Raw genomic sequence first — 72,089 nt, 5'->3', positions numbered from 1 at the left:
CTGCAAAAGCTGCACTGCAGCCATATTCACAACAGCCAAGACATGGAAGCAACCTAAATGCCCATCAACACATGAATGGCTAATGAAGAAGTGGTCCACGTACACAATGGAATATTAGCTGTGGAAAACAACGAAACACTGCTCTTTGAGGTACCACAGATGAGCCTAGAGATAATCACAGAACATGAGGTAGGTTGGAAAGCAAAAGACATATATCCTCTGATAACACCTATACGTGTTACCTAACAACTGACAAAATGGACATATTTCCACAGAGAAAGACACACACGGACTTAAAAAACAAACTATGCGTATCTAAAAGGAAAGGTGGTGGCAATGGATAAATTAAGATTAGGTTGACCACACCTATACAAATACAGATTAAGTACACATATCAAAAAGCCCAAGCACATAGCAAGGGAGGTGTACAGAACATTCTGTAATCCTTTACATGGGAAAAGGATCTGCACATGAATAGATATATATGATGTACGAATGAACCAGATTGTGTACACCTAGGACCAACTGCATTCTAATCATTACCCTGATTAAACCAATTAAAACAATGAACAAGAAGTAATGAGACATAAACTTCCGGGGCTTTTTCCTGGCACATTCCATTCTAATTTACAACCTAGTAACAGGACTTCCAGAAAGGCTCTGCTGCCCTAGTAACCAGATTTGGGAATGGAGAAATGCTGCCACCTTGTGGCCGTTTCCCACAACACCAGCTTTAAACCCAGTGCTAATGGTCACTAAATATTCACAATCATTGCAGGCATGTAAATGACACCTGCTCTCAAAAAAAAAAAAAAAACCCTGGGGTCGAAAAACGACCACAAAATTCAAAAGAGGGCAACCTTCCAAGAAGACAATTTCAAGAGGGATACTGTACTCACACCTTTTTTTTCTAAATAAAAGAGAAAGGTGTGGGAAAATGCTGAATACTAGGAATTATTAAAGACATGCAAATCCAAATTACAAAAACCTATCAGCTCACACCAGTCAGAATGGCCATGAGCAAACATTCTGCAAACAATAAATGCTGAAGGGGTTGTGGAAAATGCATACACTCGGTGTTCACTGGGACGTGGTAAGAGCCACTAATGAAAACACAGTGCAGTTGCTCTGAAACGGTAAACATTGAGCTACCAGTCAATGAATCATACCCACCGTTGGGCCTATCACCTGAGAAAATGGGAATCAAAAGTCACAGGCAGGAATACTGCACTCCAGCCATATTTACCATAGGCAACACTTAGAAGCAATGAAAATGTCTATCAACAGAGGAATGCACAAAGAAGATGTGGTCCATGTACAGAATGGAATATTACTCCACTAAAAAATAGAAATTGAATTTAAAAAGCAAACATACGTTAGGAGACGTAAGCTTTTGGGGGTATATCAGGGCACATTGCACTCTAATTTATAACTGGGGAACACCACTGGCAGGAAGATATGTTTCCCTAGGTGCCAGAGTGTGAAACGTAGAAATGCTGCCATCCTCTGGGCGATACCTGCAACAGCAGCTTTGAAATCTGTGCAAATGGGCATTTCATATGCACAAGTACTGCAGGGCTGCAAACGAAACCTGCCCTTAAAAATGTCTTGATGTAGGTAAAGGCCAAATCATTTCAAAATGTGGCACGTACTTCAAGAAAACAATTTGAAGAAGTCAGCTGTAATAAGAGTTTGAAAAATAAAAGGACATGCCTGAAAGCTCAATTTCAAGGGAGTATGAGACACATGCAAATCCAACCACAAAGAAGTATCAGCTCACACCACTCAGAATAACCATCAGCAAAAAAACTACAAGTGATCAATGCTGAAGAGGTTTTGGAGAAATGCATACCCTCAATTTGAAGTGGGACCTGACCTGCTAAGGGCCACTAATGGGAACAGAATGGAGGTGCCTTTAAAAGCTAAACCTTGAGCTACTTCTCAGGCCCACTTCTCAGGCTATATCCTATGAAGACAGAATTGGAAAGACACAGGCAGGCAAATCTGCACTGTAGAAGCATTACAATAGCCAACACATGGAAGCAAGCAAAACGTCCATCAAGAGATGAGTGGACAAAGAAGAACTGGTACATGTACAGATGGAATATTAGCCCAGGAAAAAAATGAAGCAATGCCATTTGCAGGACCATAGAGGAGTCTAGAGGTAATCATGCAACTGGTAGTAAGTGAGAAAGCAAAAGACACATATCCTATCCTATCACTTATGGGTGTTACCTAAAAATTGATACCAATGAAGACATTTCCAGAGAGGAAGGCAATCACAGATTCATTCAACCAAATTACGGTTCACCCAATGGAAAGGTGTGAGGATTGGATACATTACGATATTGGGGTTAACAGAGATATACAAACACATGTGAAATATATAATCACCAAAAACCCACGGCATACCAAGGGAAGACTCCTCAACATTGTGTCATAACCTACATGGGAAAAGGATCTGAAGAAGAATAGGTATATGTATATGTGCAAAAGAACCACATCTTGCACACCTACAACAAACAAAACATTGTAATCTAATTTCCTGTGATAAAGAATAAAGATTTAATTTAAAAAAATGAACAAGAAGTAATCAGACATAATTTTAAGGGGCTTTCCCTGGCACATTCCGTTCTAATTTACAACCTACAACACGACTTCCATTATGGCTCTGTAGCCCTAGTAAGCAGATTTGGTAAGGAGAAGTGCTGCCGCCTCTGGTCGTTTCACACAAGAGCGGTAATCGTCACTTAATATTCAAAATCATGGCAGGCCTCTAAATGACACCTGCCATCACAAAACATCCTGGGGTTGTAAATCGACCAGAAAATTCAAAAGACGTCAACATTTCAAGAAGACAATTTCAAGAGGCATATCTTACATACATTTTGTCTTTTCTTTTTTTTTTCTTTAAAATAAAAGGGAATAGAAAAATGTGCAACATCAGCAATTAATAAAGCCATGCAAATCCAATTATAGAAATGTTCACCTCACAGCCGTCAGAATGTTCTTCAGCAAAAAGTCTACAGAGAATAAATGCTGAAGGGGTTTTGGAGAACTGTGTACCCTCTAGCTGCTGGGTGGATGTAAACTGGTAACAGCCAGTAGGGAGAACATAATGGAGGTGGGTTTAAGGGTAAAAAGTGAGCTACCATGTGAACTGGTAAGTCCTTTGATGCGCCTATCACCTGAGCAGAGCAGAATGGAAAAGACACAGGCTGGCAATCCTGCACTGCAGGAACCTTATTTTGGGGTGGGGGTGGGGTGGTAAGTGGGCCTCTCACTGTTGTGGCCTCTCCCGTTGTGGAGCACTGGCTCCGGACGCGCAGGCTCAACGGCCATGGCTCACGGGCCTAGCCGCTCCGCGGCATGTGGGATCTTCCCGGACTGGGGCACGAACTCGTATCCCCTGCATCGGCAGGCGGACTCTCAACCACTGCGCCTCCAGGGATGCCCTGCAGGAACATTTAACGTAGCCAAGACTTGGAATAAACCAAAATGTCCATCCACAGAAAAATGCACAAAGAGGAAGTGGTCCATGTAGACAATGGAATATTAGCCATGGAAAACAATGAAACGGTGCCGTTTGCACCACCAGATAAGGACCTAGAGATAATCACCCAACTTGAAGTAAGAAAGAAAGTGAAAGACAGATATCCTATGACATCACTTATCGGTGTTACCTAAAAATTGATACTCATGAACTTATTTCCAAGAGAAGGAAAAGCATGGATTAAGAAAACAAATTATGTTTCACCAAATGGAAATGTGTACGTAATGGATGAATTAGGATATGGGGGTTAACAGACATGTTCTAATACATATGAAATATATAATCACAAAGTACCTATGGAATACCAAGAGAGGTCTACTCAACACTGTGTAATAATATACACGGTAAGGGATGCAAGGATAAATGGACAGATACATTGCTATAATGAACCAGACTCTGTACAACTAGGAGAAACAAAATATTTTTATCAAATTTGCTCTGGTAATAAAAATTAAATTTAAAAAACAAACAAGACGTAAGGAGGTATAAGCTCTTGGGGATGTGGCCTGGCACTTTCCACTCTAATTTGCAGCCTACTAACACGATTTCCAGGAAGGCTCTGCTGCCCAAAAACGCAGTGTTGGGAATGTAGAAATGCTGCCGCCTTGTGGCCGTTTCCCGCAAGAGCGGCTTTAAGCCCACAGCTAATGGTCTCTTAACGTTCACAAGGACTCAGGGCTGTAAAGGACACCTGCCCTAAACAATTGTGCTGAGGTAGGGAATGGACAATAAAATTCAAACCTGGCAAAATTTCAAGAAGATACTATGAAGAGGTCAGTTTGACTCACTCTCTTTTTTGAAAAAGAAGGAAAACGGGTAAAGGCTCAACCTCAGGAATTATTAGACTCATGCAAATCTAATCTGCAAAAAGGTTTCAACTCACACAGGTCGACTGACCATCAACAAAAGGCTACAAATAATAAATGCTGAAGTGGTTTTTGAGAACTGTGTACCCTCTAGCTGCTGGTGAGATGTAAAGTGGTAACAGCCAATAATGAGAACAGAAAGGAGCTGCGTTTAAAAGTAAAAATTGAGCTACCATTCGATGCAGCAGGCCCACTGCTGTGCCTCTCACCTGAGAAGACCAGAATCCAGAAGACTGAGGCTGCAAAAGCTGCACTGCAGCCATATTCACAACAGCCAAGACATGGAAGCAACCTAAATGCCCATCAACACATGAATGGCTAATGAAGAAGTGGTCCACGTACACAATGGAATATTAGCTGTGGAAAACAACGAAACACTGCTCTTTGAGGTACCACAGATGAGCCTAGAGATAATCACAGAACATGAGGTAGGTTGGAAAGCAAAAGACATATATCCTCTGATAACACCTATACGTGTTACCTAACAACTGACAAAATGGACATATTTCCACAGAGAAAGACACACACGGACTTAAAAAACAAACTATGCGTATCTAAAAGGAAAGGTGGTGGCAATGGATAAATTAAGATTAGGTTGACCACACCTATACAAATACAGATTAAGTACACATATCAAAAAGCCCAAGCACATAGCAAGGGAGGTGTACAGAACATTCTGTAATCCTTTACATGGGAAAAGGATCTGCACATGAATAGATATATATGATGTACGAATGAACCAGATTGTGTACACCTAGGACCAACTGCATTCTAATCATTACCCTGATTAAACCAATTAAAACAATGAACAAGAAGTAATGAGACATAAACTTCCGGGGCTTTTTCCTGGCACATTCCATTCTAATTTACAACCTAGTAACAGGACTTCCAGAAAGGCTCTGCTGCCCTAGTAACCAGATTTGGGAATGGAGAAATGCTGCCACCTTGTGGCCGTTTCCCACAACACCAGCTTTAAACCCAGTGCTAATGGTCACTAAATATTCACAATCATTGCAGGCATGTAAATGACACCTGCTCTCAAAAAAAAAAAAAAAACCCTGGGGTCGAAAAACGACCACAAAATTCAAAAGAGGGCAACCTTCCAAGAAGACAATTTCAAGAGGGATACTGTACTCACACCTTTTTTTTCTAAATAAAAGAGAAAGGTGTGGGAAAATGCTGAATACTAGGAATTATTAAAGACATGCAAATCCAAATTACAAAAACCTATCAGCTCACACCAGTCAGAATGGCCATGAGCAAACATTCTGCAAACAATAAATGCTGAAGGGGTTGTGGAAAATGCATACACTCGGTGTTCACTGGGACGTGGTAAGAGCCACTAATGAAAACACAGTGCAGTTGCTCTGAAACGGTAAACATTGAGCTACCAGTCAATGAATCATACCCACCGTTGGGCCTATCACCTGAGAAAATGGGAATCAAAAGTCACAGGCAGGAATACTGCACTCCAGCCATATTTACCATAGGCAACACTTAGAAGCAATGAAAATGTCTATCAACAGAGGAATGCACAAAGAAGATGTGGTCCATGTACAGAATGGAATATTACTCCACTAAAAAATAGAAATTGAATTTAAAAAGCAAACATACGTTAGGAGACGTAAGCTTTTGGGGGTATATCAGGGCACATTGCACTCTAATTTATAACTGGGGAACACCACTGGCAGGAAGATATGTTTCCCTAGGTGCCAGAGTGTGAAACGTAGAAATGCTGCCATCCTCTGGGCGATACCTGCAACAGCAGCTTTGAAATCTGTGCAAATGGGCATTTCATATGCACAAGTACTGCAGGGCTGCAAACGAAACCTGCCCTTAAAAATGTCTTGATGTAGGTAAAGGCCAAATCATTTCAAAATGTGGCACGTACTTCAAGAAAACAATTTGAAGAAGTCAGCTGTAATAAGAGTTTGAAAAATAAAAGGACATGCCTGAAAGCTCAATTTCAAGGGAGTATGAGACACATGCAAATCCAACCACAAAGAAGTATCAGCTCACACCACTCAGAATAACCATCAGCAAAAAAACTACAAGTGATCAATGCTGAAGAGGTTTTGGAGAAATGCATACCCTCAATTTGAAGTGGGACCTGACCTGCTAAGGGCCACTAATGGGAACAGAATGGAGGTGCCTTTAAAAGCTAAACCTTGAGCTACTTCTCAGGCCCACTTCTCAGGCTATATCCTATGAAGACAGAATTGGAAAGACACAGGCAGGCAAATCTGCACTGTAGAAGCATTACAATAGCCAACACATGGAAGCAAGCAAAACGTCCATCAAGAGATGAGTGGACAAAGAAGAACTGGTACATGTACAGATGGAATATTAGCCCAGGAAAAAAATGAAGCAATGCCATTTGCAGGACCATAGAGGAGTCTAGAGGTAATCATGCAACTGGTAGTAAGTGAGAAAGCAAAAGACACATATCCTATCCTATCACTTATGGGTGTTACCTAAAAATTGATACCAATGAAGACATTTCCAGAGAGGAAGGCAATCACAGATTCATTCAACCAAATTACGGTTCACCCAATGGAAAGGTGTGAGGATTGGATACATTACGATATTGGGGTTAACAGAGATATACAAACACATGTGAAATATATAATCACCAAAAACCCACGGCATACCAAGGGAAGACTCCTCAACATTGTGTCATAACCTACATGGGAAAAGGATCTGAAGAAGAATAGGTATATGTATATGTGCAAAAGAACCACATCTTGCACACCTACAACAAACAAAACATTGTAATCTAATTTCCTGTGATAAAGAATAAAGATTTAATTTAAAAAAATGAACAAGAAGTAATCAGACATAATTTTAAGGGGCTTTCCCTGGCACATTCCGTTCTAATTTACAACCTACAACACGACTTCCATTATGGCTCTGTAGCCCTAGTAAGCAGATTTGGTAAGGAGAAGTGCTGCCGCCTCTGGTCGTTTCACACAAGAGCGGTAATCGTCACTTAATATTCAAAATCATGGCAGGCCTCTAAATGACACCTGCCATCACAAAACATCCTGGGGTTGTAAATCGACCAGAAAATTCAAAAGACGTCAACATTTCAAGAAGACAATTTCAAGAGGCATATCTTACATACATTTTGTCTTTTCTTTTTTTTTTCTTTAAAATAAAAGGGAATAGAAAAATGTGCAACATCAGCAATTAATAAAGCCATGCAAATCCAATTATAGAAATGTTCACCTCACAGCCGTCAGAATGTTCTTCAGCAGAAAGTCTACAGAGAATAAATGCTGAAGGGGTTTTGGAGAACTGTGTACCCTCTAGCTGCTGGGTGGATGTAAACTGGTAACAGCCAGTAGGGAGAACATAATGGAGGTGGGTTTAAGGGTAAAAAGTGAGCTACCATGTGAACTGGTAAGTCCTTTGATGCGCCTATCACCTGAGCAGAGCAGAATGGAAAAGACACAGGCTGGCAATCCTGCACTGCAGGAACCTTATTTTGGGGTGGGGGTGGGGTGGTAAGTGGGCCTCTCACTGTTGTGGCCTCTCCCGTTGTGGAGCACTGGCTCCGGACGCGCAGGCTCAACGGCCATGGCTCACGGGCCTAGCCGCTCCGCGGCATGTGGGATCTTCCCGGACTGGGGCACGAACTCGTATCCCCTGCATCGGCAGGCGGACTCTCAACCACTGCGCCTCCAGGGATGCCCTGCAGGAACATTTAACGTAGCCAAGACTTGGAATAAACCAAAATGTCCATCCACAGAAAAATGCACAAAGAGGAAGTGGTCCATGTAGACAATGGAATATTAGCCATGGAAAACAATGAAACGGTGCCGTTTGCACCACCAGATAAGGACCTAGAGATAATCACCCAACTTGAAGTAAGAAAGAAAGTGAAAGACAGATATCCTATGACATCACTTATCGGTGTTACCTAAAAATTGATACTCATGAACTTATTTCCAAGAGAAGGAAAAGCATGGATTAAGAAAACAAATTATGTTTCACCAAATGGAAATGTGTACGTAATGGATGAATTAGGATATGGGGGTTAACAGACATGTTCTAATACATATGAAATATATAATCACAAAGTACCTATGGAATACCAAGAGAGGTCTACTCAACACTGTGTAATAATATACACGGTAAGGGATGCAAGGATAAATGGACAGATACATTGCTATAATGAACCAGACTCTCTACAACTAGGAGAAACAAAATATTTTTATCAAATTTGCTCTGGTAATAAAAATTAAATTTAAAAAACAAACAAGACGTAAGGAGGTATAAGCTCTTGGGGATGTGGCCTGGCACTTTCCACTCTAATTTGCAGCCTACTAACACGATTTCCAGGAAGGCTCTGCTGCCCAAAAACGCAGTGTTGGGAATGTAGAAATGCTGCCGCCTTGTGGCCGTTTCCCGCAAGAGCGGCTTTAAGCCCACAGCTAATGGTCTCTTAACGTTCACAAGGACTCAGGGCTGTAAAGGACACCTGCCCTAAACAATTGTGCTGAGGTAGGGAATGGACAATAAAATTCAAACCTGGCAAAATTTCAAGAAGATACTATGAAGAGGTCAGTTTGACTCACTCTCTTTTTTGAAAAAGAAGGAAAACGGGTAAAGGCTCAACCTCAGGAATTATTAGACTCATGCAAATCTAATCTGCAAAAAGGTTTCAACTCACACAGGTCGACTGACCATCAACAAAAGGCTACAAATAATAAATGCTGAAGTGGTTTTTGAGAACTGTGTACCCTCTAGCTGCTGGTGAGATGTAAAGTGGTAACAGCCAATAATGAGAACAGAAAGGAGCTGCGTTTAAAAGTAAAAATTGAGCTACCATTCGATGCAGCAGGCCCACTGCTGTGCCTCTCACCTGAGAAGACCAGAATCCAGAAGACTGAGGCTGCAAAAGCTGCACTGCAGCCATATTCACAACAGCCAAGACATGGAAGCAACCTAAATGCCCATCAACACATGAATGGCTAATGAAGAAGTGGTCCACGTACACAATGGAATATTAGCTGTGGAAAACAACGAAACACTGCTCTTTGAGGTACCACAGATGAGCCTAGAGATAATCACAGAACATGAGGTAGGTTGGAAAGCAAAAGACATATATCCTCTGATAACACCTATACGTGTTACCTAACAACTGACAAAATGGACATATTTCCACAGAGAAAGACACACACGGACTTAAAAAACAAACTATGCGTATCTAAAAGGAAAGGTGGTGGCAATGGATAAATTAAGATTAGGTTGACCACACCTATACAAATACAGATTAAGTACACATATCAAAAAGCCCAAGCACATAGCAAGGGAGGTGTACAGAACATTCTGTAATCCTTTACATGGGAAAAGGATCTGCACATGAATAGATATATATGATGTACGAATGAACCAGATTGTGTACACCTAGGACCAACTGCATTCTAATCATTACCCTGATTAAACCAATTAAAACAATGAACAAGAAGTAATGAGACATAAACTTCCGGGGCTTTTTCCTGGCACATTCCATTCTAATTTACAACCTAGTAACAGGACTTCCAGAAAGGCTCTGCTGCCCTAGTAACCAGATTTGGGAATGGAGAAATGCTGCCACCTTGTGGCCGTTTCCCACAACACCAGCTTTAAACCCAGTGCTAATGGTCACTAAATATTCACAATCATTGCACGCATGTAAATGACACCTGCTCTCAAAAAAAAAAAATCCTGGGGTCGAAAAACGACCACAAAATTCAAAAGAGGGCAACCTTCCAAGAAGACAATTTCAAGAGGGATACTGTACTCACACCTTTTTTTCTAAATAAAAGAGAAAGGTGTGGGAAAATGCTGAATACTAGGAATTATTAAAGACATGCAAATCCAAATTACAAAAACCTATCAGCTCACACCAGTCAGAATGGCCATGAGCAAACATTCTGCAAACAATAAATGCTGAAGGGGTTGTGGAAAATGCATACACTCGGTGTTCACTGGGACGTGGTAAGAGCCACTAATGAAAACACAATGCAGTTGCTCTGAAACGGTAAACACTGAGCTACCAGTCAATGAATCATACCCACCGTTGGGCCTATCACCTGAGAAAATGGGAATCAAAAGTCACAGGCAGGAATACTGCACTCCAGCCATATTTACCATAGGCAACACTTAGAAGCAATGAAAATGTCTATCAACAGAGGAATGCACAAAGAAGATGTGGTCCATGTACAGAATGGAATATTACTCCACTAAAAAATAGAAATTGAATTTAAAAAGCAAACATACGTTAGGAGACGTAAGCTTTTGGGGGTATATCAGGGCACATTGCACTCTAATTTATAACTGGGGAACACCACTGGCAGGAAGATATGTTTCCCTAGGTGCCAGAGTGTGAAACGTAGAAATGCTGCCATCCTCTGGGCGATACCTGCAACAGCAGCTTTGAAATCTGTGCAAATGGGCATTTCATATGCACAAGTACTGCAGGGCTGCAAACGAAACCTGCCCTTAAAAATGTCTTGATGTAGGTAAAGGCCAAATCATTTCAAAATGTGGCACGTACTTCAAGAAAACAATTTGAAGAAGTCAGCTGTAATAAGAGTTTGAAAAATAAAAGGACATGCCTGAAAGCTCAATTTCAAGGGAGTATGAGACACATGCAAATCCAACCACAAAGAAGTATCAGCTCACACCACTCAGAATAACCATCAGCAAAAAAACTACAAGTGATCAATGCTGAAGAGGTTTTGGAGAAATGCATACCCTCAATTTGAAGTGGGACCTGACCTGCTAAGGGCCACTAATGGGAACAGAATGGAGGTGCCTTTAAAAGCTAAACCTTGAGCTACTTCTCAGGCCCACTTCTCAGGCTATAACCTATGAAGACAGAATTGGAAAGACACAGGCAGGCAAATCTGCACTGTAGAAGCATTACAATAGCCAACACATGGAAGCAAGCAAAACGTCCATCAAGAGATGAGTGGACAAAGAAGAACTGGTACATGTACAGATGGAATATTAGCCCAGGAAAAAAATGAAGCAATGCCATTTGCAGGACCATAGAGGAGTCTAGAGGTAATCATGCAACTGGTAGTAAGTGAGAAAGCAAAAGACACATATCCTATCCTATCACTTATGGGTGTTACCTAAAAATTGATACCAATGAAGACATTTCCAGAGAGGAAGGCAATCACAGATTCATTCAACCAAATTACGGTTCACCCAATGGAAAGGTGTGAGGATTGGATACATTACGATATTGGGGTTAACAGAGATATACAAACACATGTGAAATATATAATCACCAAAAACCCACGGCATACCAAGGGAAGACTCCTCAACATTGTGTCATAACCTACATGGGAAAAGGATCTGAAGAAGAATAGGTATATGTATATGTGCAAAAGAACCACATCTTGCACACCTACAACAAACAAAACATTGTAATCTAATTTCCTGTGATAAAGAATAAAGATTTAATTTAAAAAAATGAACAAGAAGTAATCAGACATAATTTTAAGGGGCTTTCCCTGGCACATTCCGTTCTAATTTACAACCTACAACACGACTTCCATTATGGCTCTGTAGCCCTAGTAAGCAGATTTGGTAAGGAGAAGTGCTGCCGCCTCTGGTCGTTTCACACAAGAGCGGTAATCGTCACTTAATATTCAAAATCATGGCAGGCCTCTAAATGACACCTGCCATCACAAAACATCCTGGGGTTGTAAATCGACCAGAAAATTCAAAAGACGTCAACATTTCAAGAAGACAATTTCAAGAGGCATATCTTACATACATTTTGTCTTTTCTTTTTTTTTTCTTTAAAATAAAAGGGAATAGAAAAATGTGCAACATCAGCAATTAATAAAGCCATGCAAATCCAATTATAGAAATGTTCACCTCACAGCCGTCAGAATGTTCTTCAGCAAAAAGTCTACAGAGAATAAATGCTGAAGGGGTTTTGGAGAACTGTGTACCCTCTAGCTGCTGGGTGGATGTAAACTGGTAACAGCCAGTAGGGAGAACATAATGGAGGTGGGTTTAAGGGTAAAAAGTGAGCTACCATGTGAACTGGTAAGTCCTTTGATGCGCCTATCACCTGAGCAGAGCAGAATGGAAAAGACACAGGCTGGCAATCCTGCACTGCAGGAACCTTATTTTGGGGTGGGGGTGGGGTGGTAAGTGGGCCTCTCACTGTTGTGGCCTCTCCCGTTGTGGAGCACTGGCTCCGGACGCACAGGCTCAACGGCCATGGCTCACGGGCCTAGCCGCTCCGCGGCATGTGGGATCTTCCCGGACTGGGGCACGAACTCGTATCCCCTGCATCGGCAGGCGGACTCTCAACCACTGCGCCTCCAGGGATGCCCTGCAGGAACATTTAACGTAGCCAAGACTTGGAATAAACCAAAATGTCCATCCACAGAAAAATGCACAAAGAGGAAGTGGTCCATGTAGACAATGGAATATTAGCCATGGAAAACAATGAAACGGTGCCGTTTGCACCACCAGATAAGGACCTAGAGATAATCACCCAACTTGAAGTAAGAAAGAAAGTGAAAGACAGATATCCTATGACATCACTTATCGGTGTTACCTAAAAATTGATACTCATGAACTTATTTCCAAGAGAAGGAAAAGCATGGATTAAGAAAACAAATTATGTTTCACCAAATGGAAATGTGTACGTAATGGATGAATTAGGATATGGGGGTTAACAGACATGTTCTAATACATATGAAATATATAATCACAAAGTACCTATGGAATACCAAGAGAGGTCTACTCAACACTGTGTAATAATATACACGGTAAGGGATGCAAGGATAAATGGACAGATACTTTGCTATAATGAACCAGACTCTGTACAACTAGGAGAAACAAAATATTTTTATCAAATTTGCTCTGGTAATAAAAATTAAATTTAAAAAACAAACAAGACGTAAGGAGGTATAAGCTCTTGGGGATGTGGCCTGGCACTTTCCACTCTAATTTGCAGCCTACTAACACGATTTCCAGGAAGGCTCTGCTGCCCAAAAACGCAGTGTTGGGAATGTAGAAATGCTGCCGCCTTGTGGCCGTTTCCCGCAAGAGCGGCTTTAAGCCCACAGCTAATGGTCTCTTAACGTTCACAAGGACTCAGGGCTGTAAAGGACACCTGCCCTAAACAATTGTGCTGAGGTAGGGAATGGACAATAAAATTCAAAACTGGCAAAATTTCAAGAAGATACTATGAAGAGGTCAGTTTGACTCACTCTCTTTTTTGAAAAAGAAGGAAAACGGGTAAAGGCTCAACCTCAGGAATTATTAGACTCATGCAAATCTAATCTGCAAAAAGGTTTCAACTCACACAGGTCGACTGACCATCAACAAAAGGCTACAAATAATAAATGCTGAAGTGGTTTTTGAGAACTGTGTACCCTCTAGCTGCTGGTGAGATGTAAAGTGGTAACAGCCAATAATGAGAACAGAAAGGAGCTGCGTTTAAAAGTAAAAATTGAGCTACCATTCGATGCAGCAGGCCCACTGCTGTGCCTCTCACCTGAGAAGACCAGAATCCAGAAGACTGAGGCTGCAAAAGCTGCACTGCAGCCATATTCACAACAGCCAAGACATGGAAGCAACCTAAATGCCCATCAACACATGAATGGCTAATGAAGAAGTGGTCCACGTACACAATGGAATATTAGCTGTGGAAAACAACGAAACACTGCTCTTTGAGGTACCACAGATGAGCCTAGAGATAATCACAGAACATGAGGTAGGTTGGAAAGCAAAAGACATATATCCTCTGATAACACCTATACGTGTTACCTAACAACTGACAAAATGGACATATTTCCACAGAGAAAGACACACACGGACTTAAAAAACAAACTATGCGTATCTAAAAGGAAAGGTGGTGGCAATGGATAAATTAAGATTAGGTTGACCACACCTATACAAATACAGATTAAGTACACATATCAAAAAGCCCAAGCACATAGCAAGGGAGGTGTACAGAACATTCTGTAATCCTTTACATGGGAAAAGGATCTGCACATGAATAGATATATATGATGTACGAATGAACCAGATTGTGTACACCTAGGACCAACTGCATTCTAATCATTACCCTGATTAAACCAATTAAAACAATGAACAAGAAGTAATGAGACATAAACTTCCGGGGCTTTTTCCTGGCACATTCCATTCTAATTTACAACCTAGTAACAGGACTTCCAGAAAGGCTCTGCTGCCCTAGTAACCAGATTTGGGAATGGAGAAATGCTGCCACCTTGTGGCCGTTTCCCACAACACCAGCTTTAAACCCAGTGCTAATGGTCACTAAATATTCACAATCATTGCAGGCATGTAAATGACACCTGCTCTCAAAAAAAAAAAAATCCTGGGGTCGAAAAACGACCACAAAATTCAAAAGAGGGCAACCTTCCAAGAAGACAATTTCAAGAGGGATACTGTACTCACACCTTTTTTTTCTAAATAAAAGAGAAAGGTGTGGGAAAATGCTGAATACTAGGAATTATTAAAGACATGCAAATCCAAATTACAAAAACCTATCAGCTCACACCAGTCAGAATGGCCATGAGCAAACATTCTGCAAACAATAAATGCTGAAGGGGTTGTGGAAAATGCATACACTCGGTGTTCACTGGGACGTAGTAAGAGCCACTAATGAAAACACAGAGCAGTTGCTCTGAAACGGTAAACACTGAGCTACCAGTCAATGAATCATACCCACCGTTGGGCCTATCACCTGAGAAAATGGGAATCAAAAGTCACAGGCAGGAATACTGCACTCCAGCCATATTTACCATAGGCAACACTTAGAAGCAATGAAAATGTCTATCAACAGAGGAATGCACAAAGAAGATGTGGTCCATGTACAGAATGGAATATTACTCCACTAAAAAATAGAAATTGAATTTAAAAAGCAAACATACGTTAGGAGACGTAAGCTTTTGGGGGTATATCAGGGCACATTGCACTCTAATTTATAACTGGGGAACACCACTGGCAGGAAGATATGTTTCCCTAGGTGCCAGAGTGTGAAACGTAGAAATGCTGCCATCCTCTGGGCGATACCTGCAACAGCAGCTTTGAAATCTGTGCAAATGGGCATTTCATATGCACAAGTACTGCAGGGCTGCAAACGAAACCTGCCCTTAAAAATGTCTTGATGTAGGTAAAGGCCAAATCATTTCAAAATGTGGCACGTACTTCAAGAAAACAATTTGAAGAAGTCAGCTGTAATAAGAGTTTGAAAAATAAAAGGACATGCCTGAAAGCTCAATTTCAAGGGAGTATGAGACACATGCAAATCCAACCACAAAGAAGTATCAGCTCACACCACTCAGAATAACCATCAGCAAAAAAACTACAAGTGATCAATGCTGAAGAGGTTTTGGAGAAATGCATACCCTCAATTTGAAGTGGGACCTGACCTGCTAAGGGCCACTAATGGGAACAGAATGGAGGTGCCTTTAAAAGCTAAACCTTGAGCTACTTCTCAGGCCCACTTCTCAGGCTATAACCTATGAAGACAGAATTGGAAAGACACAGGCAGGCAAATCTGCACTGTAGAAGCATTACAATAGCCAACACATGGAAGCAAGCAAAACGTCCATCAAGAGATGAGTGGACAAAGAAGAACTGGTACATGTACAGATGGAATATTAGCCCAGGAAAAAAATGAAGCAATGCCATTTGCAGGACCATAGAGGAGTCTAGAGGTAATCATGCAACTGGTAGTAAGTGAGAAAGCAAAAGACACATATCCTATCCTATCACTTATGGGTGTTACCTAAAAATTGATACCAATGAAGACATTTCCAGAGAGGAAGGCAATCACAGATTCATTCAACCAAATTACGGTTCACCCAATGGAAAGGTGTGAGGATTGGATACATTACGATATTGGGGTTAACAGAGATATACAAACACATGTGAAATATATAATCACCAAAAACCCACGGCATACCAAGGGAAGACTCCTCAACATTGTGTCATAACCTACATGGGAAAAGGATCTGAAGAAGAATAGGTATATGTATATGTGCAAAAGAACCACATCTTGCACACCTACAACAAACAAAACATTGTAATCTAATTTCCTGTGATAAAGAATAAAGATTTAATTTAAAAAAATGAACAAGAAGTAATCAGACATAATTTTAAGGGGCTTTCCCTGGCACATTCCGTTCTAATTTACAACCTACAACACGACTTCCATTATGGCTCTGTAGCCCTAGTAAGCAGATTTGGTAAGGAGAAGTGCTGCCGCCTCTGGTCGTTTCACACAAGAGCGGTAATCGTCACTTAATATTCAAAATCATGGCAGGCCTCTAAATGACACCTGCCATCACAAAACATCCTGGGGTTGTAAATCGACCAGAAAATTCAAAAGACGTCAACATTTCAAGAAGACAATTTCAAGAGGCATATCTTACATACATTTTGTCTTTTCTTTTTTTTTTCTTTAAAATAAAAGGGAATAGAAAAATGTGCAACATCAGCAATTAATAAAGCCATGCAAATCCAATTATAGAAATGTTCACCTCACAGCCGTCAGAATGTTCTTCAGCAAAAAGTCTACAGAGAATAAATGCTGAAGGGGTTTTGGAGAACTGTGTACCCTCTAGCTGCTGGGTGGATGTAAACTGGTAACAGCCAGTAGGGAGAACATAATGGAGGTGGGTTTAAGGGTAAAAAGTGAGCTACCATGTGAACTGGTAAGTCCTTTGATGCGCCTATCACCTGAGCAGAGCAGAATGGAAAAGACACAGGCTGGCAATCCTGCACTGCAGGAACCTTATTTTGGGGTGGGGGTGGGGTGGTAAGTGGGCCTCTCACTGTTGTGGCCTCTCCCGTTGTGGAGCACTGGCTCCGGACGCACAGGCTCAACGGCCATGGCTCACGGGCCTAGCCGCTCCGCGGCATGTGGGATCTTCCCGGACTGGGGCACGAACTCGTATCCCCTGCATCGGCAGGCGGACTCTCAACCACTGCGCCTCCAGGGATGCCCTGCAGGAACATTTAACGTAGCCAAGACTTGGAATAAACCAAAATGTCCATCCACAGAAAAATGCACAAAGAGGAAGTGGTCCATGTAGACAATGGAATATTAGCCATGGAAAACAATGAAACGGTGCCGTTTGCACCACCAGATAAGGACCTAGAGATAATCACCCAACTTGAAGTAAGAAAGAAAGTGAAAGACAGATATCCTATGACATCACTTATCGGTGTTACCTAAAAATTGATACTCATGAACTTATTTCCAAGAGAAGGAAAAGCATGGATTAAGAAAACAAATTATGTTTCACCAAATGGAAATGTGTACGTAATGGATGAATTAGGATATGGGGGTTAACAGACATGTTCTAATACATATGAAATATATAATCACAAAGTACCTATGGAATACCAAGAGAGGTCTACTCAACACTGTGTAATAATATACACGGTAAGGGATGCAAGGATAAATGGACAGATACTTTGCTATAATGAACCAGACTCTGTACAACTAGGAGAAACAAAATATTTTTATCAAATTTGCTCTGGTAATAAAAATTAAATTTAAAAAACAAACAAGACGTAAGGAGGTATAAGCTCTTGGGGATGTGGCCTGGCACTTTCCACTCTAATTTGCAGCCTACTAACACGATTTCCAGGAAGGCTCTGCTGCCCAAAAACGCAGTGTTGGGAATGTAGAAATGCTGCCGCCTTGTGGCCGTTTCCCGCAAGAGCGGCTTTAAGCCCACAGCTAATGGTCTCTTAACGTTCACAAGGACTCAGGGCTGTAAAGGACACCTGCCCTAAACAATTGTGCTGAGGTAGGGAATGGACAATAAAATTCAAAACTGGCAAAATTTCAAGAAGATACTATGAAGAGGTCAGTTTGACTCACTCTCTTTTTTGAAAAAGAAGGAAAACGGGTAAAGGCTCAACCTCAGGAATTATTAGACTCATGCAAATCTAATCTGCAAAAAGGTTTCAACTCACACAGGTCGACTGACCATCAACAAAAGGCTACAAATAATAAATGCTGAAGTGGTTTTTGAGAACTGTGTACCCTCTAGCTGCTGGTGAGATGTAAAGTGGTAACAGCCAATAATGAGAACAGAAAGGAGCTGCGTTTAAAAGTAAAAATTGAGCTACCATTCGATGCAGCAGGCCCACTGCTGTGCCTCTCACCTGAGAAGACCAGAATCCAGAAGACTGAGGCTGCAAAAGCTGCACTGCAGCCATATTCACAACAGCCAAGACATGGAAGCAACCTAAATGCCCATCAACACATGAATGGCTAATGAAGAAGTGGTCCACGTACACAATGGAATATTAGCTGTGGAAAACAACGAAACACTGCTCTTTGAGGTACCACAGATGAGCCTAGAGATAATCACAGAACATGAGGTAGGTTGGAAAGCAAAAGACATATATCCTCTGATAACACCTATACGTGTTACCTAACAACTGACAAAATGGACATATTTCCACAGAGAAAGACACACACGGACTTAAAAAACAAACTATGCGTATCTAAAAGGAAAGGTGGTGGCAATGGATAAATTAAGATTAGGTTGACCACACCTATACAAATACAGATTAAGTACACATATCAAAAAGCCCAAGCACATAGCAAGGGAGGTGTACAGAACATTCTGTAATCCTTTACATGGGAAAAGGATCTGCACATGAATAGATATATATGATGTACGAATGAACCAGATTGTGTACACCTAGGACCAACTGCATTCTAATCATTACCCTGATTAAACCAATTAAAACAATGAACAAGAAGTAATGAGACATAAACTTCCGGGGCTTTTTCCTGGCACATTCCATTCTAATTTACAACCTAGTAACAGGACTTCCAGAAAGGCTCTGCTGCCCTAGTAACCAGATTTGGGAATGGAGAAATGCTGCCACCTTGTGGCCGTTTCCCACAACACCAGCTTTAAACCCAGTGCTAATGGTCACTAAATATTCACAATCATTGCACGCATGTAAATGACACCTGCTCTCAAAAAAAAAAAATCCTGGGGTCGAAAAACGACCACAAAATTCAAAAGAGGGCAACCTTCCAAGAAGACAATTTCAAGAGGGATACTGTACTCACACCTTTTTTTCTAAATAAAAGAGAAAGGTGTGGGAAAATGCTGAATACTAGGAATTATTAAAGACATGCAAATCCAAATTACAAAAACCTATCAGCTCACACCAGTCAGAATGGCCATGAGCAAACATTCTGCAAACAATAAATGCTGAAGGGGTTGTGGAAAATGCATACACTCGGTGTTCACTGGGACGTGGTAAGAGCCACTAATGAAAACACAATGCAGTTGCTCTGAAACGGTAAACACTGAGCTACCAGTCAATGAATCATACCCACCGTTGGGCCTATCACCTGAGAAAATGGGAATCAAAAGTCACAGGCAGGAATACTGCACTCCAGCCATATTTACCATAGGCAACACTTAGAAGCAATGAAAATGTCTATCAACAGAGGAATGCACAAAGAAGATGTGGTCCATGTACAGAATGGAATATTACTCCACTAAAAAATAGAAATTGAATTTAAAAAGCAAACATACGTTAGGAGACGTAAGCTTTTGGGGGTATATCAGGGCACATTGCACTCTAATTTATAACTGGGGAACACCACTGGCAGGAAGATATGTTTCCCTAGGTGCCAGAGTGTGAAACGTAGAAATGCTGCCATCCTCTGGGCGATACCTGCAACAGCAGCTTTGAAATCTGTGCAAATGGGCATTTCATATGCACAAGTACTGCAGGGCTGCAAACGAAACCTGCCCTTAAAAATGTCTTGATGTAGGTAAAGGCCAAATCATTTCAAAATGTGGCACGTACTTCAAGAAAACAATTTGAAGAAGTCAGCTGTAATAAGAGTTTGAAAAATAAAAGGACATGCCTGAAAGCTCAATTTCAAGGGAGTATGAGACACATGCAAATCCAACCACAAAGAAGTATCAGCTCACACCACTCAGAATAACCATCAGCAAAAAAACTACAAGTGATCAATGCTGAAGAGGTTTTGGAGAAATGCATACCCTCAATTTGAAGTGGGACCTGACCTGCTAAGGGCCACTAATGGGAACAGAATGGAGGTGCCTTTAAAAGCTAAACCTTGAGCTACTTCTCAGGCCCACTTCTCAGGCTATAACCTATGAAGACAGAATTGGAAAGACACAGGCAGGCAAATCTGCACTGTAGAAGCATTACAATAGCCAACACATGGAAGCAAGCAAAACGTCCATCAAGAGATGAGTGGACAAAGAAGAACTGGTACATGTACAGATGGAATATTAGCCCAGGAAAAAAATGAAGCAATGCCATTTGCAGGACCATAGAGGAGTCTAGAGGTAATCATGCAACTGGTAGTAAGTGAGAAAGCAAAAGACACATATCCTATCCTATCACTTATGGGTGTTACCTAAAAATTGATACCAATGAAGACATTTCCAGAGAGGAAGGCAATCACAGATTCATTCAACCAAATTACGGTTCACCCAATGGAAAGGTGTGAGGATTGGATACATTACGATATTGGGGTTAACAGAGATATACAAACACATGTGAAATATATAATCACCAAAAACCCACGGCATACCAAGGGAAGACTCCTCAACATTGTGTCATAACCTACATGGGAAAAGGATCTGAAGAAGAATAGGTATATGTATATGTGCAAAAGAACCACATCTTGCACACCTACAACAAACAAAACATTGTAATCTAATTTCCTGTGATAAAGAATAAAGATTTAATTTAAAAAAATGAACAAGAAGTAATCAGACATAATTTTAAGGGGCTTTCCCTGGCACATTCCGTTCTAATTTACAACCTACAACACGACTTCCATTATGGCTCTGTAGCCCTAGTAAGCAGATTTGGTAAGGAGAAGTGCTGCCGCCTCTGGTCGTTTCACACAAGAGCGGTAATCGTCACTTAATATTCAAAATCATGGCAGGCCTCTAAATGACACCTGCCATCACAAAACATCCTGGGGTTGTAAATCGACCAGAAAATTCAAAAGACGTCAACATTTCAAGAAGACAATTTCAAGAGGCATATCTTACATACATTTTGTCTTTTCTTTTTTTTTTCTTTAAAATAAAAGGGAATAGAAAAATGTGCAACATCAGCAATTAATAAAGCCATGCAAATCCAATTATAGAAATGTTCACCTCACAGCCGTCAGAATGTTCTTCAGCAAAAAGTCTACAGAGAATAAATGCTGAAGGGGTTTTGGAGAACTGTGTACCCTCTAGCTGCTGGGTGGATGTAAACTGGTAACAGCCAGTAGGGAGAACATAATGGAGGTGGGTTTAAGGGTAAAAAGTGAGCTACCATGTGAACTGGTAAGTCCTTTGATGCGCCTATCACCTGAGCAGAGCAGAATGGAAAAGACACAGGCTGGCAATCCTGCACTGCAGGAACCTTATTTTGGGGTGGGGGTGGGGTGGTAAGTGGGCCTCTCACTGTTGTGGCCTCTCCCGTTGTGGAGCACTGGCTCCGGACGCACAGGCTCAACGGCCATGGCTCACGGGCCTAGCCGCTCCGCGGCATGTGGGATCTTCCCGGACTGGGGCACGAACTCGTATCCCCTGCATCGGCAGGCGGACTCTCAACCACTGCGCCTCCAGGGATGCCCTGCAGGAACATTTAACGTAGCCAAGACTTGGAATAAACCAAAATGTCCATCCACAGAAAAATGCACAAAGAGGAAGTGGTCCATGTAGACAATGGAATATTAGCCATGGAAAACAATGAAACGGTGCCGTTTGCACCACCAGATAAGGACCTAGAGATAATCACCCAACTTGAAGTAAGAAAGAAAGTGAAAGACAGATATCCTATGACATCACTTATCGGTGTTACCTAAAAATTGATACTCATGAACTTATTTCCAAGAGAAGGAAAAGCATGGATTAAGAAAACAAATTATGTTTCACCAAATGGAAATGTGTACGTAATGGATGAATTAGGATATGGGGGTTAACAGACATGTTCTAATACATATGAAATATATAATCACAAAGTACCTATGGAATACCAAGAGAGGTCTACTCAACACTGTGTAATAATATACACGGTAAGGGATGCAAGGATAAATGGACAGATACTTTGCTATAATGAACCAGACTCTGTACAACTAGGAGAAACAAAATATTTTTATCAAATTTGCTCTGGTAATAAAAATTAAATTTAAAAAACAAACAAGACGTAAGGAGGTATAAGCTCTTGGGGATGTGGCCTGGCACTTTCCACTCTAATTTGCAGCCTACTAACACGATTTCCAGGAAGGCTCTGCTGCCCAAAAACGCAGTGTTGGGAATGTAGAAATGCTGCCGCCTTGTGGCCGTTTCCCGCAAGAGCGGCTTTAAGCCCACAGCTAATGGTCTCTTAACGTTCACAAGGACTCAGGGCTGTAAAGGACACCTGCCCTAAACAATTGTGCTGAGGTAGGGAATGGACAATAAAATTCAAAACTGGCAAAATTTCAAGAAGATACTATGAAGAGGTCAGTTTGACTCACTCTCTTTTTTGAAAAAGAAGGAAAACGGGTAAAGGCTCAACCTCAGGAATTATTAGACTCATGCAAATCTAATCTGCAAAAAGGTTTCAACTCACACAGGTCGACTGACCATCAACAAAAGGCTACAAATAATAAATGCTGAAGTGGTTTTTGAGAACTGTGTACCCTCTAGCTGCTGGTGAGATGTAAAGTGGTAACAGCCAATAATGAGAACAGAAAGGAGCTGCGTTTAAAAGTAAAAATTGAGCTACCATTCGATGCAGCAGGCCCACTGCTGTGCCTCTCACCTGAGAAGACCAGAATCCAGAAGACTGAGGCTGCAAAAGCTGCACTGCAGCCATATTCACAACAGCCAAGACATGGAAGCAACCTAAATGCCCATCAACACATGAATGGCTAATGAAGAAGTGGTCCACGTACACAATGGAATATTAGCTGTGGAAAACAACGAAACACTGCTCTTTGAGGTACCACAGATGAGCCTAGAGATAATCACAGAACATGAGGTAGGTTGGAAAGCAAAAGACATATATCCTCTGATAACACCTATACGTGTTACCTAACAACTGACAAAATGGACATATTTCCACAGAGAAAGACACACACGGACTTAAAAAACAAACTATGCGTATCTAAAAGGAAAGGTGGTGGCAATGGATAAATTAAGATTAGGTTGACCACACCTATACAAATACAGATTAAGTACACATATCAAAAAGCCCAAGCACATAGCAAGGGAGGTGTACAGAACATTCTGTAATCCTTTACATGGGAAAAGGATCTGCACATGAATAGATATATATGATGTACGAATGAACCAGATTGTGTACACCTAGGACCAACTGCATTCTAATCATTACCCTGATTAAACCAATTAAAACAATGAACAAGAAGTAATGAGACATAAACTTCCGGGGCTTTTTCCTGGCACATTCCATTCTAATTTACAACCTAGTAACAGGACTTCCAGAAAGGCTCTGCTGCCCTAGTAACCAGATTTGGGAATGGAGAAATGCTGCCACCTTGTGGCCGTTTCCCACAACACCAGCTTTAAACCCAGTGCTAATGGTCACTAAATATTCACAATCATTGCACGCATGTAAATGACACCTGCTCTCAAAAAAAAAAAATCCTGGGGTCGAAAAACGACCACAAAATTCAAAAGAGGGCAACCTTCCAAGAAGACAATTTCAAGAGGGATACTGTACTCACACCTTTTTTTCTAAATAAAAGAGAAAGGTGTGGGAAAATGCTGAATACTAGGAATTATTAAAGACATGCAAATCCAAATTACAAAAACCTATCAGCTCACACCAGTCAGAATGGCCATGAGCAAACATTCTGCAAACAATAAATGCTGAAGGGGTTGTGGAAAATGCATACACTCGGTGTTCACTGGGACGTGGTAAGAGCCACTAATAAAAACACAATGCAGTTGCTCTGAAACGGTAAACACTGAGCTACCAGTCAATGAATCATACCCACCGTTGGGCCTATCACCTGAGAAAATGGGAATCAAAAGTCACAGGCAGGAATACTGCACTCCAGCCATATTTACCATAGGCAACACTTAGAAGCAATGAAAATGTCTATCAACAGAGGAATGCACAAAGAAGATGTGGTCCATGTACAGAATGGAATATTACTCCACTAAAAAATAGAAATTGAATTTAAAAAGCAAACATACGTTAGGAGACGTAAGCTTTTGGGGGTATATCAGGGCACATTGCACTCTAATTTATAACTGGGGAACACCACTGGCAGGAAGATATGTTTCCCTAGGTGCCAGAGTGTGAAACGTAGAAATGCTGCCATCCTCTGGGCGATACCTGCAACAGCAGCTTTGAAATCTGTGCAAATGGGCATTTCATATGCACAAGTACTGCAGGGCTGCAAACGAAACCTGCCCTTAAAAATGTCTTGATGTAGGTAAAGGCCAAATCATTTCAAAATGTGGCACGTACTTCAAGAAAACAATTTGAAGAAGTCAGCTGTAATAAGAGTTTGAAAAATAAAAGGACATGCCTGAAAGCTCAATTTCAAGGGAGTATGAGACACATGCAAATCCAACCACAAAGAAGTATCAGCTCACACCACTCAGAATAACCATCAGCAAAAAAACTACAAGTGATCAATGCTGAAGAGGTTTTGGAGAAATGCATACCCTCAATTTGAAGTGGGACCTGACCTGCTAAGGGCCACTAATGGGAACAGAATGGAGGTGCCTTTAAAAGCTAAACCTTGAGCTACTTCTCAGGCCCACTTCTCAGGCTATAACCTATGAAGACAGAATTGGAAAGACACAGGCAGGCAAATCTGCACTGTAGAAGCATTACAATAGCCAACACATGGAAGCAAGCAAAACGTCCATCAAGAGATGAGTGGACAAAGAAGAACTGGTACATGTACAGATGGAATATTAGCCCAGGAAAAAAATGAAGCAATGCCATTTGCAGGACCATAGAGGAGTCTAGAGGTAATCATGCAACTGGTAGTAAGTGAGAAAGCAAAAGACACATATCCTATCCTATCACTTATGGGTGTTACCTAAAAATTGATACCAATGAAGACATTTCCAGAGAGGAAGGCAATCACAGATTCATTCAACCAAATTACGGTTCACCCAATGGAAAGGTGTGAGGATTGGATACATTACGATATTGGGGTTAACAGAGATATACAAACACATGTGAAATATATAATCACCAAAAACCCACGGCATACCAAGGGAAGACTCCTCAACATTGTGTCATAACCTACATGGGAAAAGGATCTGAAGAAGAATAGGTATATGTATATGTGCAAAAGAACCACATCTTGCACACCTACAACAAACAAAACATTGTAATCTAATTTCCTGTGATAAAGAATAAAGATTTAATTTAAAAAAATGAACAAGAAGTAATCAGACATAATTTTAAGGGGCTTTCCCTGGCACATTCCGTTCTAATTTACAACCTACAACACGACTTCCATTATGGCTCTGTAGCCCTAGTAAGCAGATTTGGTAAGGAGAAGTGCTGCCGCCTCTGGTCGTTTCACACAAGAGCGGTAATCGTCACTTAATATTCAAAATCATGGCAGGCCTCTAAATGACACCTGCCATCACAAAACATCCTGGGGTTGTAAATCGACCAGAAAATTCAAAAGACGTCAACATTTCAAGAAGACAATTTCAAGAGGCATATCTTACATACATTTTGTCTTTTCTTTTTTTTTTCTTTAAAATAAAAGGGAATAGAAAAATGTGCAACATCAGCAATTAATAAAGCCATGCAAATCCAATTATAGAAATGTTCACCTCACAGCCGTCAGAATGTTCTTCAGCAAAAAGTCTACAGAGAATAAATGCTGAAGGGGTTTTGGAGAACTGTGTACCCTCTAGCTGCTGGGTGGATGTAAACTGGTAACAGCCAGTAGGGAGAACATAATGGAGGTGGGTTTAAGGGTAAAAAGTGAGCTACCATGTGAACTGGTAAGTCCTTTGATGCGCCTATCACCTGAGCAGAGCAGAATGGAAAAGACACAGGCTGGCAATCCTGCACTGCAGGAACCTTATTTTGGGGTGGGGGTGGGGTGGTAAGTGGGCCTCTCACTGTTGTGGCCTCTCCCGTTGTGGAGCACTGGCTCCGGACGCACAGGCTCAACGGCCATGGCTCACGGGCCTAGCCGCTCCGCGGCATGTGGGATCTTCCCGGACTGGGGCACGAACTCGTATCCCCTGCATCGGCAGGCGGACTCTCAACCACTGCGCCTCCAGGGATGCCCTGCAGGAACATTTAACGTAGCCAAGACTTGGAATAAACCAAAATGTCCATCCACAGAAAAATGCACAAAGAGGAAGTGGTCCATGTAGACAATGGAATATTAGCCATGGAAAACAATGAAACGGTGCCGTTTGCACCACCAGATAAGGACCTAGAGATAATCACCCAACTTGAAGTAAGAAAGAAAGTGAAAGACAGATATCCTATGACATCACTTATCGGTGTTACCTAAAAATTGATACTCATGAACTTATTTCCAAGAGAAGGAAAAGCATGGATTAAGAAAACAAATTATGTTTCACCAAATGGAAATGTGTACGTAATGGATGAATTAGGATATGGGGGTTAACAGACATGTTCTAATACATATGAAATATATAATCACAAAGTACCTATGGAATACCAAGAGAGGTCTACTCAACACTGTGTAATAATATACACGGTAAGGGATGCAAGGATAAATGGACAGATACTTTGCTATAATGAACCAGACTCTGTACAACTAGGAGAAACAAAATATTTTTATCAAATTTGCTCTGGTAATAAAAATTAAATTTAAAAAACAAACAAGACGTAAGGAGGTATAAGCTCTTGGGGATGTGGCCTGGCACTTTCCACTCTAATTTGCAGCCTACTAACACGATTTCCAGGAAGGCTCTGCTGCCCAAAAACGCAGTGTTGGGAATGTAGAAATGCTGCCGCCTTGTGGCCGTTTCCCGCAAGAGCGGCTTTAAGCCCACAGCTAATGGTCTCTTAACGTTCACAAGGACTCAGGGCTGTAAAGGACACCTGCCCTAAACAATTGTGCTGAGGTAGGGAATGGACAATAAAATTCAAAACTGGCAAAATTTCAAGAAGATACTATGAAGAGGTCAGTTTGACTCACTCTCTTTTTTGAAAAAGAAGGAAAACGGGTAAAGGCTCAACCTCAGGAATTATTAGACTCATGCAAATCTAATCTGCAAAAAGGTTTCAACTCACACAGGTCGACTGACCATCAACAAAAGGCTACAAATAATAAATGCTGAAGTGGTTTTTGAGAACTGTGTACCCTCTAGCTGCTGGTGAGATGTAAAGTGGTAACAGCCAATAATGAGAACAGAAAGGAGCTGCGTTTAAAAGTAAAAATTGAGCTACCATTCGATGCAGCAGGCCCACTGCTGTGCCTCTCACCTGAGAAGACCAGAATCCAGAAGACTGAGGCTGCAAAAGCTGCACTGCAGCCATATTCACAACAGCCAAGACATGGAAGCAACCTAAATGCCCATCAACACATGAATGGCTAATGAAGAAGTGGTCCACGTACACAATGGAATATTAGCTGTGGAAAACAACGAAACACTGCTCTTTGAGGTACCACAGATGAGCCTAGAGATAATCACAGAACATGAGGTAGGTTGGAAAGCAAAAGACATATATCCTCTGATAACACCTATACGTGTTACCTAACAACTGACAAAATGGACATATTTCCACAGAGAAAGACACACACGGACTTAAAAAACAAACTATGCGTATCTAAAAGGAAAGGTGGTGGCAATGGATAAATTAAGATTAGGTTGACCACACCTATACAAATACAGATTAAGTACACATATCAAAAAGCCCAAGCACATAGCAAGGGAGGTGTACAGAACATTCTGTAATCCTTTACATGGGAAAAGGATCTGCACATGAATAGATATATATGATGTACGAATGAACCAGATTGTGTACACCTAGGACCAACTGCATTCTAATCATTACCCTGATTAAACCAATTAAAACAATGAACAAGAAGTAATGAGACATAAACTTCCGGGGCTTTTTCCTGGCACATTCCATTCTAATTTACAACCTAGTAACAGGACTTCCAGAAAGGCTCTGCTGCCCTAGTAACCAGATTTGGGAATGGAGAAATGCTGCCACCTTGTGGCCGTTTCCCACAACACCAGCTTTAAACCCAGTGCTAATGGTCACTAAATATTCACAATCATTGCACGCATGTAAATGACACCTGCTCTCAAAAAAAAAAAATCCTGGGGTCGAAAAACGACCACAAAATTCAAAAGAGGGCAACCTTCCAAGAAGACAATTTCAAGAGGGATACTGTACTCACACCTTTTTTTCTAAATAAAAGAGAAAGGTGTGGGAAAATGCTGAATACTAGGAATTATTAAAGACATGCAAATCCAAATTACAAAAACCTATCAGCTCACACCAGTCAGAATGGCCATGAGCAAACATTCTGCAAACAATAAATGCTGAAGGGGTTGTGGAAAATGCATACACTCGGTGTTCACTGGGACGTGGTAAGAGCCACTAATGAAAACACAATGCAGTTGCTCTGAAACGGTAAACACTGAGCTACCAGTCAATGAATCATACCCACCGTTGGGCCTATCACCTGAGAAAATGGGAATCAAAAGTCACAGGCAGGAATACTGCACTCCAGCCATATTTACCATAGGCAACACTTAGAAGCAATGAAAATGTCTATCAACAGAGGAATGCACAAAGAAGATGTGGTCCATGTACAGAATGGAATATTACTCCACTAAAAAATAGAAATTGAATTTAAAAAGCAAACATACGTTAGGAGACGTAAGCTTTTGGGGGTATATCAGGGCACATTGCACTCTAATTTATAACTGGGGAACACCACTGGCAGGAAGATATGTTTCCCTAGGTGCCAGAGTGTGAAACGTAGAAATGCTGCCATCCTCTGGGCGATACCTGCAACAGCAGCTTTGAAATCTGTGCAAATGGGCATTTCATATGCACAAGTACTGCAGGGCTGCAAACGAAACCTGCCCTTAAAAATGTCTTGATGTAGGTAAAGGCCAAATCATTTCAAAATGTGGCACGTACTTCAAGAAAACAATTTGAAGAAGTCAGCTGTAATAAGAGTTTGAAAAATAAAAGGACATGCCTGAAAGCTCAATTTCAAGGGAGTATGAGACACATGCAAATCCAACCACAAAGAAGTATCAGCTCACACCACTCAGAATAACCATCAGCAAAAAAACTACAAGTGATCAATGCTGAAGAGGTTTTGGAGAAATGCATACCCTCAATTTGAAGTGGGACCTGACCTGCTAAGGGCCACTAATGGGAACAGAATGGAGGTGCCTTTAAAAGCTAAACCTTGAGCTACTTCTCAGGCCCACTTCTCAGGCTATAACCTATGAAGACAGAATTGGAAAGACACAGGCAGGCAAATCTGCACTGTAGAAGCATTACAATAGCCAACACATGGAAGCAAGCAAAACGTCCATCAAGAGATGAGTGGACAAAGAAGAACTGGTACATGTACAGATGGAATATTAGCCCAGGAAAAAAATGAAGCAATGCCATTTGCAGGACCATAGAGGAGTCTAGAGGTAATCATGCAACTGGTAGTAAGTGAGAAAGCAAAAGACACATATCCTATCCTATCACTTATGGGTGTTACCTAAAAATTGATACCAATGAAGACATTTCCAGAGAGGAAGGCAATCACAGATTCATTCAACCAAATTACGGTTCACCCAATGGAAAGGTGTGAGGATTGGATACATTACGATATTGGGGTTAACAGAGATATACAAACACATGTGAAATATATAATCACCAAAAACCCACGGCATACCAAGGGAAGACTCCTCAACATTGTGTCATAACCTACATGGGAAAAGGATCTGAAGAAGAATAGGTATATGTATATGTGCAAAAGAACCACATCTTGCACACCTACAACAAACAAAACATTGTAATCTAATTTCCTGTGATAAAGAATAAAGATTTAATTTAAAAAAATGAACAAGAAGTAATCAGACATAATTTTAAGGGGCTTTCCCTGGCACATTCCGTTCTAATTTACAACCTACAACACGACTTCCATTATGGCTCTGTAGCCCTAGTAAGCAGATTTGGTAAGGAGAAGTGCTGCCGCCTCTGGTCGTTTCACACAAGAGCGGTAATCGTCACTTAATATTCAAAATCATGGCAGGCCTCTAAATGACACCTGCCATCACAAAACATCCTGGGGTTGTAAATCGACCAGAAAATTCAAAAGACGTCAACATTTCAAGAAGACAATTTCAAGAGGCATATCTTACATACATTTTGTCTTTTCTTTTTTTTTTCTTTAAAATAAAAGGGAATAGAAAAATGTGCAACATCAGCAATTAATAAAGCCATGCAAATCCAATTATAGAAATGTTCACCTCATAGCCATCAGAATGTTCTTCAGCAGAAAGTCTACAGAGAATAAATGCTGAAGGGGTTTTGGAGAACTGTGTACCCTCTAGCTGCTGGGTGGATGTAAACTGGTAACAGCCAGTAGGGAGAACATAATGGAGGTGGGTTTAAGGGTAAAAAGTGAGCTACCATGTGAACTGGTAAGTCCTTTGATGCGCCTATCACCTGAGCAGAGCAGAATGGAAAAGACACAGGCTGGCAATCCTGCACTGCAGGAACCTTATTTTGGGGTGGGGGTGGGGTGGTAAGTGGGCCTCTCACTGTTGTGGCCTCTCCCGTTGTGGAGCACTGGCTCCGGACGCGCAGGCTCAACGGCCATGGCTCACGGGCCTAGCCGCTCCGCGGCATGTGGGATCTTCCCGGACTGGGGCACGAACTCGTATCCCCTGCATCGGCAGGCGGACTCTCAACCACTGCGCCTCCAGGGATGCCCTGCAGGAACATTTAACGTAGCCAAGACTTGGAATAAACCAAAATGTCCATCCACAGAAAAATGCACAAAGAGGAAGTGGTCCATGTAGACAATGGAATATTAGCCATGGAAAACAATGAAACGGTGCCGTTTGCACCACCAGATAAGGACCTAGAGATAATCACCCAACTTGAAGTAAGAAAGAAAGTGAAAGACAGATATCCTATGACATCACTTATCGGTGTTACCTAAAAATTGATACTCATGAACTTATTTCCAAGAGAAGGAAAAGCATGGATTAAGAAAACAAATTATGTTTCACCAAATGGAAATGTGTACGTAATGGATGAATTAGGATATGGGGGTTAACAGACATGTTCTAATACATATGAAATATATAATCACAAAGTACCTATGGAATACCAAGAGAGGTCTACTCAACACTGTGTAATAATATACACGGTAAGGGATGCAAGGATAAATGGACAGATACATTGCTATAATGAACCAGACTCTGTACAACTAGGAGAAACAAAATATTTTTATCAAATTTGCTCTGGTAATAAAAATTAAATTTAAAAAACAAACAAGACGTAAGGAGGTATAAGCTCTTGGGGATGTGGCCTGGCACTTTCCACTCTAATTTGCAGCCTACTAACACGATTTCCAGGAAGGCTCTGCTGCCCAAAAACGCAGTGTTGGGAATGTAGAAATGCTGCCGCCTTGTGGCCGTTTCCCGCAAGAGCGGCTTTAAGCCCACAGCTAATGGTCTCTTAACGTTCACAAGGACTCAGGGCTGTAAAGGACACCTGCCCTAAACAATTGTGCTGAGGTAGGGAATGGACAATAAAATTCAAACCTGGCAAAATTTCAAGAAGATACTATGAAGAGGTCAGTTTGACTCACTCTCTTTTTTGAAAAAGAAGGAAAACGGGTAAAGGCTCAACCTCAGGAATTATTAGACTCATGCAAATCTAATCTGCAAAAAGGTTTCAACTCACACAGGTCGACTGACCATCAACAAAAGGCTACAAATAATAAATGCTGAAGTGGTTTTTGAGAACTGTGTACCCTCTAGCTGCTGGTGAGATGTAAAGTGGTAACAGCCAATAATGAGAACAGAAAGGAGCTGCGTTTAAAAGTAAAAATTGAGCTACCATTCGATGCAGCAGGCCCACTGCTGTGCCTCTCACCTGAGAAGACCAGAATCCAGAAGACTGAGGCTGCAAAAGCTGCACTGCAGCCATATTCACAACAGCCAAGACATGGAAGCAACCTAAATGCCCATCAACACATGAATGGCTAATGAAGAAGTGGTCCACGTACACAATGGAATATTAGCTGTGGAAAACAACGAAACACTGCTCTTTGAGGTACCACAGATGAGCCTAGAGATAATCACAGAACATGAGGTAGGTTGGAAAGCAAAAGACATATATCCTCTGATAACACCTATACGTGTTACCTAACAACTGACAAAATGGACATATTTCCACAGAGAAAGACACACACGGACTTAAAAAACAAACTATGCGTATCTAAAAGGAAAGGTGGTGGCAATGGATAAATTAAGATTAGGTTGACCACACCTATACAAATACAGATTAAGTACACATATCAAAAAGCCCAAGCACATAGCAAGGGAGGTGTACAGAACATTCTGTAATCCTTTACATGGGAAAAGGATCTGCACATGAATAGATATATATGATGTACGAATGAACCAGATTGTGTACACCTAGGACCAACTGCATTCTAATCATTACCCTGATTAAACCAATTAAAACAATGAACAAGAAGTAATGAGACATAAACTTCCGGGGCTTTTTCCTGGCACATTCCATTCTAATTTACAACCTAGTAACAGGACTTCCAGAAAGGCTCTGCTGCCCTAGTAACCAGATTTGGGAATGGAGAAATGCTGCCACCTTGTGGCCGTTTCCCACAACACCAGCTTTAAACCCAGTGCTAATGGTCACTAAATATTCACAATCATTGCAGGCATGTAAATGACACCTGCTCTCAAAAAAAAAAAAAAATCCTGGGGTCGAAAAACGACCACAAAATTCAAAAGAGGGCAACCTTCCAAGAAGACAATTTCAAGAGGGATACTGTACTCACACCTTTTTTTTCTAAATAAAAGAGAAAGGTGTGGGAAAATGCTGAATACTAGGAATTATTAAAGACATGCAAATCCAAATTACAAAAACCTATCAGCTCACACCAGTCAGAATGGCCATGAGCAAACATTCTGCAAACAATAAATGCTGAAGGGGTTGTGGAAAATGCATACACTCGGTGTTCACTGGGACGTGGTAAGAGCCACTAATGAAAACACAGTGCAGTTGCTCTGAAACGGTAAACATTGAGCTACCAGTCAATGAATCATACCCACCGTTGGGCCTATCACCTGAGAAAATGGGAATCAAAAGTCACAGGCAGGAATACTGCACTCCAGCCATATTTACCATAGGCAACACTTAGAAGCAATGAAAATGTCTATCAACAGAGGAATGCACAAAGAAGATGTGGTCCATGTACAGAATGGAATATTACTCCACTAAAAAATAGAAATTGAATTTAAAAAGCAAACATACGTTAGGAGACGTAAGCTTTTGGGGGTATATCAGGGCACATTGCACTCTAATTTATAACTGGGGAACACCACTGGCAGGAAGATATGTTTCCCTAGGTGCCAGAGTGTGAAACGTAGAAATGCTGCCATCCTCTGGGCGATACCTGCAACAGCAGCTTTGAAATCTGTGCAAATGGGCATTTCATATGCACAAGTACTGCAGGGCTGCAAACGAAACCTGCCCTTAAAAATGTCTTGATGTAGGTAAAGGCCAAATCATTTCAAAATGTGGCACGTACTTCAAGAAAACAATTTGAAGAAGTCAGCTGTAATAAGAGTTTGAAAAATAAAAGGACATGCCTGAAAGCTCAATTTCAAGGGAGTATGAGACACATGCAAATCCAACCACAAAGAAGTATCAGCTCACACCACTCAGAATAACCATCAGCAAAAAAACTACAAGTGATCAATGCTGAAGAGGTTTTGGAGAAATGCATACCCTCAATTTGAAGTGGGACCTGACCTGCTAAGGGCCACTAATGGGAACAGAATGGAGGTGCCTTTAAAAGCTAAACCTTGAGCTACTTCTCAGGCCCACTTCTCAGGCTATAACCTATGAAGACAGAATTGGAAAGACACAGGCAGGCAAATCTGCACTGTAGAAGCATTACAATAGCCAACACATGGAAGCAAGCAAAACGTCCATCAAGAGATGAGTGGACAAAGAAGAACTGGTACATGTACAGATGGAATATTAGCCCAGGAAAAAAATGAAGCAATGCCATTTGCAGGACCATAGAGGAGTCTAGAGGTAATCATGCAACTGGTAGTAAGTGAGAAAGCAAAAGACACATATCCTATCCTATCACTTATGGGTGTTACCTAAAAATTGATACCAATGAAGACATTTCCAGAGAGGAAGGCAATCACAGATTCATTCAACCAAATTACGGTTCACCCAATGGAAAGGTGTGAGGATTGGATACATTACGATATTGGGGTTAACAGAGATATACAAACACATGTGAAATATATAATCACCAAAAACCCACGGCATACCAAGGGAAGACTCCTCAACATTGTGTCATAACCTACATGGGAAAAGGATCTGAAGAAGAATAGGTATATGTATATGTGCAAAAGAACCACATCTTGCACACCTACAACAAACAAAACATTGTAATCTAATTTCCTGTGATAAAGAATAAAGATTTAATTTAAAAAAATGAACAAGAAGTAATCAGACATAATTTTAAGGGGCTTTCCCTGGCACATTCCGTTCTAATTTACAACCTACAACACGACTTCCATTATGGCTCTGTAGCCCTAGTAAGCAGATTTGGTAAGGAGAAGTGCTGCCGCCTCTGGTCGTTTCACACAAGAGCGGTAATCGTCACTTAATATTCAAAATCATGGCAGGCCTCTAAATGACACCTGCCATCACAAAACATCCTGGGGTTGTAAATCGACCAGAAAATTCAAAAGACGTCAACATTTCAAGAAGACAATTTCAAGAGGCATATCTTACATACATTTTGTCTTTTCTTTTTTTTTTCTTTAAAATAAAAGGGAATAGAAAAATGTGCAACATCAGCAATTAATAAAGCCATGCAAATCCAATTATAGAAATGTTCACCTCATAGCCATCAGAATGTTCTTCAGCAGAAAGTCTACAGAGAATAAATGCTGAAGGGGTTTTGGAGAACTGTGTACCCTCTAGCTGCTGGGTGGATGTAAACTGGTAACAGCCAGTAGGGAGAACATAATGGAGGTGGGTTTAAGGGTAAAAAGTGAGCTACCATGTGAACTGGTAAGTCCTTTGATGCGCCTATCACCTGAGCAGAGCAGAATGGAAAAGACACAGGCTGGCAATCCTGCACTGCAGGAACCTTATTTTGGGGTGGGGGTGGGGTGGTAAGTGGGCCTCTCACTGTTGTGGCCTCTCCCGTTGTGGAGCACTGGCTCCGGACGCGCAGGCTCAACGGCCATGGCTCACGGGCCTAGCCGCTCCGCGGCATGTGGGATCTTCCCGGACTGGGGCACGAACTCGTATCCCCTGCATCGGCAGGCGGACTCTCAACCACTGCGCCTCCAGGGATGCCCTGCAGGAACATTTAACGTAGCCAAGACTTGGAATAAACCAAAATGTCCATCCACAGAAAAATGCACAAAGAGGAAGTGGTCCATGTAGACAATGGAATATTAGCCATGGAAAACAATGAAACGGTGCCGTTTGCACCACCAGATAAGGACCTAGAGATAATCACCCAACTTGAAGTAAGAAAGAAAGTGAAAGACAGATATCCTATGACATCACTTATCGGTGTTACCTAAAAATTGATACTCATGAACTTATTTCCAAGAGAAGGAAAAGCATGGATTAAGAAAACAAATTATGTTTCACCAAATGGAAATGTGTACGTAATGGATGAATTAGGATATGGGGGTTAACAGACATGTTCTAATACATATGAAATATATAATCACAAAGTACCTATGGAATACCAAGAGAGGTCTACTCAACACTGTGTAATAATATACACGGTAAGGGATGCAAGGATAAATGGACAGATACATTGCTATAATGAACCAGACTCTGTACAACTAGGAGAAACAAAATATTTTTATCAAATTTGCTCTGGTAATAAAAATTAAATTTAAAAAACAAACAAGACGTAAGGAGGTATAAGCTCTTGGGGATGTGGCCTGGCACTTTCCACTCTAATTTGCAGCCTACTAACACGATTTCCAGGAAGGCTCTGCTGCCCAAAAACGCAGTGTTGGGAATGTAGAAATGCTGCCGCCTTGTGGCCGTTTCCCGCAAGAGCGGCTTTAAGCCCACAGCTAATGGTCTCTTAACGTTCACAAGGACTCAGGGCTGTAAAGGACACCTGCCCTAAACAATTGTGCTGAGGTAGGGAATGGACAATAAAATTCAAACCTGGCAAAATTTCAAGAAGATACTATGAAGAGGTCAGTTTGACTCACTCTCTTTTTTGAAAAAGAAGGAAAACGGGTAAAGGCTCAACCTCAGGAATTATTAGACTCATGCAAATCTAATCTGCAAAAAGGTTTCAACTCACACAGGTCGACTGACCATCAACAAAAGGCTACAAATAATAAATGCTGAAGTGGTTTTTGAGAACTGTGTACCCTCTAGCTGCTGGTGAGATGTAAAGTGGTAACAGCCAATAATGAGAACAGAAAGGAGCTGCGTTTAAAAGTAAAAATTGAGCTACCATTCGATGCAGCAGGCCCACTGCTGTGCCTCTCACCTGAGAAGACCAGAATCCAGAAGACTGAGGCTGCAAAAGCTGCACTGCAGCCATATTCACAACAGCCAAGACATGGAAGCAACCTAAATGCCCATCAACACATGAATGGCTAATGAAGAAGTGGTCCACGTACACAATGGAATATTAGCTGTGGAAAACAACGAAACACTGCTCTTTGAGGTACCACAGATGAGCCTAGAGATAATCACAGAACATGAGGTAGGTTGGAAAGCAAAAGACATATATCCTCTGATAACACCTATACGTGTTACCTAACAACTGACAAAATGGACATATTTCCACAGAGAAAGACACACACGGACTTAAAAAACAAACTATGCGTATCTAAAAGGAAAGGTGGTGGCAATGGATAAATTAAGATTAGGTTGACCACACCTATACAAATACAGATTAAGTACACATATCAAAAAGCCCAAGCACATAGCAAGGGAGGTGTACAGAACATTCTGTAATCCTTTACATGGGAAAAGGATCTGCACATGAATAGATATATATGATGTACGAATGAACCAGATTGTGTACACCTAGGACCAACTGCATTCTAATCATTACCCTGATTAAACCAATTAAAACAATGAACAAGAAGTAATGAGACATAAACTTCCGGGGCTTTTTCCTGGCACATTCCATTCTAATTTACAACCTAGTAACAGGACTTCCAGAAAGGCTCTGCTGCCCTAGTAACCAGATTTGGGAATGGAGAAATGCTGCCACCTTGTGGCCGTTTCCCACAACACCAGCTTTAAACCCAGTGCTAATGGTCACTAAATATTCACAATCATTGCAGGCATGTAAATGACACCTGCTCTCAAAAAAAAAAAAAAATCCTGGGGTCGAAAAACGACCACAAAATTCAAAAGAGGGCAACCTTCCAAGAAGACAATTTCAAGAGGGATACTGTACTCACACCTTTTTTTTCTAAATAAAAGAGAAAGGTGTGGGAAAATGCTGAATACTAGGAATTATTAAAGACATGCAAATCCAAATTACAAAAACCTATCAGCTCACACCAGTCAGAATGGCCATGAGCAAACATTCTGCAAACAATAAATGCTGAAGGGGTTGTGGAAAATGCATACACTCGGTGTTCACTGGGACGTGGTAAGAGCCACTAATGAAAACACAGTGCAGTTGCTCTGAAACGGTAAACATTGAGCTACCAGTCAATGAATCATACCCACCGTTGGGCCTATCACCTGAGAAAATGGGAATCAAAAGTCACAGGCAGGAATACTGCACTCCAGCCATATTTACCATAGGCAACACTTAGAAGCAATGAAAATGTCTATCAACAGAGGAATGCACAAAGAAGATGTGGTCCATGTACAGAATGGAATATTACTCCACTAAAAAATAGAAATTGAATTTAAAAAGCAAACATACGTTAGGAGACGTAAGCTTTTGGGGGTATATCAGGGCACATTGCACTCTAATTTATAACTGGGGAACACCACTGGCAGGAAGATATGTTTCCCTAGGTGCCAGAGTGTGAAACGTAGAAATGCTGCCATCCTCTGGGCGATACCTGCAACAGCAGCTTTGAAATCTGTGCAAATGGGCATTTCATATGCACAAGTACTGCAGGGCTGCAAACGAAACCTGCCCTTAAAAATGTCTTGATGTAGGTAAAGGCCAAATCATTTCAAAATGTGGCACGTACTTCAAGAAAACAATTTGAAGAAGTCAGCTGTAATAAGAGTTTGAAAAATAAAAGGACATGCCTGAAAGCTCAATTTCAAGGGAGTATGAGACACATGCAAATCCAACCACAAAGAAGTATCAGCTCACACCACTCAGAATAACCATCAGCAAAAAAACTACAAGTGATCAATGCTGAAGAGGTTTTGGAGAAATGCATACCCTCAATTTGAAGTGGGACCTGACCTGCTAAGGGCCACTAATGGGAACAGAATGGAGGTGCCTTTAAAAGCTAAACCTTGAGCTACTTCTCAGGCCCACTTCTCAGGCTATAACCTATGAAGACAGAATTGGAAAGACACAGGCAGGCAAATCTGCACTGTAGAAGCATTACAATAGCCAACACATGGAAGCAAGCAAAACGTCCATCAAGAGATGAGTGGACAAAGAAGAACTGGTACATGTACAGATGGAATATTAGCCCAGGAAAAAAATGAAGCAATGCCATTTGCAGGACCATAGAGGAGTCTAGAGGTAATCATGCAACTGGTAGTAAGTGAGAAAGCAAAAGACACATATCCTATCCTATCACTTATGGGTGTTACCTAAAAATTGATACCAATGAAGACATTTCCAGAGAGGAAGGCAATCACAGATTCATTCAACCAAATTACGGTTCACCCAATGGAAAGGTGTGAGGATTGGATACATTACGATATTGGGGTTAACAGAGATATACAAACACATGTGAAATATATAATCACCAAAAACCCACGGCATACCAAGGGAAGACTCCTCAACATTGTGTCATAACCTACATGGGAAAAGGATCTGAAGAAGAATAGGTATATGTATATGTGCAAAAGAACCACATCTTGCACACCTACAACAAACAAAACATTGTAATCTAATTTCCTGTGATAAAGAATAAAGATTTAATTTAAAAAAATGAACAAGAAGTAATCAGACATAATTTTAAGGGGCTTTCCCTGGCACATTCCGTTCTAATTTACAACCTACAACACGACTTCCATTATGGCTCTGTAGCCCTAGTAAGCAGATTTGGTAAGGAGAAGTGCTGCCGCCTCTGGTCGTTTCACACAAGAGCGGTAATCGTCACTTAATATTCAAAATCATGGCAGGCCTCTAAATGACACCTGCCATCACAAAACATCCTGGGGTTGTAAATCGACCAGAAAATTCAAAAGACGTCAACATTTCAAGAAGACAATTTCAAGAGGCATATCTTACATACATTTTGTCTTTTCTTTTTTTTTCTTTAAAATAAAAGGGAATAGAAAAATGTGCAACATCAGCAATTAATAAAGCCATGCAAATCCAATTATAGAAATGTTCACCTCACAGCCGTCAGAATGTTCTTCAGCAGAAAGTCTACAGAGAATAAATGCTGAAGGGGTTTTGGAGAACTGTGTACCCTCTAGCTGCTGGGTGGATGTAAACTGGTAACAGCCAGTAGGGAGAACATAATGGAGGTGGGTTTAAGGGTAAAAAGTGAGCTACCATGTGAACTGGTAAGTCCTTTGATGCGCCTATCACCTGAGCAGAGCAGAATGGAAAAGACACAGGCTGGCAATCCTGCACTGCAGGAACCTTATTTTGGGGTGGGGGTGGGGTGGTAAGTGGGCCTCTCACTGTTGTGGCCTCTCCCGTTGTGGAGCACTGGCTCCGGACGCGCAGGCTCAACGGCCATGGCTCACGGGCCTAGCCGCTCCGCGGCATGTGGGATCTTCCCGGACTGGGGCACGAACTCGTATCCCCTGCATCGGCAGGCGGACTCTCAACCACTGCGCCTCCAGGGATGCCCTGCGGGAACATTTAACGTAGCCAAGACTTGGAATAAACCAAAATGTCCATCCACAGAAAAATGCACAAAGAGGAAGTGGTCCATGTAGACAATGGAATATTAGCCATGGAAAACAATGAAACGGTGCCGTTTGCACCACCAGATAAGGACCTAGAGATAATCACCCAACTTGAAGTAAGAAAGAAAGTGAAAGACAGATATCCTATGACATCACTTATCGGTGTTACCTAAAAATTGATACTCATGAACTTATTTCCAAGAGAAGGAAAAGCATGGATTAAGAAAACAAATTATGTTTCACCAAATGGAAATGTGTACGTAATGGATGAATTAGGATATGGGGGTTAACAGACATGTTCTAATACATATGAAATATATAATCACAAAGTACCTATGGAATACCAAGAGAGGTCTACTCAACACTGTGTAATAATATACACGGTAAGGGATGCAAGGATAAATGGACAGATACTTTGCTATAATGAACCAGACTCTCTACAACTAGGAGAAACAAAATATTTTTATCAAATTTGCTCTGGTAATAAAAATTAAATTTAAAAAACAAACAAGACGTAAGGAGGTATAAGCTCTTGGGGATGTGGCCTGGCACTTTCCACTCTAATTTGCAGCCTACTAACACGATTTCCAGGAAGGCTCTGCTGCCCAAAAACGCAGTGTTGGGAATGTAGAAATGCTGCCGCCTTGTGGCCGTTTCCCGCAAGAGCGGCTTTAAGCCCACAGCTAATGGTCTCTTAACGTTCACAAGGACTCAGGGCTGTAAAGGACACCTGCCCTAAACAATTGTGCTGAGGTAGGGAATGGACAATAAAATTCAAACCTGGCAAAATTTCAAGAAGATACTATGAAGAGGTCAGTTTGACTCACTCTCTTTTTTGAAAAAGAAGGAAAACGGGTAAAGGCTCAACCTCAGGAATTATTAGACTCATGCAAATCTAATCTGCAAAAAAGGTTTCAACTCACACAGGTCGACTGACCATCAACAAAAGGCTACAAATAATAAATGCTGAAGTGGTTTTTGAGAACTGTGTACCCTCTAGCTGCTGGTGAGATGTAAAGTGGTAACAGCCAATAATGAGAACAGAAAGGAGCTGCGTTTAAAAGTAAAAATTGAGCTACCATTCGATGCAGCAGGCCCACTGCTGTGCCTCTCACCTGAGAAGACCAGAATCCAGAAGACTGAGGCTGCAAAAGCTGCACTGCAGCCATATTCACAACAGCCAAGACATGGAAGCAACCTAAATGCCCATCAACACATGAATGGCTAATGAAGAAGTGGTCCACGTACACAATGGAATATTAGCTGTGGAAAACAACGAAACACTGCTCTTTGAGGTACCACAGATGAGCCTAGAGATAATCACAGAACATGAGGTAGGTTGGAAAGCAAAAGACATATATCCTCTGATAACACCTATACGTGTTACCTAACAACTGACAAAATGGACATATTTCCACAGAGAAAGACACACACGGACTTAAAAAACAAACTATGCGTATCTAAAAGGAAAGGTGGTGGCAATGGATAAATTAAGATTAGGTTGACCACACCTATACAAATACAGATTAAGTACACATATCAAAAAGCCCAAGCACATAGCAAGGGAGGTGTACAGAACATTCTGTAATCCTTTACATGGGAAAAGGATCTGCACATGAATAGATATATATGATGTACGAATGAACCAGATTGTGTACACCTAGGACCAACTGCATTCTAATCATTACCCTGATTAAACCAATTAAAACAATGAACAAGAAGTAATGAGACATAAACTTCCGGGGCTTTTTCCTGGCACATTCCATTCTAATTTACAACCTAGTAACAGGACTTCCAGAAAGGCTCTGCTGCCCTAGTAACCAGATTTGGGAATGGAGAAATGCTGCCACCTTGTGGCCGTTTCCCACAACACCAGCTTTAAACCCAGTGCTAATGGTCACTAAATATTCACAATCATTGCAGGCATGTAAATGACACCTGCTCTCAAAAAAAAAAAAAAAATCCTGGGGTCGAAAAACGACCACAAAATTCAAAAGAGGGCAACCTTCCAAGAAGACAATTTCAAGAGGGATACTGTACTCACACCTTTTTTTTTCTAAATAAAAGAGAAAGGTGTGGGAAAATGTTGAATACTAGGAATTATTAAAGACATGCAAATCCAAATTACAAAAACCTATCAGCTCACACCAGTCAGAATGGCCATGAGCAAACATTCTGCAAACAATAAATGCTGAAGGGGTTGTGGAAAATGCATACACTCGGTGTTCACTGGGACGTGGTAAGAGCCACTAATGAAAACACAGTGCAGTTGCTCTGAAACGGTAAACATTGAGCTACCAGTCAATGAATCATACCCACCGTTGGGCCTATCACCTGAGAAAATGGGAATCAAAAGTCACAGGCAGGAATACTGCACTCCAGCCATATTTACCATAGGCAACACTTAGAAGCAATGAAAATGTCTATCAACAGAGGAATGCACAAAGAAGATGTGGTCCATGTACAGAATGGAATATTACTCCGCTAAAAAATAGAAATTGAATTTAAAAAGCAAACATACGTTAGGAGACGTAAGCTTTTGGGGGTATATCAGGGCACATTGCACTCTAATTTATAACTGGGGAACACCACTGGCAGGAAGATATGTTTCCCTAGGTGCCAGAGTGTGAAACGTAGAAATGCTGCCATCCTCTGGGCGATACCTGCAACAGCAGCTTTGAAATCTGTGCAAATGGGCATTTCATATGCACAAGTACTGCAGGGCTGCAAACGAAACCTGCCCTTAAAAATGTCTTGATGTAGGTAAAGGCCAAATCATTTCAAAATGTGGCACGTACTTCAAGAAAACAATTTGAAGAAGTCAGCTGTAATAAGAGTTTGAAAAATAAAAGGACATGCCTGAAAGCTCAATTTCAAGGGAGTATGAGACACATGCAAATCCAACCACAAAGAAGTATCAGCTCACACCACTCAGAATAACCATCAGCAAAAAAACTACAAGTGATCAATGCTGAAGAGGTTTTGGAGAAATGCATACCCTCAATTTGAAGTGGGACCTGACCTGCTAAGAGCCACTAATGGGAACAGAATGGAGGTGCCTTTAAAAGCTAAACCTTGAGCTACTTCTCAGGCCCACTTCTCAGGCTATATCCTATGAAGACAGAATTGGAAAGACACAGGCAGGCAAATCTGCACTGTAGAAGCATTACAATAGCCAACACATGGAAGCAAGCAAAACGTCCATCAAGAGATGAGTGGACAAAGAAGAACTGGTACATGTACAGATGGAATATTAGCCCAGGAAAAAAATGAAGCAATGCCATTTGCAGGACCATAGAGAGAGTCTAGAGGTAATCATGCAACTGGTAGTAAGTGAGAAAGCAAAAGACACATATCCTATCCTACCACTTATGGGTGTTACCTAAAAATTGATACCAATGAAGACATTTCCAGAGAGGAAGGCAATCACAGATTCATTCAACCAAATTACGGTTCACCCAATGGAAAGGTGTGAGGATTGGATACATTACGATATTGGGGTTAACAGAGATATACAAACACATGTGAAATATATAATCACCAAAAACCCACGGCATACCAAGGGAAGACTCCTCAACATTGTGTCATAACCTACATGGGAAAAGGATCTGAAGAAGAATAGGTATATGTATATGTGCAAAAGAACCACATCTTGCACACCTACAACAAACAAAACATTGTAATCTAATTTCCTGTGATAAAGAATAAAGATTTAATTTAAAAAAATGAACAAGAAGTAATCAGACATAATTTTAAGGGGCTTTCCCTGGCACATTCCGTTCTAATTTACAACCTACAACACGACTTCCATTATGGCTCTGTAGCCCTAGTAAGCAGATTTGGTAAGGAGAAGTGCTGCCGCCTCTGGTCGTTTCACACAAGAGCGGTAATCGTCACTTAATATTCAAAATCATGGCAGGCCTCTAAATGACACCTGCCATCACAAAACATCCTGGGGTTGTAAATCGACCAGAAAATTCAAAAGACGTCAACATTTCAAGAAGACAATTTCAAGAGGCATATCTTACATACATTTTGTCTTTTCTTTTTTTTTTCTTTAAAATAAAAGGGAATAGAAAAATGTGCAACATCAGCAATTAATAAAGCCATGCAAATCCAATTATAGAAATGTTCACCTCACAGCCGTCAGAATGTTCTTCAGCAAAAAGTCTACAGAGAATAAATGCTGAAGGGGTTTTGGAGAACTGTGTACCCTCTAGCTGCTGGGTGGATGTAAACTGGTAACAGCCAGTAGGGAGAACATAATGGAGGTGGGTTTAAGGGTAAAAAGTGAGCTACCATGTGAACTGGTAAGTCCTTTGATGCGCCTATCACCTGAGCAGAGCAGAATGGAAAAGACACAGGCTGGCAATCCTGCACTGCAGGAACCTTATTTTGGGGTGGGGGTGGGGTGGTAAGTGGGCCTCTCACTGTTGTGGCCTCTCCCGTTGTGGAGCACTGGCTCCGGATGCGCAGGCTCAACGGCCATGGCTCACGGGCCTAGCCGCTCCGCGGCATGTGGGATCTTCCCGGACTGGGGCACGAACTCGTATCCCCTGCATCGGCAGGCGGACTCTCAACCACTGCGCCTCCAGGGATGCCCTGCAGGAACATTTAACGTAGCCAAGACTTGGAATAAACCAAAATGTCCATCCACAGAAAAATGCACAAAGAGGAAGTGGTCCATGTAGACAATGGAATATTAGCCATGGAAAACAATGAAACGGTGCCGTTTGCACCACCAGATAAGGACCTAGAGATAATCACCCAACTTGAAGTAAGAAAGAAAGTGAAAGACAGATATCCTATGACATCACTTATCGGTGTTACCTAAAAATTGATACTCATGAACTTATTTCCAAGAGAAGGAAAAGCATGGATTAAGAAAACAAATTATGTTTCACCAAATGGAAATGTGTACGTAATGGATGAATTAGGATATGGGGGTTAACAGACATGTTCTAATACATATGAAATATATAATCACAAAGTACCTATGGAATACCAAGAGAGGTCTACTCAACACTGTGTAATAATATACACGGTAAGGGATGCAAGGATAAATGGACAGATACTTTGCTATAATGAACCAGACTCTCTACAACTAGGAGAAACAAAATATTTTTATCAAATTTGCTCTGGTAATAAAAATTAAATTTAAAAAACAAACAAGACGTAAGGAGGTATAAGCTCTTGGGGATGTGGCCTGGCACTTTCCACTCTAATTTGCAGCCTACTAACACGATTTCCAGGAAGGCTCTGCTGCCCAAAAACGCAGTGTTGGGAATGTAGAAATGCTGCCGCCTTGTGGCCGTTTCCCGCAAGAGCGGCTTTAAGCCCACAGCTAATGGTCTCTTAACGTTCACAAGGACTCAGGGCTGTAAAGGACACCTGCCCTAAACAATTGTGCTGAGGTAGGGAATGGACAATAAAATTCAAAACTGGCAAAATTTCAAGAAGATACTATGAAGAGGTCAGTTTGACTCACTCTCTTTTTTGAAAAAGAAGGAAAACGGGTAAAGGCTCAACCTCAGGAATTATTAGACTCATGCAAATCTAATCTGCAAAAAAGGTTTCAACTCACACAGGTCGACTGACCATCAACAAAAGGCTACAAATAATAAATGCTGAAGTGGTTTTTGAGAACTGTGTACCCTCTAGCTGCTGGTGAGATGTAAAGTGGTAACAGCCAATAATGAGAACAGAAAGGAGCTGCGTTTAAAAGTAAAAATTGAGCTACCATTCGATGCAGCAGGCCCACTGCTGTGCCTCTCACCTGAGAAGACCAGAATCCAGAAGACTGAGGCTGCAAAAGCTGCACTGCAGCCATATTCACAACAGCCAAGACATGGAAGCAACCTAAATGCCCATCAACACATGAATGGCTAATGAAGAAGTGGTCCACGTACACAATGGAATATTAGCTGTGGAAAACAACGAAACACTGCTCTTTGAGGTACCACAGATGAGCCTAGAGATAATCACAGAACATGAGGTAGGTTGGAAAGCAAAAGACATATATCCTCTGATAACACCTATACGTGTTACCTAACAACTGACAAAATGGACATATTTCCACAGAGAAAGACACACACGGACTTAAAAAACAAACTATGCGTATCTAAAAGGAAAGGTGGTGGCAATGGATAAATTAAGATTAGGTTGACCACACCTATACAAATACAGATTAAGTACACATATCAAAAAGCCCAAGCACATAGCAAGGGAGGTGTACAGAACATTCTGTAATCCTTTACATGGGAAAAGGATCTGCACATGAATAGATATATATGATGTACGAATGAACCAGATTGTGTACACCTAGGACCAACTGCATTCTAATCATTACCCTGATTAAACCAATTAAAACAATGAACAAGAAGTAATGAGACATAAACTTCCGGGGCTTTTTCCTGGCACATTCCATTCTAATTTACAACCTAGTAACAGGACTTCCAGAAAGGCTCTGCTGCCCTAGTAACCAGATTTGGGAATGGAGAAATGCTGCCACCTTGTGGCCGTTTCCCACAACACCAGCTTTAAACCCAGTGCTAATGGTCACTAAATATTCACAATCATTGCAGGCATGTAAATGACACCTGCTCTCAAAAAAAAAAAAAAATCCTGGGGTCGAAAAACGACCACAAAATTCAAAAGAGGGCAACCTTCCAAGAAGACAATTTCAAGAGGGATACTGTACTCACACCTTTTTTTTCTAAATAAAAGAGAAAGGTGTGGGAAAATGCTGAATACTAGGAATTATTAAAGACATGCAAATCCAAATTACAAAAACCTATCAGCTCACACCAGTCAGAATGGCCATGAGCAAACATTCTGCAAACAATAAATGCTGAAGGGGTTGTGGAAAATGCATACACTCGGTGTTCACTGGGACGTGGTAAGAGCCACTAATGAAAACACAGTGCAGTTGCTCTGAAACGGTAAACATTGAGCTACCAGTCAATGAATCATACCCACCGTTGGGCCTATCACCTGAGAAAATGGGAATCAAAAGTCACAGGCAGGAATACTGCACTCCAGCCATATTTACCATAGGCAACACTTAGAAGCAATGAAAATGTCTATCAACAGAGGAATGCACAAAGAAGATGTGGTCCATGTACAGAATGGAATATTACTCCGCTAAAAAATAGAAATTGAATTTAAAAAGCAAACATACGTTAGGAGACGTAAGCTTTTGGGGGTATATCAGGGCACATTGCACTCTAATTTATAACTGGGGAACACCACTGGCAGGAAGATATGTTTCCCTAGGTGCCAGAGTGTGAAACGTAGAAATGCTGCCATCCTCTGGGCGATACCTGCAACAGCAGCTTTGAAATCTGTGCAAATGGGCATTTCATATGCACAAGTACTGCAGGGCTGCAAACGAAACCTGCCCTTAAAAATGTCTTGATGTAGGTAAAGGCCAAATCATTTCAAAATGTGGCACGTACTTCAAGAAAACAATTTGAAGAAGTCAGCTGTAATAAGAGTTTGAAAAATAAAAGGACATGCCTGAAAGCTCAATTTCAAGGGAGTATGAGACACATGCAAATCCAACCACAAAGAAGTATCAGCTCACACCACTCAGAATAACCATCAGCAAAAAAACTACAAGTGATCAATGCTGAAGAGGTTTTGGAGAAATGCATACCCTCAATTTGAAGTGGGACCTGACCTGCTAAGAGCCACTAATGGGAACAGAATGGAGGTGCCTTTAAAAGCTAAACCTTGAGCTACTTCTCAGGCCCACTTCTCAGGCTATATACTATGAAGACAGAATTGGAAAGACACAGGCAGGCAAATCTGCACTGTAGAAGCATTACAATAGCCAACACATGGAAGCAAGCAAAACGTCCATCAAGAGATGAGTGGACAAAGAAGAACTGGTACATGTACAGATGGAATATTAGCCCAGGAAAAAAATGAAGCAATGCCATTTGCAGGACCATAGAGAGAGTCTAGAGGTAATCATGCAACTGGTAGTAAGTGAGAAAGCAAAAGACACATATCCTATCCTACCACTTATGGGTGTTACCTAAAAATTGATACCAATGAAGACATTTCCAGAGAGGAAGGCAATCACAGATTCATTCAACCAAATTACGGTTCACCCAATGGAAAGGTGTGAGGATTGGATACATTACGATATTGGGGTTAACAGAGATATACAAACACATGTGAAATATATAATCACCAAAAACCCACGGCATACCAAGGGAAGACTCCTCAACATTGTGTCATAACCTACATGGGAAAAGGATCTGAAGAAGAATAGGTATATGTATATGTGCAAAAGAACCACATCTTGCACACCTACAACAAACAAAACATTGTAATCTAATTTCCTGTGATAAAGAATAAAGATTTAATTTAAAAAAATGAACAAGAAGTAATCAGACATAATTTTAAGGGGCTTTCCCTGGCACATTCCGTTCTAATTTACAACCTACAACACGACTTCCATTATGGCTCTGTAGCCCTAGTAAGCAGATTTGGTAAGGAGAAGTGCTGCCGCCTCTGGTCGTTTCACACAAGAGCGGTAATCGTCACTTAATATTCAAAATCATGGCAGGCCTCTAAATGACACCTGCCATCACAAAACATCCTGGGGTTGTAAATCGACCAGAAAATTCAAAAGACGTCAACATTTCAAGAAGACAATTTCAAGAGGCATATCTTACATACATTTTGTCTTTTCTTTTTTTTTTTCTTTAAAATAAAAGGGAATAGAAAAATGTGCAACATCAGCAATTAATAAAGCCATGCAAATCCAATTATAGAAATGTTCACCTCACAGCCGTCAGAATGTTCTTCAGCAAAAAGTCTACAGAGAATAAATGCTGAAGGGGTTTTGGAGAACTGTGTACCCTCTAGCTGCTGGGTGGATGTAAACTGGTAACAGCCAGTAGGGAGAACATAATGGAGGTGGGTTTAAGGGTAAAAAGTGAGCTACCATGTGAACTGGTAAGTCCTTTGATGTGCCTATCACCTGAGCAGAGCAGAATGGAAAAGACACAGGCTGGCAATCCTGCACTGCAGGAACCTTATTTTGGGGTGGGGGTGGGGTGGTAAGTGGGCCTCTCACTGTTGTGGCCTCTCCCGTTGTGGAGCACTGGCTCCGGACGCGCAGGCTCAACGGCCATGGCTCACGGGCCTAGCCGCTCCGCGGCATGTGGGATCTTCCCGGACTGGGGCACGAACTCGTATCCCCTGCATCGGCAGGCGGACTCTCAACCACTGCGCCTCCAGGGATGCCCTGCGGGAACATTTAACGTAGCCAAGACTTGGAATAAACCAAAATGTCCATCCACAGAAAAATGCACAAAGAGGAAGTGGTCCATGTAGACAATGGAATATTAGCCATGGAAAACAATGAAACGGTGCCGTTTGCACCACCAGATAAGGACCTAGAGATAATCACCCAACTTGAAGTAAGAAAGAAAGTGAAAGACAGATATCCTATGACATCACTTATCGGTGTTACCTAAAAATTGATACTCATGAACTTATTTCCAAGAGAAGGAAAAGCATGGATTAAGAAAACAAATTATGTTTCACCAAATGGAAATGTGTACGTAATGGATGAATTAGGATATGGGGGTTAACAGACATGTTCTAATACATATGAAATATATAATCACAAAGTACCTATGGAATACCAAGAGAGGTCTACTCAACACTGTGTAATAATATACACGGTAAGGGATGCAAGGATAAATGGACAGATACATTGCTATAATGAACCAGACTCTGTACAACTAGGAGAAACAAAATATTTTTATCAAATTTGCTCTGGTAATAAAAATTAAATTTAAAAAACAAACAAGACGTAAGGAGGTATAAGCTCTTGGGGATGTGGCCTGGCACTTTCCACTCTAATTTGCAGCCTACTAACACGATTTCCAGGAAGGCTCTGCTGCCCAAAAACGCAGTGTTGGGAATGTAGAAATGCTGCCGCCTTGTGGCCGTTTCCCGCAAGAGCGGCTTTAAGCCCACAGCTAATGGTCTCTTAACGTTCACAAGGACTCAGGGCTGTAAAGGACACCTGCCCTAAACAATTGTGCTGAGGTAGGGAATGGACAATAAAATTCAAACCTGGCAAAATTTCAAGAAGATACTATGAAGAGGTCAGTTTGACTCACTCTCTTTTTTGAAAAAGAAGGAAAACGGGTAAAGGCTCAACCTCAGGAATTATTAGACTCATGCAAATCTAATCTGCAAAAAGGTTTCAACTCACACAGGTCGACTGACCATCAACAAAAGGCTACAAATAATAAATGCTGAAGTGGTTTTTGAGAACTGTGTACCCTCTAGCTGCTGGTGAGATGTAAAGTGGTAACAGCCAATAATGAGAACAGAAAGGAGCTGCGTTTAAAAGTAAAAATTGAGCTACCATTCGATGCAGCAGGCCCACTGCTGTGCCTCTCACCTGAGAAGACCAGAATCCAGAAGACTGAGGCTGCAAAAGCTGCACTGCAGCCATATTCACAACAGCCAAGACATGGAAGCAACCTAAATGCCCATCAACACATGAATGGCTAATGAAGAAGTGGTCCACGTACACAATGGAATATTAGCTGTGGAAAACAACGAAACACTGCTCTTTGAGGTACCACAGATGAGCCTAGAGATAATCACAGAACATGAGGTAGGTTGGAAAGCAAAAGACATATATCCTCTGATAACACCTATACGTGTTACCTAACAACTGACAAAATGGACATATTTCCACAGAGAAAGACACACACGGACTTAAAAAACAAACTATGCGTATCTAAAAGGAAAGGTGGTGGCAATGGATAAATTAAGATTAGGTTGACCACACCTATACAAATACAGATTAAGTACACATATCAAAAAGCCCAAGCACATAGCAAGGGAGGTGTACAGAACATTCTGTAATCCTTTACATGGGAAAAGGATCTGCACATGAATAGATATATATGATGTACGAATGAACCAGATTGTGTACACCTAGGACCAACTGCATTCTAATCATTACCCTGATTAAACCAATTAAAACAATGAACAAGAAGTAATGAGACATAAACTTCCGGGGCTTTTTCCTGGCACATTCCATTCTAATTTACAACCTAGTAACAGGACTTCCAGAAAGGCTCTGCTGCCCTAGTAACCAGATTTGGGAATGGAGAAATGCTGCCACCTTGTGGCCGTTTCCCACAACACCAGCTTTAAACCCAGTGCTAATGGTCACTAAATATTCACAATCATTGCAGGCATGTAAATGACACCTGCTCTCAAAAAAAAAAAAAAAACCCTGGGGTCGAAAAACGACCACAAAATTCAAAAGAGGGCAACCTTCCAAGAAGACAATTTCAAGAGGGATACTGTACTCACACCTTTTTTTTCTAAATAAAAGAGAAAGGTGTGGGAAAATGCTGAATACTAGGAATTATTAAAGACATGCAAATCCAAATTACAAAAACCTATCAGCTCACACCAGTCAGAATGGCCATGAGCAAACATTCTGCAAACAATAAATGCTGAAGGGGTTGTGGAAAATGCATACACTCGGTGTTCACTGGGACGTGGTAAGAGCCACTAATGAAAACACAGTGCAGTTGCTCTGAAACGGTAAACACTGAGCTACCAGTCAATGAATCATACCCACCGTTGGGCCTATCACCTGAGAAAATGGGAATCAAAAGTCACAGGCAGGAATACTGCACTCCAGCCATATTTACCATAGGCAACACTTAGAAGCAATGAAAATGTCTATCAACAGAGGAATGCACAAAGAAGATGTGGTCCATGTACAGAATGGAATATTACTCCACTAAAAAATAGAAATTGAATTTAAAAAGCAAACATACGTTAGGAGACGTAAGCTTTTGGGGGTATATCAGGGCACATTGCACTCTAATTTATAACTGGGGAACACCACTGGCAGGAAGATATGTTTCCCTAGGTGCCAGAGTGTGAAACGTAGAAATGCTGCCATCCTCTGGGCGATACCTGCAACAGCAGCTTTGAAATCTGTGCAAATGGGCATTTCATATGCACAAGTACTGCAGGGCTGCAAACGAAACCTGCCCTTAAAAATGTCTTGATGTAGGTAAAGGCCAAATCATTTCAAAATGTGGCACGTACTTCAAGAAAACAATTTGAAGAAGTCAGCTGTAATAAGAGTTTGAAAAATAAAAGGACATGCCTGAAAGCTCAATTTCAAGGGAGTATGAGACACATGCAAATCCAACCACAAAGAAGTATCAGCTCACACCACTCAGAATAACCATCAGCAAAAAAACTACAAGTGATCAATGCTGAAGAGGTTTTGGAGAAATGCATACCCTCAATTTGAAGTGGGACCTGACCTGCTAAGGGCCACTAATGGGAACAGAATGGAGGTGCCTTTAAAAGCTAAACCTTGAGCTACTTCTCAGGCCCACTTCTCAGGCTATAACCTATGAAGACAGAATTGGAAAGACACAGGCAGGCAAATCTGCACTGTAGAAGCATTACAATAGCCAACACATGGAAGCAAGCAAAACGTCCATCAAGAGATGAGTGGACAAAGAAGAACTGGTACATGTACAGATGGAATATTAGCCCAGGAAAAAAATGAAGCAATGCCATTTGCAGGACCATAGAGGAGTCTAGAGGTAATCATGCAACTGGTAGTAAGTGAGAAAGCAAAAGACACATATCCTATCCTATCACTTATGGGTGTTACCTAAAAATTGATACCAATGAAGACATTTCCAGAGAGGAAGGCAATCACAGATTCATTCAACCAAATTACGGTTCACCCAATGGAAAGGTGTGAGGATTGGATACATTACGATATTGGGGTTAACAGAGATATACAAACACATGTGAAATATATAATCACCAAAAACCCACGGCATACCAAGGGAAGACTCCTCAACATTGTGTCATAACCTACATGGGAAAAGGATCTGAAGAAGAATAGGTATATGTATATGTGCAAAAGAACCACATCTTGCACACCTACAACAAACAAAACATTGTAATCTAATTTCCTGTGATAAAGAATAAAGATTTAATTTAAAAAAATGAACAAGAAGTAATCAGACATAATTTTAAGGGGCTTTCCCTGGCACATTCCGTTCTAATTTACAACCTACAACACGACTTCCATTATGGCTCTGTAGCCCTAGTAAGCAGATTTGGTAAGGAGAAGTGCTGCCGCCTCTGGTCGTTTCACACAAGAGCGGTAATCGTCACTTAATATTCAAAATCATGGCAGGCCTCTAAATGACACCTGCCATCACAAAACATCCTGGGGTTGTAAATCGACCAGAAAATTCAAAAGACGTCAACATTTCAAGAAGACAATTTCAAGAGGCATATCTTACATACATTTTGTCTTTTCTTTTTTTTTTCTTTAAAATAAAAGGGAATAGAAAAATGTGCAACATCAGCAATTAATAAAGCCATGCAAATCCAATTATAGAAATGTTCACCTCACAGCCGTCAGAATGTTCTTCAGCAAAAAGTCTACAGAGAATAAATGCTGAAGGGGTTTTGGAGAACTGTGTACCCTCTAGCTGCTGGGTGGATGTAAACTGGTAACAGCCAGTAGGGAGAACATAATGGAGGTGGGTTTAAGGGTAAAAAGTGAGCTACCATGTGAACTGGTAAGTCCTTTGATGCGCCTATCACCTGAGCAGAGCAGAATGGAAAAGACACAGGCTGGCAATCCTGCACTGCAGGAACCTTATTTTGGGGTGGGGGTGGGGTGGTAAGTGGGCCTCTCACTGTTGTGGCCTCTCCCGTTGTGGAGCACTGGCTCCGGATGCGCAGGCTCAACGGCCATGGCTCACGGGCCTAGCCGCTCCGCGGCATGTGGGATCTTCCCGGACTGGGGCACGAACTCGTATCCCCTGCATCGGCAGGCGGACTCTCAACCACTGCGCCTCCAGGGATGCCCTGCGGGAACATTTAACGTAGCCAAGACTTGGAATAAACCAAAATGTCCATCCACAGAAAAATGCACAAAGAGGAAGTGGTCCATGTAGACAATGGAATATTAGCCATGGAAAACAATGAAACGGTGCCGTTTGCACCACCAGATAAGGACCTAGAGATAATCACCCAACTTGAAGTAAGAAAGAAAGTGAAAGACAGATATCCTATGACATCACTTATCGGTGTTACCTAAAAATTGATACTCATGAACTTATTTCCAAGAGAAGGAAAAGCATGGATTAAGAAAACAAATTATGTTTCACCAAATGGAAATGTGTACGTAATGGATGAATTAGGATATGGGGGTTAACAGACATGTTCTAATACATATGAAATATATAATCACAAAGTACCTATGGAATACCAAGAGAGGTCTACTCAACACTGTGTAATAATATACACGGTAAGGGATGCAAGGATAAATGGACAGATACATTGCTATAATGAACCAGACTCTGTACAACTAGGAGAAACAAAATATTTTTATCAAATTTGCTCTGGTAATAAAAATTAAATTTAAAAAACAAACAAGACGTAAGGAGGTATAAGCTCTTGGGGATGTGGCCTGGCACTTTCCACTCTAATTTGCAGCCTACTAACACGATTTCCAGGAAGGCTCTGCTGCCCAAAAACGCAGTGTTGGGAATGTAGAAATGCTGCCGCCTTGTGGCCGTTTCCCGCAAGAGCGGCTTTAAGCCCACAGCTAATGGTCTCTTAACGTTCACAAGGACTCAGGGCTGTAAAGGACACCTGCCCTAAACAATTGTGCTGAGGTAGGGAATGGACAATAAAATTCAAAACTGGCAAAATTTCAAGAAGATACTATGAAGAGGTCAGTTTGACTCACTCTCTTTTTTGAAAAAGAAGGAAAACGGGTAAAGGCTCAACCTCAGGAATTATTAGACTCATGCAAATCTAATCTGCAAAAAGGTTTCAACTCACACAGGTCGACTGACCATCAACAAAAGGCTACAAATAATAAATGCTGAAGTGGTTTTTGAGAACTGTGTACCCTCTAGCTGCTGGTGAGATGTAAAGTGGTAACAGCCAATAATGAGAACAGAAAGGAGCTGCGTTTAAAAGTAAAAATTGAGCTACCATTCGATGCAGCAGGCCCACTGCTGTGCCTCTCACCTGAGAAGACCAGAATCCAGAAGACTGAGGCTGCAAAAGCTGCACTGCAGCCATATTCACAACAGCCAAGACATGGAAGCAACCTAAATGCCCATCAACACATGAATGGCTAATGAAGAAGTGGTCCACGTACACAATGGAATATTAGCTGTGGAAAACAACGAAACACTGCTCTTTGAGGTACCACAGATGAGCCTAGAGATAATCACAGAACATGAGGTAGGTTGGAAAGCAAAAGACATATATCCTCTGATAACACCTATACGTGTTACCTAACAACTGACAAAATGGACATATTTCCACAGAGAAAGACACACACGGACTTAAAAAACAAACTATGCGTATCTAAAAGGAAAGGTGGTGGCAATGGATAAATTAAGATTAGGTTGACCACACCTATACAAATACAGATTAAGTACACATATCAAAAAGCCCAAGCACATAGCAAGGGAGGTGTACAGAACATTCTGTAATCCTTTACATGGGAAAAGGATCTGCACATGAATAGATATATATGATGTACGAATGAACCAGATTGTGTACACCTAGGACCAACTGCATTCTAATCATTACCCTGATTAAACCAATTAAAACAATGAACAAGAAGTAATGAGACATAAACTTCCGGGGCTTTTTCCTGGCACATTCCATTCTAATTTACAACCTAGTAACAGGACTTCCAGAAAGGCTCTGCTGCCCTAGTAACCAGATTTGGGAATGGAGAAATGCTGCCACCTTGTGGCCGTTTCCCACAACACCAGCTTTAAACCCAGTGCTAATGGTCACTAAATATTCACAATCATTGCAGGCATGTAAATGACACCTGCTCTCAAAAAAAAAAAAAAATCCTGGGGTCGAAAAACGACCACAAAATTCAAAAGAGGGCAACCTTCCAAGAAGACAATTTCAAGAGGGATACTGTACTCACACCTTTTTTTTCTAAATAAAAGAAAAAGGTGTGGGAAAATGCTGAATACTAGGAATTATTAAAGACATGCAAATCCAAATTACAAAAACCTATCAGCTCACACCAGTCAGAATGGCCATGAGCAAACATTCTGCAAACAATAAATGCTGAAGGGGTTGTGGAAAATGCATACACTCGGTGTTCACTGGGACGTAGTGAGAGCCACTAATGAAAACACAGAGCAGTTGCTCTGAAACGGTAAACACTGAGCTACCAGTCAATGAATCATACCCACCGTTGGGCCTATCACCTGAGAAAATGGGAATCAAAAGTCACAGGCAGGAATACTGCACTCCAGCCATATTTACCATAGGCAACACTTAGAAGCAATGAAAATGTCTATCAACAGAGGAATGCACAAAGAAGATGTGGTCCATGTACAGAATGGAATATTACTCCACTAAAAAATAGAAATTGAATTTAAAAAGCAAACATACGTTAGGAGACGTAAGCTTTTGGGGGTATATCAGGGCACATTGCACTCTAATTTATAACTGGGGAACACCACTGGCAGGAAGATATGTTTCCCTAGGTGCCAGAGTGTGAAACGTAGAAATGCTGCCATCCTCTGGGCGATACCTGCAACAGCAGCTTTGAAATCTGTGCAAATGGGCATTTCATATGCACAAGTACTGCAGGGCTGCAAACGAAACCTGCCCTTAAAAATGTCTTGATGTAGGTAAAGGCCAAATCATTTCAAAATGTGGCACGTACTTCAAGAAAACAATTTGAAGAAGTCAGCTGTAATAAGAGTTTGAAAAATAAAAGGACATGCCTGAAAGCTCAATTTCAAGGGAGTATGAGACACATGCAAATCCAACCACAAAGAAGTATCAGCTCACACCACTCAGAATAACCATCAGCAAAAAAACTACAAGTGATCAATGCTGAAGAGGTTTTGGAGAAATGCATACCCTCAATTTGAAGTGGGACCTGACCTGCTAAGGGCCACTAATGGGAACAGAATGGAGGTGCCTTTAAAAGCTAAACCTTGAGCTACTTCTCAGGCCCACTTCTCAGGCTATAACCTATGAAGACAGAATTGGAAAGACACAGGCAGGCAAATCTGCACTGTAGAAGCATTACAATAGCCAACACATGGAAGCAAGCAAAACGTCCATCAAGAGATGAGTGGACAAAGAAGAACTGGTACATGTACAGATGGAATATTAGCCCAGGAAAAAAATGAAGCAATGCCATTTGCAGGACCATAGAGGAGTCTAGAGGTAATCATGCAACTGGTAGTAAGTGAGAAAGCAAAAGACACATATCCTATCCTATCACTTATGGGTGTTACCTAAAAATTGATACCAATGAAGACATTTCCAGAGAGGAAGGCAATCACAGATTCATTCAACCAAATTACGGTTCACCCAATGGAAAGGTGTGAGGATTGGATACATTACGATATTGGGGTTAACAGAGATATACAAACACATGTGAAATATATAATCACCAAAAACCCACGGCATACCAAGGGAAGACTCCTCAACATTGTGTCATAACCTACATGGGAAAAGGATCTGAAGAAGAATAGGTATATGTATATGTGCAAAAGAACCACATCTTGCACACCTACAACAAACAAAACATTGTAATCTAATTTCCTGTGATAAAGAATAAAGATTTAATTTAAAAAAATGAACAAGAAGTAATCAGACATAATTTTAAGGGGCTTTCCCTGGCACATTCCGTTCTAATTTACAACCTACAACACGACTTCCATTATGGCTCTGTAGCCCTAGTAAGCAGATTTGGTAAGGAGAAGTGCTGCCGCCTCTGGTCGTTTCACACAAGAGCGGTAATCGTCACTTAATATTCAAAATCATGGCAGGCCTCTAAATGACACCTGCCATCACAAAACATCCTGGGGTTGTAAATCGACCAGAAAATTCAAAAGACGTCAACATTTCAAGAAGACAATTTCAAGAGGCATATCTTACATACATTTTGTCTTTTCTTTTTTTTCTTTAAAATAAAAGGGAATAGAAAAATGTGCAACATCAGCAATTAATAAAGCCATGCAAATCCAATTATAGAAATGTTCACCTCACAGCCGTCAGAATGTTCTTCAGCAGAAAGTCTACAGAGAATAAATGCTGAAGGGGTTTTGGAGAACTGTGTACCCTCTAGCTGCTGGGTGGATGTAAACTGGTAACAGCCAGTAGGGAGAACATAATGGAGGTGGGTTTAAGGGTAAAAAGTGAGCCACCATGTGAACTGGTAAGTCCTTTGATGCGCCTATCACCTGAGCAGAGCAGAATGGAAAAGACACAGGCTGGCAATCCTGCACTGCAGGAACCTTATTTTGGGGTGGGGGTGGGGTGGTAAGTGGGCCTCTCACTGTTGTGGCCTCTCCCGTTGTGGAGCACTGGCTCCGGACGCGCAGGCTCAACGGCCATGGCTCACGGGCCTAGCCGCTCCGCGGCATGTGGGATCTTCCCGGACTGGGGCACGAACTCGTATCCCCTGCATCGGCAGGCGGACTCTCAACCACTGCGCCTCCAGGGATGCCCTGCAGGAACATTTAACGTAGCCAAGACTTGGAATAAACCAAAATGTCCATCCACAGAAAAATGCACAAAGAGGAAGTGGTCCATGTAGACAATGGAATATTAGCCATGGAAAACAATGAAACGGTGCCGTTTGCACCACCAGATAAGGACCTAGAGATAATCACCCAACTTGAAGTAAGAAAGAAAGTGAAAGACAGATATCCTATGACATCACTTATCGGTGTTACCTAAAAATTGATACTCATGAACTTATTTCCAAGAGAAGGAAAAGCATGGATTAAGAAAACAAATTATGTTTCACCAAATGGAAATGTGTACGTAATGGATGAATTAAGATATGGGGGTTAACAGACATGTTCTAATACATATGAAATATATAATCACAAAGTACCTATGGAATACCAAGAGAGGTCTACTCAACACTGTGTAATAATATACACGGTAAGGGATGCAAGGATAAATGGACAGATACATTGCTATAATGAACCAGACTCTGTACAACTAGGAGAAACAAAATATTTTTATCAAATTTGCTCTGGTAATAAAAATTAAATTTAAAAAACAAACAAGACGTAAGGAGGTATAAGCTCTTGGGGATGTGGCCTGGCACTTTCCACTCTAATTTGCAGCCTACTAACACGATTTCCAGGAAGGCTCTGCTGCCCAAAAACGCAGTGTTGGGAATGTAGAAATGCTGCCGCCTTGTGGCCGTTTCCCGCAAGAGCGGCTTTAAGCCCACAGCTAATGGTCTCTTAACGTTCACAAGGACTCAGGGCTGTAAAGGACACCTGCCCTAAACAATTGTGCTGAGGTAGGGAATGGACAATAAAATTCAAACCTGGCAAAATTTCAAGAAGATACTATGAAGAGGTCAGTTTGACTCACTCTCTTTTTTGAAAAAGAAGGAAAACGGGTAAAGGCTCAACCTCAGGAATTATTAGACTCATGCAAATCTAATCTGCAAAAAGGTTTCAACTCACACAGGTCGACTGACCATCAACAAAAGGCTACAAATAATAAATGCTGAAGTGGTTTTTGAGAACTGTGTACCCTCTAGCTGCTGGTGAGATGTAAAGTGGTAACAGCCAATAATGAGAACAGAAAGGAGCTGCGTTTAAAAGTAAAAATTGAGCTACCATTCGATGCAGCATGCCCACTGCTGTGCCTCTCACCTGAGAAGACCAGAATCCAGAAGACTGAGGCTGCAAAAGCTGCACTGCAGCCATATTCACAACAGCCAAGACATGGAAGCAACCTAAATGCCCATCAACACATGAATGGCTAATGAAGAAGTGGTCCACGTACACAATGGAATATTAGCTGTGGAAAACAACGAAACACTGCTCTTTGAGGTACCACAGATGAGCCTAGAGATAATCACAGAACATGAGGTAGGTTGGAAAGCAAAAGACATATATCCTCTGATAACACCTATACGTGTTACCTAACAACTGACAAAATGGACATATTTCCACAGAGAAAGACACACACGGACTTAAAAAACAAACTATGCGTATCTAAAAGGAAAGGTGGTGGCAATGGATAAATTAAGATTAGGTTGACCACACCTATACAAATACAGATTAAGTACACATATCAAAAAGCCCAAGCACATAGCAAGGGAGGTGTACAGAACATTCTGTAATCCTTTACATGGGAAAAGGATCTGCACATGAATAGATATATATGATGTACGAATGAACCAGATTGTGTACACCTAGGACCAACTGCATTCTAATCATTACCCTGATTAAACCAATTAAAACAATGAACAAGAAGTAATGAGACATAAACTTCCGGGGCTTTTTCCTGGCACATTCCATTCTAATTTACAACCTAGTAACAGGACTTCCAGAAAGGCTCTGCTGCCCTAGTAACCAGATTTGGGAATGGAGAAATGCTGCCACCTTGTGGCCGTTTCCCACAACACCAGCTTTAAACCCAGTGCTAATGGTCACTAAATATTCACAATCATTGCAGGCATGTAAATGACACCTGCTCTCAAAAAAAAAAAAATCCTGGGGTCGAAAAACGACCACAAAATTCAAAAGAGGGCAACCTTCCAAGAAGACAATTTCAAGAGGGATACTGTACTCACACCTTTTTTTTCTAAATAAAAGAGAAAGGTGTGGGAAAATGCTGAATACTAGGAATTATTAAAGACATGCAAATCCAAATTACAAAAACCTATCAGCTCACACCAGTCAGAATGGCCATGAGCAAACATTCTGCAAACAATAAATGCTGAAGGGGTTGTGGAAAATGCATACACTCGGTGTTCACTGGGACGTAGTAAGAGCCACTAATGAAAACACAGTGCAGTTGCTCTGAAACGGTAAACACTGAGCTACCAGTCAATGAATCATACCCACCGTTGGGCCTATCACCTGAGAAAATGGGAATCAAAAGTCACAGGCAGGAATACTGCACTCCAGCCATATTTACCATAGGCAACACTTAGAAGCAATGAAAATGTCTATCAACAGAGGAATGCACAAAGAAGATGTGGTCCATGTACAGAATGGAATATTACTCCACTAAAAAATAGAAATTGAATTTAAAAAGCAAACATACGTTAGGAGACGTAAGCTTTTGGGGGTATATCAGGGCACATTGCACTCTAATTTATAACTGGGGAACACCACTGGCAGGAAGATATGTTTCCCTAGGTGCCAGAGTGTGAAACGTAGAAATGCTGCCATCCTCTGGGCGATACCTGCAACAGCAGCTTTGAAATCTGTGCAAATGGGCATTTCATATGCACAAGTACTGCAGGGCTGCAAACGAAACCTGCCCTTAAAAATGTCTTGATGTAGGTAAAGGCCAAATCATTTCAAAATGTGGCACGTACTTCAAGAAAACAATTTGAAGAAGTCAGCTGTAATAAGAGTTTGAAAAATAAAAGGACATGCCTGAAAGCTCAATTTCAAGGGAGTATGAGACACATGCAAATCCAACCACAAAGAAGTATCAGCTCACACCACTCAGAATAACCATCAGCAAAAAAACTACAAGTGATCAATGCTGAAGAGGTTTTGGAGAAATGCATACCCTCAATTTGAAGTGGGACCTGACCTGCTAAGGGCCACTAATGGGAACAGAATGGAGGTGCCTTTAAAAGCTAAACCTTGAGCTACTTCTCAGGCCCACTTCTCAGGCTATAACCTATGAAGACAGAATTGGAAAGACACAGGCAGGCAAATCTGCACTGTAGAAGCATTACAATAGCCAACACATGGAAGCAAGCAAAACGTCCATCAAGAGATGAGTGGACAAAGAAGAACTGGTACATGTACAGATGGAATATTAGCCCAGGAAAAAAATGAAGCAATGCCATTTGCAGGACCATAGAGGAGTCTAGAGGTAATCATGCAACTGGTAGTAAGTGAGAAAGCAAAAGACACATATCCTATCCTATCACTTATGGGTGTTACCTAAAAATTGATACCAATGAAGACATTTCCAGAGAGGAAGGCAATCACAGATTCATTCAACCAAATTACGGTTCACCCAATGGAAAGGTGTGAGGATTGGATACATTACGATATTGGGGTTAACAGAGATATACAAACACATGTGAAATATATAATCACCAAAAACCCACGGCATACCAAGGGAAGACTCCTCAACATTGTGTCATAACCTACATGGGAAAAGGATCTGAAGAAGAATAGGTATATGTATATGTGCAAAAGAACCACATCTTGCACACCTACAACAAACAAAACATTGTAATCTAATTTCCTGTGATAAAGAATAAAGATTTAATTTAAAAAAATGAACAAGAAGTAATCAGACATAATTTTAAGGGGCTTTCCCTGGCACATTCCGTTCTAATTTACAACCTACAACACGACTTCCATTATGGCTCTGTAGCCCTAGTAAGCAGATTTGGTAAGGAGAAGTGCTGCCGCCTCTGGTCGTTTCACACAAGAGCGGTAATCGTCACTTAATATTCAAAATCATGGCAGGCCTCTAAATGACACCTGCCATCACAAAACATCCTGGGGTTGTAAATCGACCAGAAAATTCAAAAGACGTCAACATTTCAAGAAGACAATTTCAAGAGGCATATCTTACATACATTTTGTCTTTTCTTTTTTTTTTCTTTAAAATAAAAGGGAATAGAAAAATGTGCAACATCAGCAATTAATAAAGCCATGCAAATCCAATTATAGAAATGTTCACCTCACAGCCGTCAGAATGTTCTTCAGCAGAAAGTCTACAGAGAATAAATGCTGAAGGGGTTTTGGAGAACTGTGTACCCTCTAGCTGCTGGGTGGATGTAAACTGGTAACAGCCAGTAGGGAGAACATAATGGAGGTGGGTTTAAGGGTAAAAAGTGAGCTACCATGTGAACTGGTAAGTCCTTTGATGCGCCTATCACCTGAGCAGAGCAGAATGGAAAAGACACAGGCTGGCAATCCTGCACTGCAGGAACCTTATTTTGGGGTGGGGGTGGGGTGGTAAGTGGGCCTCTCACTGTTGTGGCCTCTCCCGTTGTGGAGCACTGGCTCCGGACGCGCAGGCTCAACGGCCATGGCTCACGGGCCTAGCCGCTCCGCGGCATGTGGGATCTTCCCGGACTGGGGCACGAACTCGTATCCCCTGCATCGGCAGGCGGACTCTCAACCACTGCGCCTCCAGGGATGCCCTGCAGGAACATTTAACGTAGCCAAGACTTGGAATAAACCAAAATGTCCATCCACAGAAAAATGCACAAAGAGGAAGTGGTCCATGTAGACAATGGAATATTAGCCATGGAAAACAATGAAACGGTGCCGTTTGCACCACCAGATAAGGACCTAGAGATAATCACCCAACTTGAAGTAAGAAAGAAAGTGAAAGACAGATATCCTATGACATCACTTATCGGTGTTACCTAAAAATTGATACTCATGAACTTATTTCCAAGAGAAGGAAAAGCATGGATTAAGAAAACAAATTATGTTTCACCAAATGGAAATGTGTACGTAATGGATGAATTAGGATATGGGGGTTAACAGACATGTTCTAATACATATGAAATATATAATCACAAAGTACCTATGGAATACCAAGAGAGGTCTACTCAACACTGTGTAATAATATACACGGTAAGGGATGCAAGGATAAATGGACAGATACATTGCTATAATGAACCAGACTCTGTACAACTAGGAGAAACAAAATATTTTTATCAAATTTGCTCTGGTAATAAAAATTAAATTTAAAAAACAAACAAGACGTAAGGAGGTATAAGCTCTTGGGGATGTGGCCTGGCACTTTCCACTCTAATTTGCAGCCTACTAACACGATTTCCAGGAAGGCTCTGCTGCCCAAAAACGCAGTGTTGGGAATGTAGAAATGCTGCCGCCTTGTGGCCGTTTCCCGCAAGAGCGGCTTTAAGCCCACAGCTAATGGTCTCTTAACGTTCACAAGGACTCAGGGCTGTAAAGGACACCTGCCCTAAACAATTGTGCTGAGGTAGGGAATGGACAATAAAATTCAAAACTGGCAAAATTTCAAGAAGATACTATGAAGAGGTCAGTTTGACTCACTCTCTTTTTTGAAAAAGAAGGAAAACGGGTAAAGGCTCAACCTCAGGAATTATTAGACTCATGCAAATCTAATCTGCAAAAAGGTTTCAACTCACACAGGTCGACTGACCATCAACAAAAGGCTACAAATAATAAATGCTGAAGTGGTTTTTGAGAACTGTGTACCCTCTAGCTGCTGGTGAGATGTAAAGTGGTAACAGCCAATAATGAGAACAGAAAGGAGCTGCGTTTAAAAGTAAAAATTGAGCTACCATTCGATGCAGCAGGCCCACTGCTGTGCCTCTCACCTGAGAAGACCAGAATCCAGAAGACTGAGGCTGCAAAAGCTGCACTGCAGCCATATTCACAACAGCCAAGACATGGAAGCAACCTAAATGCCCATCAACACATGAATGGCTAATGAAGAAGTGGTCCACGTACACAATGGAATATTAGCTGTGGAAAACAACGAAACACTGCTCTTTGAGGTACCACAGATGAGCCTAGAGATAATCACAGAACATGAGGTAGGTTGGAAAGCAAAAGACATATATCCTCTGATAACACCTATACGTGTTACCTAACAACTGACAAAATGGACATATTTCCACAGAGAAAGACACACACGGACTTAAAAAACAAACTATGCGTATCTAAAAGGAAAGGTGGTGGCAATGGATAAATTAAGATTAGGTTGACCACACCTATACAAATACAGATTAAGTACACATATCAAAAAGCCCAAGCACATAGCAAGGGAGGTGTACAGAACATTCTGTAATCCTTTACATGGGAAAAGGATCTGCACATGAATAGATATATATGATGTACGAATGAACCAGATTGTGTACACCTAGGACCAACTGCATTCTAATCATTACCCTGATTAAACCAATTAAAACAATGAACAAGAAGTAATGAGACATAAACTTTCGGGGCTTTTTCCTGGCACATTCCATTCTAATTTACAACCTAGTAACAGGACTTCCAGAAAGGCTCTGCTGCCCTAGTAACCAGATTTGGGAATGGAGAAATGCTGCCACCTTGTGGCCGTTTCCCACAACACCAGCTTTAAACCCAGTGCTAATGGTCACTAAATATTCACAATCATTGCAGGCATGTAAATGACACCTGCTCTCAAAAAAAAAAAAAATCCTGGGGTCGAAAAACGACCACAAAATTCAAAAGAGGGCAACCTTCCAAGAAGACAATTTCAAGAGGGATACTGTACTCACACCTTTTTTTTCTAAATAAAAGAGAAAGGTGTGGGAAAATGCTGAATACTAGGAATTATTAAAGACATGCAAATCCAAATTACAAAAACCTATCAGCTCACACCAGTCAGAATGGCCATGAGCAAACATTCTGCAAACAATAAATGCTGAAGGGGTTGTGGAAAATGCATACACTCGGTGTTCACTGGGACGTGGTAAGAGCCACTAATGAAAACACAGTGCAGTTGCTCTGAAACGGTAAACATTGAGCTACCAGTCAATGAATCATACCCACCGTTGGGCCTATCACCTGAGAAAATGGGAATCAAAAGTCACAGGCAGGAATACTGCACTCCAGCCATATTTACCATAGGCAACACTTAGAAGCAATGAAAATGTCTATCAACAGAGGAATGCACAAAGAAGATGTGGTCCATGTACAGAATGGAATATTACTCCGCTAAAAAATAGAAATTGAATTTAAAAAGCAAACATACGTTAGGAGACGTAAGCTTTTGGGGGTATATCAGGGCACATTGCACTCTAATTTATAACTGGGGAACACCACTGGCAGGAAGATATGTTTCCCTAGGTGCCAGAGTGTGAAACGTAGAAATGCTGCCATCCTCTGGGCGATACCTGCAACAGCAGCTTTGAAATCTGTGCAAATGGGCATTTCATATGCACAAGTACTGCAGGGCTGCAAACGAAACCTGCCCTTAAAAATGTCTTGATGTAGGTAAAGGCCAAATCATTTCAAAATGTGGCACGTACTTCAAGAAAACAATTTGAAGAAGTCAGCTGTAATAAGAGTTTGAAAAATAAAAGGACATGCCTGAAAGCTCAATTTCAAGGGAGTATGAGACACATGCAAATCCAACCACAAAGAAGTATCAGCTCACACCACTCAGAATAACCATCAGCAAAAAAACTACAAGTGATCAATGCTGAAGAGGTTTTGGAGAAATGCATACCCTCAATTTGAAGTGGGACCTGACCTGCTAAGGGCCACTAATGGGAACAGAATGGAGGTGCCTTTAAAAGCTAAACCTTGAGCTACTTCTCAGGCCCACTTCTCAGGCTATAACCTATGAAGACAGAATTGGAAAGACACAGGCAGGCAAATCTGCACTGTAGAAGCATTACAATAGCCAACACATGGAAGCAAGCAAAACGTCCATCAAGAGATGAGTGGACAAAGAAGAACTGGTACATGTACAGATGGAATATTAGCCCAGGAAAAAAATGAAGCAATGCCATTTGCAGGACCATAGAGGAGTCTAGAGGTAATCATGCAACTGGTAGTAAGTGAGAAAGCAAAAGACACATATCCTATCCTATCACTTATGGGTGTTACCTAAAAATTGATACCAATGAAGACATTTCCAGAGAGGAAGGCAATCACAGATTCATTCAACCAAATTACGGTTCACCCAATGGAAAGGTGTGAGGATTGGATACATTACGATATTGGGGTTAACAGAGATATACAAACACATGTGAAATATATAATCACCAAAAACCCACGGCATACCAAGGGAAGACTCCTCAACATTGTGTCATAACCTACATGGGAAAAGGATCTGAAGAAGAATAGGTATATGTATATGTGCAAAAGAACCACATCTTGCACACCTACAACAAACAAAACATTGTAATCTAATTTCCTGTGATAAAGAATAAAGATTTAATTTAAAAAAATGAACAAGAAGTAATCAGACATAATTTTAAGGGGCTTTCCCTGGCACATTCCGTTCTAATTTACAACCTACAACACGACTTCCATTTTGGCTCTGTAGCCCTAGTAAGCAGATTTGGTAAGGAGAAGTGCTGCCGCCTCTGGTCGTTTCACACAAGAGCGGTAATCGTCACTTAATATTCAAAATCATGGCAGGCCTCTAAATGACACCTGCCATCACAAAACATCCTGGGGTTGTAAATCGACCAGAAAATTCAAAAGACGTCAACATTTCAAGAAGACAATTTCAAGAGGCATATCTTACATACATTTTGTCTTTTCTTTTTTTTTTCTTTAAAATAAAAGGGAATAGAAAAATGTGCAACATCAGCAATTAATAAAGCCATGCAAATCCAATTATAGAAATGTTCACCTCACAGCCGTCAGAATGTTCTTCAGCAAAAAGTCTACAGAGAATAAATGCTGAAGGGGTTTTGGAGAACTGTGTACCCTCTAGCTGCTGGGTGGATGTAAACTGGTAACAGCCAGTAGGGAGAACATAATGGAGGTGGGTTTAAGGGTAAAAAGTGAGCTACCATGTGAACTGGTAAGTCCTTTGATGCGCCTATCACCTGAGCAGAGCAGAATGGAAAAGACACAGGCTGGCAATCCTGCACTGCAGGAACCTTATTTTGGGGTGGGGGTGGGGTGGTAAGTGGGCCTCTCACTGTTGTGGCCTCTCCCGTTGTGGAGCACTGGCTCCGGACGCGCAGGCTCAACGGCCATGGCTCACGGGCCTAGCCGCTCCGCGGCATGTGGGATCTTCCCGGACTGGGGCACGAACTCGTATCCCCTGCATCGGCAGGCGGACTCTCAACCACTGCGCCTCCAGGGATGCCCTGCAGGAACATTTAACGTAGCCAAGACTTGGAATAAACCAAAATGTCCATCCACAGAAAAATGCACAAAGAGGAAGTGGTCCATGTAGACAATGGAATATTAGCCATGGAAAACAATGAAACGGTGCCGTTTGCACCACCAGATAAGGACCTAGAGATAATCACCCAACTTGAAGTAAGAAAGAAAGTGAAAGACAGATATCCTATGACATCACTTATCGGTGTTACCTAAAAATTGATACTCATGAACTTATTTCCAAGAGAAGGAAAAGCATGGATTAAGAAAACAAATTATGTTTCACCAAATGGAAATGTGTACGTAATGGATGAATTAGGATATGGGGGTTAACAGACATGTTCTAATACATATGAAATATATAATCACAAAGTACCTATGGAATACCAAGAGAGGTCTACTCAACACTGTGTAATAATATACACGGTAAGGGATGCAAGGATAAATGGACAGATACATTGCTATAATGAACCAGACTCTGTACAACTAGGAGAAACAAAATATTTTTATCAAATTTGCTCTGGTAATAAAAATTAAATTTAAAAAACAAACAAGACGTAAGGAGGTATAAGCTCTTGGGGATGTGGCCTGGCACTTTCCACTCTAATTTGCAGCCTACTAACACGATTTCCAGGAAGGCTCTGCTGCCCAAAAACGCAGTGTTGGGAATGTAGAAATGCTGCCGCCTTGTGGCCGTTTCCCGCAAGAGCGGCTTTAAGCCCACAGCTAATGGTCTCTTAACGTTCACAAGGACTCAGGGCTGTAAAGGACACCTGCCCTAAACAATTGTGCTGAGGTAGGGAATGGACAATAAAATTCAAAACTGGCAAAATTTCAAGAAGATACTATGAAGAGGTCAGTTTGACTCACTCTCTTTTTTGAAAAAGAAGGAAAACGGGTAAAGGCTCAACCTCAGGAATTATTAGACTCATGCAAATCTAATCTGCAAAAAGGTTTCAACTCACACAGGTCGACTGACCATCAACAAAAGGCTACAAATAATAAATGCTGAAGTGGTTTTTGAGAACTGTGTACCCTCTAGCTGCTGGTGAGATGTAAAGTGGTAACAGCCAATAATGAGAACAGAAAGGAGCTGCGTTTAAAAGTAAAAATTGAGCTACCATTCGATGCAGCAGGCCCACTGCTGTGCCTCTCACCTGAGAAGACCAGAATCCAGAAGACTGAGGCTGCAAAAGCTGCACTGCAGCCATATTCACAACAGCCAAGACATGGAAGCAACCTAAATGCCCATCAACACATGAATGGCTAATGAAGAAGTGGTCCACGTACACAATGGAATATTAGCTGTGGAAAACAACGAAACACTGCTCTTTGAGGTACCACAGATGAGCCTAGAGATAATCACAGAACATGAGGTAGGTTGGAAAGCAAAAGACATATATCCTCTGATAACACCTATACGTGTTACCTAACAACTGACAAAATGGACATATTTCCACAGAGAAAGACACACACGGACTTAAAAAACAAACTATGCGTATCTAAAAGGAAAGGTGGTGGCAATGGATAAATTAAGATTAGGTTGACCACACCTATACAAATACAGATTAAGTACACATATCAAAAAGCCCAAGCACATAGCAAGGGAGGTGTACAGAACATTCTGTAATCCTTTACATGGGAAAAGGATCTGCACATGAATAGATATATATGATGTACGAATGAACCAGATTGTGTACACCTAGGACCAACTGCATTCTAATCATTACCCTGATTAAACCAATTAAAACAATGAACAAGAAGTAATGAGACATAAACTTCCGGGGCTTTTTCCTGGCACATTCCATTCTAATTTACAACCTAGTAACAGGACTTCCAGAAAGGCTCTGCTGCCCTAGTAACCAGATTTGGGAATGGAGAAATGCTGCCACCTTGTGGCCGTTTCCCACAACACCAGCTTTAAACCCAGTGCTAATGGTCACTAAATATTCACAATCATTGCAGGCATGTAAATGACACCTGCTCTCAAAAAAAAAAAAATCCTGGGGTCGAAAAACGACCACAAAATTCAAAAGAGGGCAACCTTCCAAGAAGACAATTTCAAGAGGGATACTGTACTCACACCTTTTTTTTCTAAATAAAAGAGAAAGGTGTGGGAAAATGCTGAATACTAGGAATTATTAAAGACATGCAAATCCAAATTACAAAAACCTATCAGCTCACACCAGTCAGAATGGCCATGAGCAAACATTCTGCAAACAATAAATGCTGAAGGGGTTGTGGAAAATGCATACACTCGGTGTTCACTGGGACGTGGTAAGAGCCACTAATGAAAACACAGTGCAGTTGCTCTGAAACGGTAAACACTGAGCTACCAGTCAATGAATCATACCCACCGTTGGGCCTATCACCTGAGAAAATGGGAATCAAAAGTCACAGGCAGGAATACTGCACTCCAGCCATATTTACCATAGGCAACACTTAGAAGCAATGAAAATGTCTATCAACAGAGGAATGCACAAAGAAGATGTGGTCCATGTACAGAATGGAATATTACTCCACTAAAAAATAGAAATTGAATTTAAAAAGCAAACATACGTTAGGAGACGTAAGCTTTTGGGGGTATATCAGGGCACATTGCACTCTAATTTATAACTGGGGAACACCACTGGCAGGAAGATATGTTTCCCTAGGTGCCAGAGTGTGAAACGTAGAAATGCTGCCATCCTCTGGGCGATACCTGCAACAGCAGCTTTGAAATCTGTGCAAATGGGCATTTCATATGCACAAGTACTGCAGGGCTGCAAACGAAACCTGCCCTTAAAAATGTCTTGATGTAGGTAAAGGCCAAATCATTTCAAAATGTGGCACGTACTTCAAGAAAACAATTTGAAGAAGTCAGCTGTAATAAGAGTTTGAAAAATAAAAGGACATGCCTGAAAGCTCAATTTCAAGGGAGTATGAGACACATGCAAATCCAACCACAAAGAAGTATCAGCTCACACCACTCAGAATAACCATCAGCAAAAAAACTACAAGTGATCAATGCTGAAGAGGTTTTGGAGAAATGCATACCCTCAATTTGAAGTGGGACCTGACCTGCTAAGGGCCACTAATGGGAACAGAATGGAGGTGCCTTTAAAAGCTAAACCTTGAGCTACTTCTCAGGCCCACTTCTCAGGCTATAACCTATGAAGACAGAATTGGAAAGACACAGGCAGGCAAATCTGCACTGTAGAAGCATTACAATAGCCAACACATGGAAGCAAGCAAAACGTCCATCAAGAGATGAGTGGACAAAGAAGAACTGGTACATGTACAGATGGAATATTAGCCCAGGAAAAAAATGAAGCAATGCCATTTGCAGGACCATAGAGGAGTCTAGAGGTAATCATGCAACTGGTAGTAAGTGAGAAAGCAAAAGACACATATCCTATCCTATCACTTATGGGTGTTACCTAAAAATTGATACCA

Source organism: Mesoplodon mirus (assembly GCF_964341445.2).
Source record: "Mesoplodon mirus genome assembly, chromosome: X".
Classification (NCBI taxonomy): Eukaryota; Metazoa; Chordata; class Mammalia; order Artiodactyla; family Ziphiidae; genus Mesoplodon; species Mesoplodon mirus.
Note: the sequence above shows the minus strand (reverse complement) of the source record.